The sequence below is a fragment of the Coenobita brevimanus genome, chromosome 54 (assembly GCF_032717465.1).
Source record: "Coenobita brevimanus isolate Jiangsu-jjx chromosome 54, ASM3271746v2, whole genome shotgun sequence".
Lineage (NCBI taxonomy): Eukaryota > Metazoa > Arthropoda > Malacostraca > Decapoda > Coenobitidae > Coenobita > Coenobita brevimanus.
The window spans coordinates 1,568,649-1,640,737 of record NC_137007.1 but is presented as its reverse complement, the minus strand read 5'-3'; the positions used below and the strand labels follow the sequence as shown (position 1 = coordinate 1,640,737).

The window sequence follows — 72,089 nt, the reverse complement described above, 5'->3', positions numbered from 1 at the left end:
GAGGGAGGAGGAAAGAGGAAAGGCAAGAGGGGGGAGGAGAAGAGGGAAGGAGAGGAAGAGCAAGGAGGAGAAGAGGGAAGAAGAGGAAGAGCAAGGAGGAGAAGAGGGAAGGAGAGGAAGAGCAAGGAGGAGAAGAGGGAAGGAGGAGAAGAGGGAAGGAGAGGAAGAGCAAGGAGGAGAAGAGGAAGAGCAAGGAGGAGAAGAGGGAAGGAGAGGAAGAGCAAGGAGGAGAAGAGGGAAGGAGAGGAAGAGCAAGGAGGAGAAGAGGGAAGGAGAGGAAGAGCAAGGAGAAGAGGGATGGAAGGGGGAAGGAGAGGAAGAGCAAGAGGGAGGGAGAGGAAGAGCAAGAGGGAGGGAGAGGAAGAGCAAGAGGGAGGGAGAGGAAGAGCAAGAGGGAGGGAGGAGAGGAAGATTGAGAGGGAGGGAGATGAGAAGAAGAGGGAGGAGTGAGGGGGAAAGCAAGAGAGGGAAGGGGGAGGAGGAGGAGGAAGGGGAGGAGAGGAAGAGCAAGAGGGGGGAGAGGAGGAGGAGAAGAAGGAGGAGGGAAGGAGGGGGAGGGAGAGGAAGGGAGGGAAGGAGGGGGAGGGAGAGGAAGGGAGGGAAGGAGGAGGAGGGGGAAGGAGAGGAAGAGCAAGAGCAAGAGGGAGAGGAGGAGAAGAGGGAGGAGGGGGGGGAAGCAAGAGAGGGAAGGGGGAGGAGGAGGAGGAGAAGAGGGAGGGGGAGAGGAGAAGAGGGAGGAGGGAAGGAGAGGAAGAGCAAGAGGGAGGAGGATGGGGGAGAGAGGAAGAGGGAGGAGGAGGAGGAGAAGGAAGAGAGAAGGAGAGGACGAGGAGGGGGGAGGAAGAGAGTAGGAGAGGGAAGGAGAGAAAGAGGAGAAAATGGAAGAGGGAAAGAGAGGAGGAGAAAATGGAAGAGGGAAAGAGAGGAGGAGAAAATGGAAGAGGGAAAGAGAGGAGGAGGAGAAGAGGGAAGGAGAGGAGGAAGGGAAGGAAGAGGGGGAGGAGAGGAGGAGCAACAGAAGGAGGAAAGAAGAGCAAGAGGGAGGAGGTGGGGGGAGTGAGGGAAGGGGGGGGAGGAGGAGGTGGGGGGAGTGAGGGAAGGGGGGGGAGGAGGAGGTGGGGGGAGTGAGGGAAGGGGGAGGAGGAGGAGGTGGGGGGAGTGAGGGAAGGGGGAGGAGGAGGAGGTAGGGGGAGTGAGGGAAGGGGGAGGAGGAGGTGGGGGGAGAGGAAGAGCAAGAGGGAGGGAAAGGAGGAGGAGGAGCAAGAGGGAGGGAAAGGAGGAGGAGGAGCAAGAGGGAGGGAAAGGAGGAGGAGGAGGAGCAAGAGGGAGGGAAAGGAGGAGGAGGAGCAAGAGGGAGGGAAAGGAGGAGGAAGAGCAAGAGGGAGGGAAAGGAGGAGGAAGAGCAAGAGGGAGGGAAAGGAGGAGGAAGAGCAAGAGGGAGGGAAAGGAGGAGGAAGAGCAAGAGGGAGGGAAAGGAGGAGGAAGAGCAAGAGGGAGGGAAAGGAGGAGGAAGAGCAAGAGGGAGGGAAAGGAGGAGGAAGAGCAAGAGGGAGGGAAAGGAGGAGGAAGAGCAAGAGGGAGGGAAAGGAGGAGGAAGAGCAAGAGGGAGGGAAAGGAGGAGGAAGAGCAAGAGGGAGGGAGAGGAGAAGAGGAGGATGGAGGGAGAGGAAGAGCAAGGGGGGGAAAAGGAACGGGAGTAGAGGAGGAAGTGAAGAGGAAAGGAGAGGATGAGAAGAGGGAAGAAGGAAGGAGAGTAGGAGGAGAAGAGGGAAAAGGGAAGGAGAGGAGGGAAGAGGGACAGAAAGGAAAAGCAAGGAGAGGAGGGAAGGGGGAAAGAGAGGAAAAGCAAGGAGGGAGGGAAGGGGGAGGAGGAGAAGAGGGAGGAAGAGGAAGAGCAAGAGGGAGGAGGGAAGGAGAGGAAGAGCAAGAGGGAGGAGGGAAGGAGAGGAAGAGCAAGAGGGAGGAGGGAAGGAGAGGAAGAGCAAGAGGGAGGAGGGAAGGAGAGGAAGAGCAAGAGGGAGGAGGGGGGGAGAGGAAGGGAGGGAAGGGGGAGGAGAGGATGAGGAGGAGGGGCAAGGAGAGGAAGAGCAAGAGGGAAGGAGAGGAGGAGGGGAGGGAGGAGAGGAAGAGTGAGAGGGAGGGAGAGGAGGAGAAATGGGAGGAGGGGGGAAGAGAGGAGGAGGAGAAGAGGGAGGAGGGAGGGAGAGGAGGAGGAGGGGGATAGAGGGAGGGAGAGCAGGAGAAGGGGGATAGAGGGAGGGAGAGCAGGAGGAGGGGGATAGAGGGAGGGAGAGCAGGAGGAGGAAGAGGAGAGGAGGGAAGGGGGAGGAGGAGAGGAGGGAAGGGGGAGGAGGAGGAGAGGAGGGAAGGGAGAGGAGGAGAGGAGGGAAGGGGGAGGAGGAGGAGGGAAGGAGGAGAAGGAAGAGATGAGAGGAGGGAGGGAAGAGGGAAGGAGAGGAGGAGGAACAGGAACAAGAACGAAAGGAGGAGGAAGAGAAGAGGGAAGGAGAGGAGGAGGAGGAGAAGAGGGGAGAGGAGAAGAGGGAAGGAGAGGAGGAGGAGAGGGAAGGAGGGGAAGAGGAGGAGAAAATGGAAGAGGGAAGGAGAGGAGAAGAAGGAAGGAGAGGAGAAGAGGGAAGGAGAGGAGGAAGGGAAGGGAGAGGAGGAGGGGGGCAGGAGAGGAGGAGCAAGAGGGAGGGAGAGAAGGAGGGAAGAAGAGCAAGAGGAAGGAGGTGGGGGGAGTGAGGGAAGGAGGAGGAGGAGGTGGGGGGAGAGGAGCAGCAAGAGGGAGGGAAAGGAGGAGGAGGAGAGGAAGAGCAAGAGGGAGGGAGAGGAGGAGGAGAAGAGGGAGGATGGAAGGAGAGGAAGAGCAAGAAGGGGGAAAGGAGGGGGAGTAGAGGAGGAAGTGAAGAGGGAAGGAGAGGAGGAGAAAACGGAAGGAGAGGAGGAGGAGGAGGAGGAGGAGACGAAGAGAGAAGTGGAAAGAAGAGGAGGAGGAGGAGAAGAAGAGGGAAGAAGGAAGGAGGAGAAGAGGGAAGAAGGAAGGAGGAGAAGAGGGAAGAAGGAAGGAGAGGAGGAGGAGAAGAGGGAAAAGGGAAAGAGAGGAGGGAAGAGGGACGGAGAGGAAAAGCAAGAGGGAGGAGGGAAGGAGAAAAAAGCAAGAGGGAGGAGGGAAGGAGAAAAAAGCAAGAGGGAGGAGGGAAGGAGAAAAAAGCAAGAGGGAGGAGGGAAGGAGAAAAAAGCAAGAGGGAGGAGGGAAGGAGAAAAAAGCAAGAGGGAGGAGGGAAGGAGAAAAAAGCAAGAGGGAGGAGGGAAGGAGAAAAAAGCAAGAGGGAGGTGGAGGAGAGGAAGATACAGGAGAAGGGGAGAAACGGGAGGAGGAGAAGAGGACAGGAATAGGGAAGGGGAGAAGAGGTAGAAGGATGGGGAGGAAGGTGGAGGAGGTAAGGAGGGGAAGAAAGGAAGAGGGAGGAGGGAAGGGGAGGGGAGGAGAGGAAGGAGGAGAAGAGAAAAAGAGAGGAGAAAGGGATGAGCAGAAGAGGGAGGAGAGGTAGAAGAATGGGAAGGAAGGGAGGAAAGGAAGTTGGAAGATAGGGAAAGGGAAGAGAAGGAGAGGAAGCCAGAAGAGGGGTAGGGAACAGGAGGAATGAGGAGGGGACAACAGTAAGAGGAAGGAGAAGGAGGGGAGGAGTGGAGGGAGGAGGAGGAGAGGTAGAAGGATGGGGGAGAGGAAGAGGGAGGAGGAGGAGAGGTAGAAGGATGGGGGAGAGGAAGAGGGAGGAGGAGGAGAGGTAGAAGGATGGGGGAGAGGAAGAGGGAGGAGGAGGAGAGGTAAAGGATGGGGGAGAGGAAGAGGGAGGAGGAGGAAGGAAAGACAGGAAGATGGAGGAGGGGAGGGGAGGAGAGGATGCAGCAGGAGAGGAAGAGGGAGGAGGGGAGGAGAAGATGTAGCAGAAGGAGGGGAGAAGAGGCAGAGGGAGGAGGGAGGGTAAGAGTAAGAGGGGAAGAGGATGGGGAGAAGAGGGAGAGTGAAGAGGATGGGGAGAAGAGGACAAAAGATGGAGGGAGAACTTGACAAAGGCATTTTTAATACATCAAGAATTAATTTTCTTAAACAAAATCCATTCACAAATACTAGGAGGAAAAAATAAATAATGCTTACTGAACAACTATCAACCACCCGACTGATGATACTTTCTGGAGTTGGTGCACAGTAATGCATAAATGCAGACAGTTTCCTTTTTTCTATTTAAAAAACTCTCCTTAATTGTATTAATGGCATTTGAAAGCCATTGCTGCATCATCATTACCTAAATTAGATGAGTATTTATGTCTGTGTATGTACATTACAGTGCTGACAATATTAACAAGAGTTATCAACAAACAAAATAATCATGTAAAGACATCTGTCTATCATGGAAGGTGTGAACCATAAACTGCATTAATTAGACCTGTGTGATATGTTACAACAAAACTAGCATCTACATACCAGTGTACCATATTAGTTGAAAAGAGCTACTAAAACGATTTTTATTACAAATATTAACCCACTGAGCAAGATGATGTCATTTTCATGCTACAGCATTATTATTATTATTATTATTATTATTAACCTTTTATTCCATCTTGGGATAAGCTCTTTAAACTGAAGGAGTTCAATGCAGTTTTGGTTAAAACTTTCATAAAAAAATCTTTCTTAAGTTGAATAAAACAAAACAGCATTGATAAAAACTTTCATAATTAAAGACATTTCTCTGTTGAATAGAACAATCTTCCTGCAGCAAGAACAAGCTGAAAAGGATATTATCAAGACTCAAAAGACTGACACACTAAAAAGTTAATCACTGTTACCATCCCACATCCCTTTTTCCCACTTGAGGATGGAGTACAGTGAGGTCCAGAGTGCAAAGACGGAAAATGTGAAAGTGAAATAAATGATCAACAAAATTACTAATGAAGAGAGCCAGATACTAACACACTATTCAAGCCCAAGAATACTATATTCTGCTTCACATGCAGATGTACACTGAACATATATTTTTAAATAAATGCACTTCATGTTACAATGAAAACAACTCATTTGGATGACTGTAAAGGTTAATAAAGTTAGTTATGGGACATTAAACTTTTATCATATGCTCTCCATACATAATTCATCCAACCAACTCAAGCCAGTCCATTCCCTAGCCCCACCATCTTTAACTGTTTCTGTATACAGTACTCGTTCATCATATTCATACACATTCTTGACCTACAATACCTCCTCTCACTTTCACTAAGTCTATTTTTTCACCATCTAAAAAACAATGAAATAAATAAATTGCCTCAGATATAAAAGGTCCAACATGCTTGCATGTGTCAGCCTTGGGCACCAAATGTCAGCTCTCAATGCTGCTTGATCTCTAGCAACTTCCCTATTCAGTTCCAATAACCTAGCAACTGTTTCATAAACTCAGCAGTCAGCAGATAATCCCCCACAGTACCTATGGTACACTCACTTTAACTCAAGCAACCACTTCCACTGGAAAGATACCAAAAATTCTAAGTTCTACTAAGGGCACACACGACTTTTCTCAATACATAAATAACATCAGAGCAAAGGCATATAAACTCAATGTCTTGAAAACAATAACAGGTACCACAATCATACAACATAAATTCTATGAACAATCAGTGACTTGCACAAGATGAGCCCTCTATTTAAATGACACAAAAATGGAAAAGCTTAAGACAACACAAAACAAAGCCTTTGGAATAATGACTGGATGCACAAAGGCCACAAATTTAGATCATTTCTATCAAGAAACAAAAGTACTCCCAAACAAGGATCATACGAGAGACACAGTTCATCACTTCAGGTTAACACTCTTCTCAACCCTCCAACTGTATGTTGCAGCACCTTCAGCCACAGAGAAACAAAGAGGAAAACCACCAAACACTATAGAAATTGCTTCACCAACATTCCTCTTCTTCACCCAGCACAATATTTAACACACACACACACACACACACACACACACACACACACACACACACACACACACACACACACACAAAACCTTCAACCAAATAACACCCTTCACAAACCACCACCAGACAACACCCCTAAGAAACTACCCAACCCAGAAAGAGAAGACTACACCTAACCAAAATGCAACACAGTCACTACCCTTCCCTGCTACAATGCCAACACAAAATACAACTCAGAAACTTCAATATGCACAAACTGCAATGCAACCTCTCACACCACAAGACACTTTCTCACACCAGGTACCAATCATAACACAAGCAATCTTTGAACATGAAACTCAACAAAACATCTATGAGAATGGCTACAGTATGCATTTTACAAGTTTTCTAAATTCTTCTGCCAATTAAGACATTCTGTCAGAGTTGCATCCTGTGTATTCCACAGGTCTGAATACTACTCTTAGCAAATACTTCAGATTTCAAAACAGCATAGCCTACACAATATCATAATAGTCAACCTAGACAAAGCCAGAAACCCAGAGTAGCAATGTTGTAAGCACTGCAAATTTTGTTCAAAATAAAGATAAATAATCCACACACAACTATGTTCATGAGACTAAATTCGTGGTATAACAGCAAATACATGAAAAGAAGCTATTTGAGGTAAGAGACATAATTTATCTGAAAAATATAACAAGCATAATACCAGACATGTGGTATAAATAAAATATACTAAAAGAAGTGATATGACGTATTAGACAAAATAACATGAAAAAATAACAAGCATAATACTGGACTTGTGGTATAACAGGAAATATACCAAAATAAGTGATACGAGATATAACAAGGCAACATACATCAGAAAATTATAATAAGCATAATACCAGCCTTGTGGCATAACAAGAAATATGCCAGAAACATGCATGTGGTATAACAAGACAAAAAATATCTGAAAAATATAACAGCATAATACTGGCCTTGTGGTATAACAGAAAACACCAAAAAGAAGCAATGTAAGGTATAACGAGACAAAATACTGTGCCTTCATTCTGAGCTATGAAAGTCCATCTCAAACATGTAAATATAAAATACAATATTATTACACTATGCTTTGTTGCATGGTGGGGTGATTTTTTTTTTTTTTTTTTTATGAAACTGATTTGCTTTCAGATGTCACCATTATTTTAAGATGTCACCAAACCACAAAGTAATCCAAGTACTTCTTATCATTAAACCTCTACGCAACATCACCAAACCTTTTAGTAATGTCACCAATCATGTATGTCACCAAACCACTCTGTCACTATGAACCTCTCTGTGTCACCAAGCATATATTTTGTCACCAAGCCTACAGTTTAATGTCACCAAGCATATATTTTGTCACCAAGCCTATAGTTTAATGTCACCAAGCATATATTTTGTCACCAAGCCTATAGTTTAATGTCACCAAGCATATATTTTTATGCCAACAACCATATTTTAATGCCACTAAGTAACTCGTCACCCTCATAAAGAAACTGCGTGTCATTTTTTCTTATTTTCAGAGAGAGAGAGAGAGAAAAAAAAAAAATCTTAATTTTCATTGACTTAGGCAGAAACTTGAGGCGCATTTTAAACCAATCACACCCTAGATCTGGCAAAGGTAACTATAACAATAGGTGCGCCACGTGATGAACTGATTTAGGCAAAAATCCAGAAATCGACAAAAAATGACTTGGGTAGTTTCTTTATGAGGGTGACGAACTGTCTGTTGCTAGACAAAGTTTGTCAATAAATTGCAGCTTTCTGCTAGAGTGATCTTCATTCATGTGCTTCTAGCTGCTCTAATATATGGTCGTGGAGAGGGATGCCTTCATGTGGTGGCGCTGATATAACTGGGTGCTTCTACTGCCCACCTACACAAATCTCCCTCAATTCATCTCCCAAACAAAGGTTTTGGGCTGCAGGAGGACAATTTAAACATCCCTCAACTCTTATCTCCCAAACAAGGATTGTGAACTGCAGGACAATTTCAACATTCCTCAGCTCATCTCCCAAACAAGGGTTGTGGGATGCAGAAGGATAATTTCAGGCTGCACTCCACAGGGTTCATATTTCCAATGAACCTGGAGCCAAAGCAACAATATGTATATGAAGATCACTCTACCCAGGTCCACCACGAGGAGGTAAGCTGCTTGGACCCACACCATGCCCGTCCCAACCACCCTACCATTGGACATGTTGCCATCATCATTGCATATGCCTTGCAGTTTTACAAGTTAGTCTGGGTTGATTGATGGCAGTAAACTTGTTGACTGATGGCAGTAAACATTTTATTTTAGGAGAAACGTTTCAAGCTGGAGGCATTAAATATAGCCTTCAATTTCTTCTTGACCTCGTCTTGATCTTTTTCAGAACACACCGACAACAGGAACTGGTGCGTGTGAGGAGAAAACACACCAATAGGAATTGGTGTGTGAGGAGAAAACACAGCCACAGGAACTGATGTATGTGAGAAGGAAAACACACCAACAGGCACTGGTGTGTGTGAGGAGACAACACACCAATAGGAACTGGTGTGTGTGAGGAGACAACACACCAATAGGAACTGGTGTGTGTGAGGAGACAACACACCAATAGGAACTGGTGTGTGTGAGGAGAAAACACACCAATAGGAACTGGTGTGTGTGAGGAGAAAACACACCAATAGGAACTGATGTGTGTGAGGAGAAAACACACAAACAGGAATTGATGTGCCTGAGACAAAGAAAACACACCAATAGGAACTGGTGTGCATGACAAAGAAAACACACCAATAGGAACTGGTGTGCGTGAGGAGAAAACACACTCACAGGAACTGGTGTGCATGACAAAGAAAACACACCAATAGAAACTGGTGTGCATGACAAGAAAACACACCAAGAACAGGAGCTGGTGTGCGCGGAATGGTGAGCTCACAGAGAACAGGACTGAACGCCAGCAGCAGACAAATTTCCGGTCGCGAAAACGGTTGCACACGCATAGCACCGTCCACCCATCTACATCAAAAGAGTTTTATCTAACGAATCAAGCCAACCATATCAAGGACTCTGCGCAGATACTTTTGTATGGTGTAGCTTGGTGACATTTTGGTGACATCTTACTTTTCTAGTATAGAAATGTTAGTCCAATTTGGAAACCTTATTGTTTGGTGACATAATATACGTAGGATGTAGCATGTTTTATATTATATATAATATAAAACAATTTCATCCAGAAACCTTATTGTTTGGTGACGAGTAGGATGTTTTATATATAATATAAAACAATTTCACCCATTTAGAAACCTAACAGAATGGAGGCACCCTAGGATTATGATGTTGAATGTTCAGGTGCTGCATGTAGATGTGGACAAAACAGATCTAAATCATGACGGGTGGTTGGGGTTTCTTGCCCAACTGTGTAAGGGAACGTGAAGACTGAGAGGATGAGCCTATGTATCAGCGTCCCACGTGTGACATTCAGATAAGTGCTGGTGCCCTGATTAACGAGCAACACATCGGCCCAGACTATACTCAATTCAACAAGTCCGACACCATCAGGAATGTCATCAGTGCCTCAGATGTTGATGATCTCACAGATATGGTGCCAGGCAGGGTGAAAATGGCATATAGTCCGATTGTTTGCTGTGCCCAAGGGTAATGGCCTCAAAAGCGTCCTCTCAGGTACATCCAACACCCACACGGCATATAATAAACATTTTTGATAAAAATTACTAAAATCAAAATTGAAAAGACATTATTCAATGGAAAAAAATAAAAACCAAGCAACCACGTGATTGTCACACGCAAGGGCCGAGTGCATGTGATGGCTGGAACATCCCACTTTTGTGACATCTCGCCGCTCACCTTACGTGTATGTTGTGGGTTCGCGCAGTACATCCTAGGGCCAGGGCATCACATTTAAGACCCCATCTTAGCGACCCCCTCGTAAGAAGACCATCCCCACACAACAAACAAGCATGGCGAAACGACATCAAATTGACAGAAACTGGTGGGTTGTGTATGTGTGGACTATTCTAAGCGACCCAACCACCCAGACTTCACATGAAAAGACAGTGAGAGAGATAAAGACGGGAGGGAGGGGGGGAGGACATTTACTCAATTTAGCCAGTGAAAACACCTGATATTCAGTCAGATAAACGATACAGTAATAAACCATACCGTGTCAGGGCTTGGCAAATTTTTACGGCCGGATACCCAATCCTGACACCAACCCTCCCCTATTTATCCGGGCTTGGGACCGGCATTGAGTTGAGCTGGCTTCCTCCTGGGATCAAACGCAACTCAATGGCTGGGTTAAAATGTCATATGCTCCCTTCAATCTAACTTGGCCTAAAACTGCACTTTTACTTCCATCCATCCATAAACAATCAGAGAAATAGGACATAACTTTGATAAATTCAAAAAGAGTACATGAGGCAAAAAGAGGAAATGTACCATGAAATTTATGACAAAATAAAAGGAGGGAAGAAATCCATGGAGAGGTTACTTAAATACCTCCATCTCCAAAGACTCAATCTGACGATGAGGAGTTAACTTAAAAGTCAACAATGCCAACAACATGGACCTTGATCGCAGGAAGCAGAAGTTTGATCTGACTAATAACTAAGGAGATTCTAAAGCTTGACTGCAGAAAACAGAGGTTTGATTTGACTCATAACCATGGAGATTCTATAGTATGATTGCAGGAAAGAGGTTTGATTTGACTGGTAACCAAGGAGATTCTAAAACTTGACTGCATGAAACAGAAGTCTGATTTGACTAATAACCATGGAGATTCTAGAGTGTGATTGCAGAAGAGGTTGTGATCTGACTAGTAACCAAGGAGATTCAAGAGTATGATAGCAGGAATAAGTTTGATCTGACTAGTAATCAAGGAGATTCTAGAGTATAATAGCAGGAAAGAGGTATGATATGACTAGTAACCAAGGAGATTCTTAGGGTTAACTAACTCTCCTGTACCTTTAGCTAGTATTCATCTGGCACTGCTTCTTTCTCAGCTTCTCCACTTCAGTTTCACTTAAAGTACTCCTCTCTACCTATATTCACCACACTCCTCTGTTTTACAATGCATACCACAGTCATATAATCAGATAAACCTCTACATCCCTCTCTCTATGCTCCTGTGTTAGGAAAATTAAGTAAACAGTACAGTGCACTGCACTTCACAAACATAGCCACCAAAACATTTCAATATCACAATTAACAAGTATAAAGGTAATTAAACCTTACTCCATCCTTAACTGGGAAAAAGCAATTCGGATGATGAAAAAAAGTTAACAAAATTATACATAAAATACTGGAGTGCTATTACTCTACGAATGGTTTGTCTTCAACCTGGAAAAAAAAAATTACCACAAAATGGATACTGCATGATTATACAAATGCCCTTCAACTCTCTACCAATCCCCCTAACGAGGAATGGTGGACTGCAGAGGGGACCACTTCAACCTGCGGTACACTGGGTCTATATCGAATGACACTTAGGCCACAACATTAACAAATGGTTAGATGTCGGCTGTGCATTAAATGAAATTCATGTAAAATTAAAACGTAAAGTCACAAGTTTTCTATAACATGCAGCATTATTATTATTATTATTATTATTTTTTTTAATGTGTCTGACTCTGGACATAAGGCTTCACGTGCCTGCTCCCAAGGCCCAGCAGTCCTCTTACATACCATACACCTCTACATGTCACCACTGGTGCTAACACCAACCGTCCATACTGAATACTGGCATATTGGTATTAGCGGGGATATTTTTACATGTCGGCGCGTCTTCTGGTAGATCAGTAAAGTCTGATTTTAATGAATTTCAAATCCTTAAACTGTTCCCTGCCCCAGCTGGTACTTGAACCTGGGTCTGGTAGGACTGCAGGCAACCACTCTACCAATTGGGCCACCTAATGAAATACAGTACTGATAACCATTGATTTCACACATCCCTGTCTTCATTCATGCCCTTCTATGATAATATACATTTTATAATAATGATGATGAACAACAGATGCTTCAGTAATTTACAGGTCACATACAAATGCTTACAGAGCTCCTACACACACAATATACATTTTACGATAATTATGCACTATACTATCTATCTATCTATTGCCAGACGCCTCAATCCTATACGGGGTGGCCACAAACAAATCGCCTCCACGTCGCCCTGTCCCCCGCCATTTCACTGCCCTGCTCCCAACTCACACCCCCCTCTCTCATATACCTCTCCACCCCATCCCTCCATCTCATCCTCGGCCTCCCCCTCCTTCTCCCCCCCTCCACCTCACTCACAATACTCTCTATACAATACTCCGAAATATACTGGGGTACATACAAATGCTTACAGACCTACACCCATTGATGAAGTTTACTTTTTTTTTTTTATGTAGAATTTTCTTTTAAATACAACTTGTACAGTAAAACCTCACTGCTTGATGGATACATTAACCAGGTGGCTCCACTAACTGGTTATACAGTACTAACATCCCTCAACCACTTCCCTATCCCCTGAACGACTGTGGTGGACTGCAGAACGGCAATTTGAGTCTCCAGTCCACTGCGTCTATCTTACAAATGAACCTGGGGCCTCAATAACATGCCACCAATATGTATCAATATTTCACACCTTTTTCAGACATCTAGAACTGAAAACTTTGCGACACTGTCAAATCAGCATTTATATGCACCAAAGGAGCTTTAATATCCACCTCACGACTGGTGTGTAGCACCCGTCTAGCAACAAACTCTCGTCCCTCTTCTGTCCAACACTCTAATGCAAGAGTTAACCGTTACTCCCAGTCCCTCATTTATGCAACAGGACAACTCTAGAACTGTCTCCCTCTGTTTGTATTTCCTACTTACTATGATCTCCAGTCTTTCAAATACAGTGTATCCAGGCATCCCGATATGAACGGATCTTGAATTTGGCTCCCTTTTGTATTGTTCTTGCTTTTTTTCTTGGACGGAACTCTTTTGTGGGATCCTAGCCTTTGGTTCCTTCTTCTGCAAAAAATAAATAAATAAATAAAAATAAAAAATAAAAGTCCCCGAGTGAAAATAGTGCAAAGTGAAACAGGGCTGAGGAAAAGTGGGTTCTTTAAGGAAAATGGGTCCATTGGAGAAAGTAGGCCCATTGGGGGACAACCCTAGATAGGTAATGTGGGGTCTCAGAGACCCCAGTCCCCGAAATTTAATTTTTAAAAATATGAGCATAAGGTCTACAGATCTGTCCGTCTCATTACCTTCCTGCCTAGTGATGCTCTTCATGGGGATGATGGGGTCATAGCTGTACCTGGCTCTGATTTTGCTCTATAGGGCCATTGGGGTATGTTAAACCCTAGATTACCTATAATGTAACCTCAGTTGAGCCCTCTTGTGATTTTTTATTTCAATTTGCTGTCTTTCTCCTTTTGTATACAGAAGGTCCCAACATCGGTCTACTGCAGACCACCCAAGGAATCATGATATTACTTTTCAATTTTGCAAGATTTAATTTTAAAATTTTTATACCTTAAATTTAACCATTTTTGTATAAACTTTAAAAAAATATATATTTTTTCGATTAATCTTTATTTTTTCTAGCCCTACTTACAGATAAGGGGTTGAATTATTTGTGTACTGAAGCATTTTGAAATATCTCAAATGGATTTTTTTTTTTTTTTCCGTGGGGTCTGTCAGACCCCACATTACCTAATATAGTAACAAAATCAAGATTACCTATCTAGGGTTAAACCACGGGGGGGGGGGGGAATACAGAGGTGTGGGGGAAGACAGATAAATAGGGGAAAAATAGATCCACTGAGGGGAAAATACGTACAACTCCACCTGATTCAAAGAAATGGGAGTTTAAAAAAGCAGGATAAATATTATCATTATCATTCCTTTGACCTTAATTCCCACCTAAATATGGAGACAGGCAGAAGGGAAGGAGATACTGGCTGATGAAACTGATCTGAAGCTTCAAGTAAAATGAATTCCTGTTCAGAGTGGCTATTTTATATGGGGATTATGCCTCAGTGACATGGAACTAACAATTAGTGACTTCAAACCTGAGTCTGCAATGAGTCAGGGAAATCAATTGGCCACTGGCTCACAGAATGAAGTGCTAGTGCATGGAAAGCCTTTAACTATGCTCTCCCCTATAACTGTGCCTAAAACAGCCATCTCTCCATCTTGAAAGGTAAGCTGTGACAACAGATTCATTCTAAGGGATGGTGAAAGTAATGAAAAAATGTCTTATTTTACTGGACAACTCAACCACGTCACTCTCCCTGGCGCGGGAACTGTGTTGGACCTGATGAGACCGTCATAACTGTATTCTCCTCGGATTTGCACAGTTATGAACGGTTGGTTCCATATTGGACATATGCAACCGTTTTACAGCAATATATTGGATTATTATTTATGGTCTCCGTCTTGGACAAACCCGTCTTGGACGCGAGGGTACTGTACTTGATTGTACTTGAAAGTACCTGGTATTTTTTCAAGTACTTAGGGTCTAAGTACAAGTACAACCAAAATTTTAAACTCCAAGTACATAAAAAACTGTACCGGTACTTAAGTCCAATTCCTGTACTTGGACCCAACCCTGGATTCCACCTATATTACAGTATAACAAACAATCTCAAGGTACCTTATGTAATTTTGATACATAAGCAACACAGAGCATCAACTGTTGAATTGTGACAGCAAGAAGTGATTGGAAAAAGACAAAATATATCTATTTGGGGGTAGTTAAGGAAGTGAACATGTCACTCGTGGCAGTGTTGACCAATGATCTCTCCAACTGGCCACGTTGTTTACCAACCATCACTCCGACTGGACGCGTCAGTGTATACAGTGTCAAAGCTATGAGAACAATGATTTAACCAAACTTAACCTAATCAAACCAAACCTAACCTCATTAGCATTTGATAGCCAGCATTCAAATTCAAAGATGGGTCAATTTGCAGTTTAGTACAACCATGGGATCTTGATATTTCCTTTTGACAGTATACACATCTCACCTGAAGTTTTACTAAATAATTAATCATCGCAAATGCACATTTTAGTACCAGGGAGACAAGGTGTGGGGGTTGTGTGGGGGGCGCATGGCTGATACGGTTTATTTCAGCTCCAACCTCCATCTTACATTTAATCTAACTGAACCTTAACCCGCCCCATCCCGACCACTTTTCCACCACTCACTCCCCCCAATCCCGACCATTTTAGGAAATTTTTTTTTTTTTGCTCAAACCTTCGCTTTTGGTGAGAAACATCGAAAATTCATAGAGAAATCGCTCACCTGAGATTTAAAATACTCATTACAGGTTGGAGTACCTCCTTACCTTACTGGGTTTTCTATCAGGCTGGCACCAAAGAAATCGAGTTCTATGGGAGGATAACTATTTCACACCACTCATAAACGGTATTTATTTATTTACTTGGTACGAATTTATATGTAGTACAAGAGTATATTGGTTTTCAAGCAGTAATATAGGCATTATAAGCGTTGTTTCACTCACTAATACCCGACCTTTTTTTGCCACATTACCTGATCATCATTTCTGTTTCTTCCTCTAATGCTATGTAAAGTTTGTTCTCCACATTGTCATTGATTGGGGAATCACTCTGGCCCTGAAATTCGTACCGTGGCATGACATGGCTATACTGGCCAGGTCACTGATAACAGGTGAATTGCTGAGACAATGGCATGCAGGGGGGAGGAGGAGGTCATGTTGGGTAAGGCATTGTCCCTGCCTGGCATCTCATTGAGGAAGGTGTCACGTGTATACGTACCAAAAATGACTCGCGAAAATTGAAAAGTGTGCAAATTAACCCCTTAACCGCGGGGCGTCACTTTCGTGACGCTCGGCCACAATGGATCATACCGCGGGGCGTCACTTTTGTGATTCTGTGTTATTTTGAATTATCCCGGGCTCTCAAGTGGTGGCTTGTATCATCTATCAGTACTGCCAATGTCCAACACTAGTCAGCACTCCAAATCTCATCTGTACTCCCATCCATTGTTGACAATTTAGCGATTTTACCCCCTTCGTGACTCCCCTCCCTACCTGCCCTCCATTACCCTGTCCTCTCACCTCCCACGCCGCGCTGCGCTACGCAAATTTCCCCTGGATTTTTCCACAGATTTCATCCATTGAAATAAGCCCTATGCCCTATACTTATACAAAATAATATATACCAAAAAAAAAACAGGTAAGTGATAGTGTTATACACCAGAAATTGGCTAATTATCACCTGACAAAACCTCACGTGCATTCATTCGCTACATTACCACGGTAATTTCCCCTTTGATTTATGCCTTGTAATCAATGTCTGTAACAAAAATATATATCAGAAAGGAAGAGAGAATCCTAATTGACATTTACATTCACCTGGAACTACCTATTTCTTTATGTATTGCCGAGATTTTCTACCTATAAAAAATTAGCCTGTAAGTTAGCAGCAGTCAGCCTAAAGTGTCATTGTCAACCCTTCCCTTCTCAGATAAGCCGTGGCATTTAGTTCCTTGTCCTCCGCTGTAGAGAAACGATGTCGCACTCGCGCCCCGCCATTCCTGCCGCTTCTGCGCCCATTGCAAAGGGCCCCGTGACCTCTACTCCTAAGAAAAGTAGTGAGGCAAGCAGGAAAGGCCTTAGTGACTCTGCAGTGGCACGTGAACTGGCAGAATTGTCCATGATTATGATGGACAGTGACTATGACGATTCGGGTGAATCGTGTGATGAGCCGGGTGAGGTTTTCGCGCCAGAAACAGCAACAACGAGTGCTACAGTAAGTGAATCAGTGTCTAGCTCCAAGGGAAAGGAGCCTTTAGTGCAGCAAGGACAGGAATTTGGGAAGGGAGTGAAAAGGCGGCGTGTTAGCCCCAGAACAATGCCCCGACGTGACCCAGCCCGCCATGAGTCACGAGTGCATTCACCTCCTCGTTCCCCAAGCCCCACTTCACTCATTTCTTCATCATCGTCGGCTGAGTTATCTCCGGAGTCTTCGTCGTCAGAGTCACCACCAGCATCAACAGTGAAGGCAGGCCGCAGAGGTAGAGGTAAATCAAGGAGAGTGAAAAGTAGTGTAGCTAGTAGGGTAAGGGCTGCTAGTGCTGTACGGCAACCTAGGGTCAGTGCAAGTGACCTTGACAGAGATAAACCTCCCTCACAGCCAACCTCCACCACCACCACCACCACCACCCGCCCTACACCGCCACGACAGGGAATCCTGGACGCCTTCGCGTGGACGGAAGGGTCAGATTTTGTGCCAGAAAATCTAGTTTTTGATGAGAGCTCCTCAGGGGTTCAGCCTGCCTTCACTATGGACGAAAATGCTGAGTGTGTCGACTACCTTTTGGCCTTCCTAGATGACGAAGTCATGCAGCACATATGTGATGAGACCAACAGGTATGAATCACAACGTGCTGCAAGTGGTACAGGTGCAGCCAAGATGCAACAGTGGTCCATGCTGGGAATGCAGGAGCTGTATGTGTTCTTTGCCCTCATGTTTCTCATGCCACACTCCAAGAAGCATGAGTTGGAAGAATACTGGTCCATGGACCCCTTACTACCCTCAACCACCTTCAATAAGTACATGGCCAGAGATCGCTTCCGGAACATCATGGGAAACCTGCACTTTGCCGACAACGATGTACCTTCCCAAACCGACCCACTCTGGAAGATCCGGGAGATTCTGAGCAGAATGAAGGATAAGTTTATGTCATTCTTCCACCCTTTCAGAAGATTGTCATTGACGAATCCTTGGTTTTGTTCAGAGGACGTCTTCGGTTTGTTCAGTACATTCCAAGCAAACGCCATCGCTTTGGAATTAAGTTCTTTGTACTGTGCGACTGTAAGACGGGGTACCCGGTACATCCTCGACTTCGTCATATATTCAGCCAGCACTGTCGATCTGGATAAAACACACCCCCTTGGCTTCTCAGGCTGTGTAGTGAAAGTGCTCCTAGAAAAGTATTTTGGTGGAAATCATGTGCTGTATACAGACTACTACTATACAGCACCGAAACTTGCCAAATACCTTTCTGAGCATGGCATTGGCTCCTGCAGCACTGTGAAAAGTAATCGTCCCCACTTCCCCAAATTCCCAGAGGCGGGAACCTCGCAGTGAGGAGACGTGCACCTACACAAGTATGAGATGCTGGCAATACAGTGGCATGACAGGAGGGTCGTGCACATGCTCACCACCGTACATAAGGGGGACATGAGAGACAGTGGGAAGGTCGATCGTAAGACAGGCCAACCTGTGATGAAACCTGATGCTGTGTTGGACTATAATATCAACATGCGGCTGGTGGACAAGTACGACATGATGATTGATGAGATCGACTGCCTCAGGAAGAATACTAGGTGGTACAGGAAAGTTTTTCTGCATCTGATAGATATGATGATGCTGAACGCCTTCATCCTGTACAAGATGAAGGTCAAGCCACCCAAGTCCTTCTCCCTGAGGTTGTTCGCCAGGACTTGTGTCCAGCAGCTGCTGGAAAGATATGGTAGGGTGACAGCAGCAACTCCAAGGCGCCATCCAGTAACACTTCCCGACCGACTTGAGCAGAGGGCGTATATGGATCGGCACAGACTTGAGCTCATGCCTGCCACAGGGAAAAGGAAGGCTGCGATTCGCAGGTGTCAGGTATGTGCGCATACCACCCGCCGCACACCTGAGCATAAACGCACCTCTTAGCAGTGCGCTGAGTGCCAGGTTCCCCTCTGTGTTACCTGCTTCTTCAATTACCACAGCTAGAAGCAGTTCTAACAGTGCAAGTGTGGAAGCAGAATGATTTGGAAATAATGTGTAAATAGCAGGTGAAAGCAATGGATGTTCAGTTCATATGATTGAACAGTGTATTATAGTTTTATCTTACTGAAAGTGACAGTGAATAACATAGTGTAAGTAAAATAGCAGGGTAAATATTGAAAATAGAATAGAAAATGTAAATAGTAATGTAAGTAATTAGTAATATAAGAATATGAGTACAAATAATTTATGTTATAACAGTGAAAGTGAATCCGTGGCTCTCTACGTATTTTACTGAATGAAAAATTGAATGACTTCAGTGACAATAAACTAATACGACTGAAGGAAACTTATGGAGAAAGACTCCAGGTATATATAAGTGTGATATAGTAATAGAAATATAAAGTGTGAGGGGTTTTATGAATAATAAATGACAAAGTGCCTAGAGCGAACTAGCGCAAGTGCAACGATCAGACGCGCTCGTAATTTCCATTGCTTTCACAGTGTTTTTTTTTTGGAGTATGGATCCCAAACTACTTGAAAATTGTAGAAGAGTGTTTATAGTGTTTGTATCTGGCTGTGGTAATCATATTACAGGTTGTCGGGAAGTGTAAAGTGGAGACTTCGTTACCCTACTTCAGAGGTCTCCACAAGTCCTACGGTAACCGACGAAGGCTCAACAAACATTCCAGGAGAAAGCTGAAGGTATGTGTCATGAGCAAATGTAATTTTATTATTCTAGGACTAATAACTGATTTTTGGCAAATATTTTTTGAGAGTCTGTTGGAGCCCGAATAACCCCGCGGGACACGCAAAACATCGGTAAACAAGCCCGCGGTGTAGGGGTTAAGGACCTTGCAATTTTTTCATGTTTATGTACGTCGACGGGATTGGCAGTGATAAAACGTGTGAACGTTAAAGACCGTCGACGGGACACCGCGGGTTATATTCATCTAACTCAATTTAATCTAGTGTGGACATAGATTCAAAAACACATGGAGCTACAAGCTGAACAACCCCCCCTTCCACCCTTTTATCTACTTAGTTTCTAAAAAGTGCATTGGCAACAATTTAGTATTTAGTAAAAACAGCAACTGAGGGTTAGATGTGCCTAGTCAAAAGGAAATTTCATGATTCCATGGCTGTACAGAACTGCAAACTGTCCAAAAAAATGCATGTTAGGAACGTTAAACATGGCCAGCTACTGGTAGACGTCAGCGAAATGCTTACCCATTCAAAATCCTCATTTATAGCTTTCAGAGGTAATCATCATCTGGGCCTCCTCTGCCACCTTAGAGCAGAGTGAGGAGTGGCAACGTCCAGACAGGTCAATTGTGCCCATTCCAATGGTCCATGCTTCCATTCGCTCATCATTCAAGACCCCGGAAACCTGGCTCTATCTGATACGCCAAAAAACTTTTACCACATTCTGCAGCTACGCATTAAAAGTATCCGACAAAGTCAATCTCAATGTTGTCACGATAAATGGGGGTGCAAAATCCCTGATCATGCACTTCTCACAACATTCATCCAGTCTGCTCAATCTCGTCAGTTCCCTAGCCTCACCGACTTCCAAACCCCTCTTCCTCACACACTCATCCACCATATCCCTCCACCTTTTCCTTGGCCTACCTTGCCTCCTCCCTCCTTAATATTTGCTCAGATACTGTATATATACCTTTTTCACCACTCTATTGTTACCGATTCTCTCCACATGACCACACCATCTCAGTACATTCTCTTCAATTCCGGTGTTAGTATAGAAAAATGCCCAGCAGCTGTGGTAATGATATTATTTTACAAGTTGCCCATGTATACATATGCGGTTCGGGGATATTACCACCATACACGCATAGTATGATACCCAACTCTAAAGTGGGCATTCATCTGCAGCAGATTAGGTTAGACTTGGTTAAGTCCAGGAAAAATATACTGCACAACCTGGGGGATGTATTGGCAACTTGTAAAAATTTACTGTGGTAATCCTGGAACAATAACAAGTAACCTGTGAAAGACTCTATCTATCTATTGTCTGACGCCTCAATCCCGTTTGGGGTGGCCACAAACAAATCGCCTCCACGTCGTCCTGTCCCCCGCCAATTCACTGCCCTGCTCCCATCTCACACCCCCCTCTCTCATATACCTCTCCACCCCATCCCTCCATCTCATCCTCGGCTTCCCCCTCCCTCTTCCCTCCTCCACCTCACTCACATACACTCTCTTCGTCAGTCTTTCACCCTCCATCCTCTCCACATGGCCAAACCACCTCAGTGTGTTCCTCATAACACTTCCTATCACATCCACATCCACACCACAACGCTCCTTTATATCCTCATTTGTCAGCCTGTCTCTCCATGTGACTCCACAGGCTCCTCTTAAATAACTCATTTCCACTGCTCTCACTCTTGACTTGTGTCCTTCCAATAATGTCCAAGCTTCACTGCCATACGTTAGAGTTGGTATCACAATACTGTCACGTAGTAACTTTTTCACTTCCATGCTCACTTCCCTGTTTCTTATCACTGCTTTCAAAGAACCAGCAACCTTTCTTCCCTGCTGTACCCTTTCAAGCACTTCACCCTCCAAACCTCCATCCTTACTCATCACACTACCCAAGTACTTAAACGTACTCACATTTTCCAATTCCTCACCATCCAACCCCACTGTACATTCACTGACTTCGCCTCTCTCAAAGACCACCACTTTACTCTTCCCTACATTCACCTTTAGATTCTGTTTCTTGCACACTCTCCCAAACTCATCCACCAAGCCTTGCAGCTCCCCTTCATCTTCACTCAACAACACAGTATCATCTGCAAACAACAGTACAGGGAGTTTCCAAACACTATCCTCTCTCACCAGGGCCACTCCAACATCCACTACCCTACCTTGTACCTCTTTTATTACCCCATCCATGAACAGATTGAACAACCATGGAGACACGACACATCCCTGTTTCAACCCAACCTCCAAAGAGAAAAATTCATTTAGTTCACCATCCACACGCACTGCAGCCTTAGCACCATCATACATACTCTTCACAACATTCAACAACTTTCCATCTACTCTATATATTCTTAATACTTTCCACAATCCTTGTCTATCCACCCTGTCATATGCTTTCTCCAAATCCATGAAAGCCGCACACAACTTCTTTCCCTTCTCTAGAAACTTTTCCACTAAAGATCTAAGAATGAATATCTGATCTACACAACCTCTTCCCTTCCTAAAGCCTCCCTGTTCTTCTCCAACTAATTCCTCTGTTCTTTCTCTAACTCTGTCAATAAGTATCCTACCATACATTTTTCCTATTATACTAAGATGACAAATGCCCCTATGATTACCACACACTTCTTTTTCCCCTTTTCCTTTGTACAAGGGAATAATTATACCCGACTTCCAATCCTCCGGGACTCTACCTTCCTCCCAGGCCAATCTGCACATCTTCCACATCCATTCTACTACTATCTCACCCCCATGCTTCAGCATTTCACCACACACTCCATCAATTCCTGGGGCTTTCCCCAATTTAACTTTCTTCATTGCTTCCACAACTTCTATCCTACTGATTTCTTCCTGTCTTCTCACCTCCCTCCTTCTCCCAGCCACTTATACTCACATTACTTCCATCCTGTATGTTCAACAATTCCTTAAAGTGTTCTCTCCACCTGCTCACTTTTTCTCCCTTCTCCACTAGTAATCTATCACTTTTATCTTTCACTCCCCTGCTAACCTCACTTCCACCCTGCCTTACTCTCTTCACCTCTTTCCAGAACATCATCTTACAGTCCCTCCACTTTACACTCAAATTCCTCATCCACTCTCTTCTTACTAATCTTTTCACCTCTCTCTCTCTTTCTACATATAACTCTCTCCTCCGCCTCTCAACTTCTTCCACGCCCCTATTTCTCATCCATTCATTGTATGCTTTCTTTTTTTGTGCCACAGCCTGTCTCACCTCTTCAGTCCACCACACTATTCCTTGCACCCCCCTCCGTCTTCTCTTCCTCCCACACACCACATCACATGCTGCACATATTTCTTCTGTAAATATCCTGCACACACCTTCCACGTCCCCCATCTGCTCCAATTCATATTTGCCCAATTGTTCCTCCACTTCTCTCTTATACTCTGTCTTTTTCTCATCCTCTTGTAACCTTTCCACTCCCCTTGCAACTACTCCTTCCTCTCGTCTTTCCCTTCTTCTATTCCTCCATCTTACTTGTATCCTAATTCTGGCCACCACCAAGTAGTGGTCAGAAAGGCCACTCCCCCAACCTCTATAAGCTCTTGCATCCATTACACATCTTCACATCCTTTCATCCACACACATATAATCAATCATTGCCTTCCTTTCATTCAGTTCACCACCCACCCTTCTCATCACTCGCCATGTATACCTGTGGATCATTTTATGCCTGAAGAGGGTACTGGTTATCACCAACCCTCTCCCAGCACAAATGTCCACTAACGCACTGCTATTCTCATCTATCGCAGCAGGCACACCCTACTCACCAACTATTCCATCCACCTTCACATTCCCTACTTTACCATTCATATCACCGATCAAAAACACTCTCTCATTCCTTCCAAACTTTTCCATGCACACTTCCACATTTGTCCAGAACTCTTCTCTCACTCTGCTAGCACGATCTTCCATTGGCACATACACACACACACAATCGCCCACATTTGTATTCCAACCTTCAACTTTACCCACACAATCCTTGACCCAACTGATCCATACTGTCTTATGCTCTTCTTCCATCTTTTACTCACAACTATACATACTCCTTCCTTTGACATCTCATTCTCATCTACTCCTGCACATATACCCCATCCATACTCCCATTCTCTCACACTTTCTCCTCCCCATTTTGTTTCAGTCATTCCACATACAGTACCCTCGCGTCCAGCACGGTAATATTGTCATGCATGGGTCACGTGTTGGGCCAAAAACGTGTTGGACTAACAATAGAGCTTATGGGGAAAAATGAATTATGTCAGCAACCCTCGGAAAAGTCACCCTAAACACCTACCATATACCTATACATATATTAGTACTATTGTAATTATGATAAATGGTACTGCGCTATGAATGATAACTAACCTTTTAGGATAGTGTTGGTGGGCTTGCTGGGAATGGAAGGTGGTATCCAAGGCTGTAGGTAGTCCTACTGGGTCCCCGGAGGATGGCTGCTGGCGTCACTAGCAGGTAATGGCTGTTGCTCCTCCTCAACCTCCCTCATAAATCCTTCGAAATCACACTCAGAATCACTATCTTCGTCCACAGCCATGGAAGGTCCTGCTTCTGCCTGTCCTAGCACTGTAATCCTCGGCAAAGTGCATGCTTCTCACACTGTTGCCAGAGCCCCGTCTCGTGACTGTGGAAAGTGATCGCTGTCGCTGACTCGGTAGAGAATAAGGAGAAGCAACTTTGTTTATAAACTGGTATGCATGCCGATGAGAAGGGTTTCAAAATGATTGATATTTATTCTAAAATATTAATATGTATTCAGTGTCAGGCTAAATGTTCAATGCTGTAGTACGATACATTCTCTGTCGAGTCGCCTGGGTTTTGGTCACACTGTTTGGCCGTCGTATCCTCGGCAGGAATCCATCCAGATGAATTCCAAATGCCCGTGGTATCGTCGGCAATTTTACCACGTTACCGTTCCGATTTACCATCATATCCTCGGCAAACCTGGTATGAAGTGCCGTGTGATAGCCTTCGGCTGCCAGGATCTTGTCTTAGTTTTTTATGATCACGTTGGCTTCATTCATGTCGTAGGCCTTGGCAATGTCAACTTTCCTCTCCCCTTTCTTCTTCCTCTCGATGCTTTCTAGCTTGGTGGACTGAGGGAGGTGCCGATGCTTCTTGGGGTTCTCAGAAGGCTTCCTAGGCATCGTGAGCAGGGTAAAATGCAGTAACAAGGGCAGAAAATGCAGCAAGAAAAAAATACCTTCCAATGCAATTATGCGACTGAGTGGCGCTGTGGCGAGAGAAATTTAAACAAAACATCACTTGACACCAGAAGCGTTTTTAATTGGGCGGCATCACGATCACGTCACGATAGCGGGCGGGGAAGGCTACTTGATCAGAAGTTTTCATTGGCTATCATCATCATGGGAATGTCCAGTATGACCGTGTTGGACCGGGGGTGATCGTGCTAGAGTGAACTCTGCGGATTTCGCCCACTTCTCGGAGCTCTGTGCATGTTATGCTAACACACTCGTGTTGCAGTAATTAAATCGTATTAAATAATACTAATTAATTGCTCTCCGTGCTGGACCCGAATCGTGCTGGACTAACGCGTGTTGGACGCGAGGGTACTGTACATCCACTTTTGCACCCTCAAGCACCTGGACAATCTCTCTCTCTTTCACCTAATCATTCACTCCTCTTACATTCCACGTAGCCATCACCAAGTCCTTTGTCCGGTCCTGTGTCATCATCGTTTGGTCAGTCCTTGTCCAAGGCTTCTTGTTTGTTTTTTTAGTTAGTTGTTTTCCGGGGAGGGGCACTAACCCTCCGCCAACCCTTTTAGTCGCCTTTTACGACAAGCAGGGATACTGGGGGAGTATTCTTGAGAAACCCCCCTACCCCCAGGGGGTAGGCTTCAATGGAAAACAAGGAAAGGCTGTGCCCGTCTGGTGAAGAAGTAATAAAAATTGTACAGGAAATAGGTCTTGCTATGTAAATGAACCCAAAGTAAATGCATAAAATGGTGTACCGTGTTTACCCATTAAAAAAATATATAATGAATATCTATCTATCTACCTATTGCCAGATGCCATAATCCCGCAAGGGGTGGCCACTTGACTCTGAGTTATTTGTTTTACAGGGAGGGGCACTAACCCTCCACCAACCCACTTGTTGACACGTAGACAGCGCGTATGGTTTGGTTATATGGTTACCACCCAGCGTTGGAAATGGTTTCTTGGCTAACAGAAAACCATTTGGCTTGTCACTCAATGTAAAGCCACCTGTAATGGAAAGAAAAGCAATAGGAAGTGACAGGAAAGATGGGAGAAATGGGAAGAAACTCAAAATATTCAAAAACCTCACCATACATGCCGATATACAAAATAAAAACTCTGCCAATTCTTCATTTCTGTGAGAAATTTGAAAATGTTGCGTAGCTTACATCAATTTTATTAATGAGCAAGTTTGCTTTCCTCAAATTTTATCAAAATAACATGCTACCGTATTGTTGGTCACTCGTGAGCCAGTTTGATTTCGTATGACAATCATTTCCATCTTGTTAGTTGACGGCCAAGTGCACAAACGTCTACGGTTAACTTCGACTACTAACCAAGAAGCCTCATTTCAACATTAAAAAAAAAAAAAAAGGCTAATCAAATTTCACTAAACACCTCCCATTGCTTGAATTTCGTCAGGTGAAAGCAAACTGGCTACAGCAATGTTGACAAAATGACGCCCTATATACGAATGCTGGTACGGGAAGAAAACTAATATTGAACCAGGATTCTACCACGTCACTATGATCTGTAAGAAGTTTAGACAAAAAATATGTAAAAATCAGAAGGCCTTACCCGCTTGGCACCATGATGGAAGCAGATAAATACGGTCCCCCCTTATTCCTTCCACCATCTTTGAGACGCCACACGGAGCAATATTTACACTTTCGTTCCAGTTCACAAGCAAGCTTTTGTAATATTAATGCACAAAATTCATACTGTTATATTAGGCCCGGCTATTTTTTACTGTGCCTAAATTAATATTATCTCATTTGGTAACATTAAGACATAATTACAGTGACGAACTGTTTTAACTGCCGAACGATTCAAAACAGGCTTTCGAGATGATGATGAATAATAATTTATTATGTTTTATTTCCGCATTTTAGCCCTTCTCTTAGTGTAAGAAGCAGATAATTAGGGCACTCTCTCATACTGAGTAATCCGAAATATGACAATTACCCTTACATACCTCTTCAGTCTCATGACGTATTTATTTTGATTTTGACTTCCAGACTATTCCAGTAACTGGAGGAGGCAGTAACCGTTCACTACAAAAAGGGTATTCCTATGTTGAGTAAAACTCGTCTGCAGTTCATTCATTATAAGGTGGAGCTTTCGTCCTTCTGTGGATTATTTCCTGTAGCCTCCTTTGGGATCATCACCATATTCTAATGATAAAATACAATTCAGCATTCAATCTGGAGAAACAAAAATATTATGCTTATTTAAGGGTAAATTATGGAGACAGTGACGAATTCATGAATGGACATCATCGTTCAGCAGTAGGCAGCTACATTAATATCAGACATGTGTCTAGACAGACCACAGACTATGCCTGGCCTTATTTAATCCATCCTGTCCTCACTGGGTGAGGCATGTAGTGGCACAGAACTACTGTACATACTGTACTTAACACTACTCAAACCATAATTGCCCTCTGACACTCTCCTGTTGGACCTGTGTGAACCACAACAAGGTACTGCAGTTGCTGAAACATACATCATGTACCTCAGAATGCTGCTACTGTAAATAAAATATATTTTTGCCTCTAATGTTTCATACAAAGAGGTTCGGATGCATTTCTTACCCGTACAAGAACTAATCATATCCTAGACTTAAAACCCAAGTTTCACATCACCCATTTCCTTTTGTTTATTGGGGTATTGGGATTATGTGATATATGAACAGATTAGAAGATGTCAGAAGTTTTCCATCAACACCATAGTTATTTTGACCCTTACCATCTATGGACAGGGTGGGGTAGGGTCCAGAAATGATGGAAAAATAAACCACAAGGAAGGGAGAACTGTAAACAGTATGCCGTGTGAAACAAACAGACCCTCAGTCAGACCACCTGAATCCTAAGTCTACCTCACAGACCTGACTATCCATACATTTTTTTCCCTTACTGATATGCTTCACATACATAAGGTAAATCCATCAACTGTCAAATTAATAAGGGTGAATCTGCTGAGCTAGGACCAGTGGACCACATAGCTCTGCAGGGCAAGGTGAGATCCTTAGAGAGACTGTTACCTCCCTCACCAAAAGAGGCCAGAATACCATAGGATTGGCATTTTGAGGCCACACCAATGTAGCATATTTCTGGTCAGAGATGTAGCAGTTAGAGTCTCATTCTATTAAGTTTTTTTTCTGGCTCTCTGGACCCTAACTCCCAATCATAAAAAAAGAGAGAGAGAGAGAGAGAGAGAAAAAGAGGTTACGCACAACAACAATGACAACGAGGATGAGGACGAGGATAAATGCTGAGAAACTGGATAGATACTTGTTTAACCAAACTAATATTTATTAAGTGCTTTAACCATATAGCAATTCGTTCTCCACAAATTCATGACCCAAAAGAAAACAATGAGTGATTCTCTAGTCTATCAGGTAGAATTTGAGGATGATGACAATGATCATGATATCAAATATACCTAATTCAATAGGGAAGGAAAATCCTCAGAACACTTTTAAGTAAATGCCCTCTTAATCGATTTGTGAGGATTTCAAAAGTTTTTTGAAAAATTCGACATAAAACTACCATACACACTTCTTATGAACTGAAATGGAACTTCCATCACAGGTAACACAGGAAATACACTGATACAGAGATACTCCTAATGGTACACTGCTATCAGTAATTCAAATTAAGTCCCTAGATTCACATGCTAAACCATGGAGACATCCTGCACTTAAGGCACACACATTTCCTGCCACAAAATAAAGGGCAATGATAATAAAAAGTGACGAATCAAACTACTTGTAAGACTAAACCTCCACCATTATGCAATCAGTATGGTTTCATGAGGTCTTTGTGCTTAAAAACATACTGATGACAGTCATGACCTTGCTCAATACCAACAGCATTATAAATTTACTGTCCTAATTATACTGTACACTAATATTCTGAGCTGAAGTTCAATGACAGTCCCCTGCCAGCACTGTATGCTGAACCCCACACATCTGATTCCTCCCAGAACATCACACACCACTCTTCCTTCTCATAATTTTGTCATGTACCTCATACTGCTATCACATACAAATATTTAATTTAACACCCACCATTACCACAGCCAACAGGGATGTGCTGGAAAACTTCAGATCATGGTAGTACCTTTATCAAATGCAGTGTGCAAACTTTTGGAGTAAGGACGACAAAATATGTTGTTTACTGACAGGATGACAAAATATGTTGTTAGCTGACAAGTTAAAACACAACAGTATATATCTCCAAGCAACATGATAACATAGTCCCTGCCATAAGTAGCGGTGAAGTACATTATATATTTGGTGTGCATCATTTGCAGCCACAACATTGAGAGGCAGATTCGTTACATGGTTAACACAATCAAAATTCAAGCCCTGAACCTGTTTCCTGTTGGCCCATTTCAAAAAGAAATGGTTTGGACTTGTTTTTGCATGAAATTAATTCTTCTGTCAGTATAAAACATATATAACAAGCTTCAGAACATCACAATAAACTATTCCTGTATATCACTAAAGCACAATTATTTGTATTAAAAAGATATATCTTCTTCCTTCACGCTGACATAATGCTATTCACACCAATCATACAATAATAAAAAATAAAGTAAATAAATATATATATAATGCTTTACAGTTGATCAACTGTCATTCTGATACAACTAACAATTTTATAGTAACTCAAAAATACACCCACAAAAACAGGTAGAACTGTATATTTTTCTAGTTTTATTTTCACACCTGGTGCATACTTTAAGAAAATGTGTTAGTGCCCACATTTTAACGAATGGGTGTGAGATTTTGGATTTGCATAATTCTGAAGAAAATAGGAAATGGAATGGAAATGGAACTCAACTAGATGAATGTTGCTAGGAAGAATAGGATGGTATAAGAAATAGATTCATACGCGGTCGAGTTATGAAAGTTATGGACTGGTGAGTAGGAGTATTGTATGCTTAGTCATATACCAGCAAACAGAATGGTTGGTGTGGGCATTCAACACAGTGCTAGTCATCAGTTGACTGCACTGAATAAGACACCTAACGGTTTACTGTACCCAGGAATCCATTTACAGTACAGGGTACTATGTTGAGTGGTAACCATATAAACAAATGGACACCTGGCAGAAGAATAACCTACACCCATGATAGCATTACGTGATCACAAAATATCCAGTTTGCCCTGAAAGACTCCAAACTATGTGTACAAGGCAAGGCCAGCACTCCAACTCGTGCTTAATTCGTCTACCACTAGACTTCGAGGCATATGGAGCCTTATATTTTTTAATACAGTTACCCTATATTTAATAAAATATTTTAAACAGCATGTGTAATGGAGCTTTTTCTCTAATGTATCAACAAGTACAGCCAGCATCAATTGTCCTGCCACCTCTCCGGTTCTTCTATACATGGACTTTGAATATCAGTGTGATAAATTCACAGTAACTGACACTGATGTCACTGATCTGTGGCTAAACAAATTCATCAGTGTCATTTTCTACAGACTAACTATACTGACTTTTAGAGTTCATGGACAGAGATGTAGGTGAGGCAACGAGACTTTTGATGCTGACTGTACATGGTATTTTTACCTTATTTTTAACTTGCATAACAGGACACAATGCACTACAGCCTATGATGTCAAATGTATACTGACAGCATAATTCCACTGTGGGAACACAGTACAATAAAAAAAACTGCAGCCTCCTCCTTATGGGAGAAGGGTGTTCCTTGCTGTGTAAGAATCAGATTTGGTGTCAAAATACTGACTGTGGTAAAAATGTTAACAAGGCTACTAGGTTCATTCTTATGGGAACCCTCTAGAAACCATCAGAAATAGCAAGTTTCCATTAAAAGTAACTATGAGAACATTATTCAGCAGGATCAATTTTCAGTGTAATATCTGATACGGTACTTTGAGAGTTCAGTTATTAGGCTTGCGGTTGGTCCATGTGAAAAGCCTGCTAAATGAAGAACCCCTAGCATTACCACACCATCACATGCACATTCACAACACAAAGCTGGTTTATGTACTGATATACCACTTGAGCTATGTTACTGCTCTAATGATTTTTTTTAAGTGGTTCAAATAGTGTTAAGAGAGTTGTTGAAGATAACAGATTGTGATATAACATTACTTATAGCAGTGTATTACAGACATGCATGCACACACATGCATGTGTACACACGTGCACATGCAGAAACACACACACACACACACACACACACACGACAGTACTGTATTGTGATACCAACTCTAACGTACGGAAGTGAAGCTTGGACGTTGTTGGAAGGACACAAGTCAAGAGTGAGAGCAGTGGAAATGAGTTATTTAAGAGGAGCCTGTGGAGTCACATGGAGAGACAGGCTGACGAATGAGGATATAAAGGAGCGTTGTGGTGTTGATGTGGATGTGATAGGAAGCGTTATGAGGAACACACTGAGGTGGTTTGGCCACGTGGAGAGGATGGAGGGTGAAAGACTGACGAAGAGAGTGTATGTGAGTGAGGTGGAGGGGGGAAGAGGGAGGGGAAGGCCGAGGATGAGATGGAGGGATGGGGTGGAGAGGTATATGAGAGAGGGAGGTGTGAGTTGGAAGCAGGGCAGTGAAATGGCAGGGGACAGGGCGACTTGGAGGCGATTTGTTTGTGGCCACCCCAAACGGGATTGAGGCGTCTGGCAATAGATAGATAGATAGACAGATATATATATATATATATATATATATATATATATATATGGCAAGGTTGCCATGACTGTCAAAATGGCAACCTCTGAGATGTATATAACCTTGATCAATTTTGTTTGAAATTAGACAATACAGCTACAGAATCACAGAGTTCCTAGCAATTTACACAAATGATTCATCTGCAGTGGGTTTCGTAGGTTAATACAAGGACACTGGTGTGCCAGAAAAGAGAAAGGAAGTGGGAGTGGGTTGCTGCATCATGCCCTGTCACATCTCGAAGCTACATTAGGCACATTTTGGTGAATTAACCTTCAGCTACTATATATGCTCAGTCAATCATCATGTGACTTTTAGTTGCCCCCAAAATGAAGCAAATACTGAAAGGGAAAAAATCTGACAAGCTTATCAAACTCGCAATACACCTGCAACCTCAAGTCAATATTATGAAACACTAATCATTCACACATGCTTGAGTGTTGTCTAAATACAATCCACACACTGTTTCTTTTAAATCTCCACACATACATTCAGTTGTAATGAGACCAGAATAATATTATACATAAGTATATACTGACTTTATTACGAACATACTCTCACAGTTTATAATGCCATACGCACCACTAAATGCCATCAACACATTATTTACATCATACATCAAGTGTACAGTACTAAGAAAATGACCATACATTTAACAGAAACTTTGCATCTGACATAAATTAAGCAATTAACATAAGGTAAACCTGCAATCTTGAACCTACAATTCATTTTACAGAAAATATGAAACTTATCCAGTTAAAATATGACGAATACCAATTAATTAATTTCTAAGGAGAACACCTTGGGTGCTGTAACTATAAAAACTATAACTGAATATAAAAATCACTTAGCCCCTTGAATTCTGTTTACATATGGTATTTATGCTGGCTATCTCCAGACAATCTTACTCACCTAAAGAGGGAAATATATTTCAAACTGGAAGGCTTACATACAGGCTTCATTTACTCCTTTGCTGCTGAGGGGCTCACTGAAGCTTTATAAAATCATCATGAGATAGTAATAAAACAAACATGACCTTGGACTGAAGGGATTAACCTCACCACCAGTTGTATAAATAAAAAAAAAATATATACAATGAACACAATAAAATCAGTTAGTTGTGATGTCTCCTTTTATCCTCCATGCTCCTAAGGTGTAGCGCAGCCAGATGATGAACAAATCGAGGCCCATCTCTATCCAGCTCAATACTGGTGTCATCTTAGTGCCTTGACGGAAAGGAAAAATACATTAGTGTTACAAAACAGCATAATCAAGACAATAATACATTTCATATGCACTATATTCATTTCATGAATGTAGGCAAACTGAGAGAATGGAAAACTTCACACACATCAACTCAATCAGGTCATTTATTAAATAATTTTTCCTTCAAATCTCTGGATGAGTCTATTCAGCTTGGAGGACTTTTTATTAAATAAATAAGGGTTAAATACAGGGTTCATTAGCCAATTAACAGCAAGATTAAGCTGAAAAAACATTTACTTGGAATGAATGGGTGAAAATTGTGACCTGACTTCTCTTTTCTTTTTTCAAGTCAGGTACATAACAAAACAGCTACTGAACATACCTTCAATTTCATTCCATTCCACAGCAACTTCATCAACTGGAATGCCCAGAGACTGGGCTAAGAAAAGCATTTCTACATCAAAAGCCCTGAAAGGAAAACAATAATTACAAAGAAGAATACAGTGCACCTAAAATTTACCCTTCACTGATTTTACAGCACTTAAACCTATTGCATTCAATGGACACATTTGGTTTATCTTATTCTATCTCAAGACGATTTTGTTAAGCTGAGTACACCTGGTTTTGGTAAGGCTTGAAATCCAGTGTTTTTGAGAACCATATGAAGTGAGGAATTCCTGAGTTACAGTTTGTGAGTTAACCTCAGATCTGACAATGTTGGACTGTGGTGAAGTGTTGTTTGGATGTAATAAAAAAGCTTACAACTACCAGTATTTTACGGTAACAAAATTCAGAGATGGAAACATCATGGATAATCAATATCTACAGGTGAAGAGAAAAACTTCATAAATATTTCAGAATAAGATGTTAACATAAAAACAAAACTTGCTATATTATGCAAATGCAATATTATACATCAGCAATTATTCTAAAATTCAAGAAATATGCTTTTCAAGGTTAAGGTTGCAACTGCAAGGTCATGTCAACAGATGCAATCCTTCATGTACTCATCTATGTACTGATTTGCAAATGACTGTAAAGAAATCATCAACTAGTTATCATACCCAAAATCAGTAGTGGAAATGTTTTGAGGTCTAGTCCAGAGGTGTCCAATTTGTGGCCTGTGTGCTGAAAATGGCCACTGAATATGGTCCACCAACAATTTCCAGTCAGTTCCATAAATCAAGTGAAGATGCCCAGTTTTTTGCTGTTGTAGTGACACTGATATCCATATTTCACCTAGTAAATTATTTGAATCATTTGCATCTCATCACTGTTTTTATGGGCATTAGAGTAAGGACCATGATTAAATTACAGTAAATAATCAGGCTAACAGTGAAAGATATGGCATATATAATGACCTCAGATAAGTTTCAGTGCTCTTGCCTCTTATACATGTCTGCATGAAAGGAAGAACATGACCTGCCAAGTCTTATTGACTGTACAGTTCAATCCTTGTGCAGAAAAAGTATAGCTTGCAAGGATCCTGGAAAGTGCTGAAAAGACAGTGAGTACCACTAATGGCTAATGACACTCAGTCTTTACAGCACCATCCAGTATCCTTTGAAGCTATACTAACAAAGTATTGTATTTACACACACACATTTAAACTACAGTACTGTACTTTCAACTATAATATGAGGGCCATACCATCGTTCAACATGGAGACTGTTGAAGAGTACCCTGGCAGCACGACGTGTTATCAGTTTGAATCCACACTGTGTATCCCTCACCCCCCGCACAGCCAGGAGCCACACCAGGAAGTGGAACCCATACATCAGCACTGTGCGGAACGCAGACCGGGTGGCAACACTGTCCTCCTCTAAGTGAGCTCGAGAACCACACGACACAGCCAATGCCTCACTTATGTCTCTTACCTCTGCTGGGATAAGAATACTGTCAGCTCTTTCGTGGTCAGAACAATTCTTGTATTGTGGTGTGTTCCACAGTGTTAAGATTGTTTCCATTAACTCCCTCATGGTTGAAACAACTCTAGAATTCAATCTGCATTACTTGCATGTAATCAATCTGTCTACTAAGAAAAACAAAGTGGAGAGGGGCAAACCCTTATGTGCTATTCCATACATTATTCTATCAACCAACTCATTCCCTGTCAGTTCCTTGGCCTCACTGACCTTCATATCATGCTTTCTTACACTCATTTACTGTTATATCCATCCACCACCTCCTCACCTTACTGGATCTCCACCCACCTTCAAACTCACTGACATAACATTTTCACCATACTATTTACATTATTTTTCCCAAATGCCCATACCATCTAAGGACACACATTTCAACCCTGACTCTAAAACACATACAGTACACTGAATAACCTCATTTTCAATGCTCATTTTCTAGATCTTTTGTTTTCATGACATACCAGAGCCTCAAATTTACACTTAATGTGGGCACTCACATATCTTCCTCCCATAATTCTCTTGCAGCCTCCACATTCAAACCTTTCTTATGTATCAAGGTCCTCATAGCACCAGCCACCTTCCTTCTTTGTGCCATCCTGTTTTCCATTTCCTTTGCACTTTGACCTCTCTTTTCTGTTATTGCTCGTAGGTACTAAATATTCCTTATAAATTCAAATTCCTTTCCATTCACCATCACATCACCCTGACAGTCAACACCTTCCCTCAATAACAATCACTTAACTTGTATCTATATCTATTTTCAAAACATGATGCCTACAAATGTACCACAATAATTTTTGCACTCACTTTGATTATCTTTACTTTTGTATAAATACACACTCACAGCTTCCTTAGAGTAAACTACTGCATGTCCACTCATTTAGGCTTGCTTATATATTTCCAACAAACATTTTCATCCACTCCCTCCACTACACTTACTGCAATCTCTTCACACACCTCATGAAAACATTCTTCACTTCCGCTAATGTTACATTTTCAGACGCCATATTTTTTTTTCACACCACTAATAACAATTAACCCCTTCAAACTTATTATATACTTAATTTTATTCTTGCTATCTCCAGGGTGTTTTATTCCATTCTACTTTTCAAACTGGAAGGGTTAGACATAGCCTTAATTAATTCCTTCACAACAAGAAATCATCTATAAGGTAAATTAAGCTGGATGGAGGTAGGAAGAATAAACTAAAATATTATGATGTGTGATGGAATGGGCTGTTGTGGTCTCAGGCTCATCTGGCTGTGAACTCACTACACTGTATGATGTAGCTGCCATTCTGCCACAGTCCACCATCCTTCTCTTGGGGAACAGAGAGGGAGGTCATCCACATTACCAAGCAGCTGCTCCATTACATTTGTGTCACCACACGAAAGCATCCCTCTCCAGTATCAGTTAGGATAGGTTAAACTGTTTTATACTGTATGCCCAAATGTACATACAGTTATTTAGTTAGTGATTACCGTGAATGGCTTACCTTTACATAAGGTCTTAATGCTGGCCTCAACTTTATTCAGTTCTGAGAATGTGGTAGCACCATCAGCATCAGCGAACAGAAGCAACCTACCACGAGCACGGAACATTCCCTGTAACACAATAGCTCAAGTTCAAAATTACTACCCATATCATTTACTGTATACTGAATACTGAATGTGAAGGTGCAGGCAAGCCTCTGGTTAATGACAGTTAATTTTAAATTCCCTGTGAGGATACGATAATTTTAGACTACATTCCACTGTTACTGCTGTTCTCATTGTAGTTGTTGTTTTTGCTGTTAAGGTCCCATGCTCATCTGGACATAAGCTCAGTGGACCACAGGCTTATGCTCCCCCTCCCCTTCTGAGTCTACCACCCTTCCTTCAGAGCAGAGAGTCAGGACATCTGCAAACAGAGCCCACAAGTATGGTACTGTCGGCACCATGACATGACAGCATCCCCCTCCTGCACTGCAATATAAATTATCATTCTTTTTCCATTTCTCCCATCTTGTCACTTTTACTATCATTCTTTCCACCTGAAGTGACTACACTGATTGACAAGCCTAATGGTTTCCTGTGACCCAGGAAACCATTTTTAACATTGGGTGGTTGTCATATCATCAAATAACGGGGTTATATGGAGCCTACTATGATGCCTGTTAACAGGGTGGAGAGATGCAATTCTGGCATCCATCTGGGAACCAAACCTACACACTCTTCCCCATACTTTGCCACAATGAGGCGCTGTCTGCTACACGAGAATATTGATTCATTGCATGGGACTGTCCTGCTGGAGCAACTGCTTGCCTGCAGTCGATTGGTCTCCTTGACCAGACAGTCCAGGGTTATTCAACAACAACAACAACTCCAAACAGACATGAATCTCAAACCTATGTAACCTATGTTACAACCTCAAGTCTCCCTCTTTAACCAATCACTTGCACTGGAGGTACAAAAGTCAATGCTTCAGGTCAACATCCATCTTACCCCTGAAACTTGATGTTGCATCACTTCCCACCACAGAAACTGAAAATGGGCAAACTCCCATCACTACACAGAATGCCTCAAAAACATTCCTCCTCCTCAACCCGATGTTACACTACACAAGCATATACTTAAACATATCCACCACCACTATCCCATACCTCCAGTCAAAAAGCATCCTTCATTAACCAACATCCGACAATCAGCCCTCAGAAACCACTCTATTTGTAGAACAGAGTGCACTTAGCCAGACTACAATGCAGCCACCAACCTTCCCTGATATGGTACTAAGACAAATTACAACTCACACACAATGCACTATGCCTATACTGCAATGGTCCCCTCATACCACAACACACTGACCTCATGCACCTCACCATAACACAGACAATCCTTCAACACAACCTCCACAAAGGATCTTTTGGAGCACTAGCTTGAAGAGGCTGGTATCCTACAGTCCACTGGGTTCAGGTTCAGAAAAGCCTGGAGATGAAGTTACTACTGTTACTAGAAGAAATATAGATTATAGTTCATCAATCTTAATATGATGGCAATTTTTGTCCACTGGGGCTTATTGCCTGTAGTTCAATGGCAGAAAAGACAGTACTATGGTTCTACAACCTTTCTAGAACATTTTTTGACAAGCACTATATTTAATGCTATTTACTGCTACAGCTAAATTGCAGAACAAGATAATAAGTTAGGTTCTCAATACTTTCCATGAGACTTTGTGATAAACAAAAAACTCTCCAATCTCTTGTCACAGCATAGTATTCAAGATGGAGAGATGGCAGTTTCAGGCCAAAGTAAAGTTGAGCAAAGTACAGCAAATCCTTGTTTTGTCTTCTTTTTTTCAGTATATCATAGAAATGCTACCAATTAAATTTTCATCATCACCTACAGCCTATTTGCCAGTTCTCTCAATTTACAGAACAAAATGCATGGAAAACGTTGTGGTATTCTGGATCACATCCCTTGCATATAACACGGATCATCTGTATTAACCTTACCAATCGAACAGCTCCTCCTTTGCCTCTGTTCTTGGCCAGTGTCAGCACCCGCACTTTGTCACTGCCATACTTCTTGCTGTAGCTCAAACCAACCTCAGTTGTCTTGTCCCGGCTCCCATCATCAACAATAATCACTTCATACTCGAAGGAGACATCATTTTCTCTCCTTTTTTCCAGGTACCCCATGCATTCTTCCAGCATTATTGGTACTACAATGGAAAAACATACAGTAGTTGCAATACGTACCATTAATGCAATTACACATTACACTTAAATTTACAATATAATGTTATCAGTCTCTCAAGACAACAATCTCACCACCATAACATATTGTAAAAAACACCCCAGATGTTACAAAACTTTAGATAATACTTATTACACATAATCCACAAAATGGTCTGTTTATTATTGTATATACTTACTCTAAATGACAATAATAATCATCTGTCAAAAGTACTATATATCTATCTATTGCCAGACGCCTCAATCCCGTTTGGGGTGGCCACAAACAAATCGCCTCCAAGTCGCCCTGTCCCCCGCCATTTCACTCCCCTGCTCCCAGCTCACACCCCCTTCTCTCATATACCTCTCCACCCCATCCCTCCATCTCATCCTCGGCCTCCCCCTCCCTCTTTCCCCCTCCACCTCACTCATATACACTCTCTTCGTCAGTCTTTCACCCTCCATCCTCTCCACATGGCCAAACCACCTCAGTGTGTTCCTCATAACGCTTCCTATCACATCCACATCAACACCACAACGCTCCTTTATATCCTCATTTGTCAGCCTGTCTCTCCATGCGACTCCACAGGCTCCTCTTAAATAACTCATTTCCACTGCTCTCACTCTTGACTTGTGTCCTTCCAACAACGTCCAAACTTCACTTCCGTACATTAGAGTTGGTATCACAATACTGTCATGTACTGTAGTAACTTTTTCACTTCCATGCTCACTTCCCTGTTTCTTATCACTGCTTTCAAGGAAACAGCAACCTTTCTTTCCTGCTGTACCCTTTCAAGCACTTCACCCTCCAAACCTCCATCCTTACTCATCAAACTACCCAAGTACTTAAACGTACTCACATTTTCCAATTCCTCACCATCCAACCTCGCTGTACATTCACTGACTTCACCTCTCTCAAAGACCATTACTTTACTCTTCCCTACATTCACCTTTAGATTCCGTTTCTTACACACTCTCCCAAACTCATCCACCAAGCCTTGCAGCTCTCCTTCGTCTTCACTCAACAACACAGTATCATCTGCAAACAACAGTACAAGGAGTTTGCAAACACTATCCTCTCTCACCATGGCCACTCCAACATCCACTACCCTACCTTGTACCTCTTTTATTACCCCATCCATGTACAGATTGAACAACCATGGAGACATGACACATCCCTGTTTCAACCCAACCTTCAAAGAGAAAAATTCACTTAGTTCACCATCCACACGCACTGCAGCCTTCGCACCATCGTACATACTCTTCACAGCATTCAATAACTTTCCATCTACTCCATATATTCTTAACACTTTCCACAATCCTTGTCTATCCACCCTGTCGTATGCTTTCTCCAAATCCATGAATGCCGCATACAACTCCTTTCCCTTCTCTAGAAACTTTTCCACTAAAGATCTGAGAATGAATATCTGATCTACACAACCTCTTCCCTTCCTAAAGCCTCCCTGTTCTTCTCCAACTAATTTCTCTGTTCTTTCTCTAACTCTGTCAATAAGTATCCTACCATACACTTTTCCTATTATACTAAGAAGACAAATGCCCCTATGGTTACCACACACTCTACGTACAGTAATAATTTTATAGACATATTTGACAATACCTATAATGAACTCATTCTAACCTGGCACCTCAGCTGATGACTAAGAGAAACCATATTGGAGGGTTCATTTGACTAGTAACCAAGAAGACTCATTCCTACCTCATAACTAAGACTCACTGAATTTCTTGCAACCAGAGCTTAGTATTCATGTTGTAGGAGTTGCCGATCTACTTCAGTTGAAAACAAACCAACTATAAGAAACCATATGTAGGTTGTCTTGAAGAAAAGGATATAGAAACTGCACTGCTGATGTAAAATGATGCCATGCTGCACAGTCTAAAGTAATAAACTTTGTTACTTAAATGTCTGGACTAAGTAGCTTAGCAGCTACTGTATTCCTGATGGGACAATAAAGAACTGGATGACAGAAGAGAATAAAAAATACACTGAAACTTCCACTCACATCGGTTTTCTTCATTATATGCCGGAATAATAACTGAGAGAGATTTTGTGGGTTGATCTGTTATGGATGGGAACTCAACCTCCTTCCCTTCTGACACATTCTTGAAGAACTTCTCTGAGTCATAAACTTGTATTTTAGGGTATGTCTCACTGATGATGTATATTGCAATGCACAGCTGAAAAAAACAAACATATAAGAACATACTAATGACTACCGGTACATGATTTACATAATTTAGGTGGCCAGTAATTTAAGCAGATATGAAATTTCCATAAGTCTGGCTTTTCCAAACAACAAATTCAACACCATTATCAATGAGATGCCATTAAACCTAAAACTACATGGTGGTTGCCAAGATAAGTTTTAAAAACATCACTGTACTAAAGTGGATAAAGTGAGTGCTTCTACCCTCCTCACTATGACAGGTCTCTCCCAAGTTTAAATACAAATTTGGTGGAAACCAACTCTTAATAAAAGACATCAGTATACCAGCAGGGTTAAAGCATATGCACTTCCAGAAATAAAAATAAATCTAATCATGTTCTTCAACTATGTTAATAAAATGTACTGAACTTATTTCACCTAAGTGGTGGATGGATGTAGTAAATGATTGTGTGCTGATCCATTAAGATGCTGTAGAGAGGTCTAGGTTTCGAAACACTATCAAACCTGGGGAAATTTACACTCTTCAGATTAAACCCATGGAACTTCATTTTTTTAATTCATCTTCCTAATCTCTTACTCCACCTACTTTTATCCTTCACAGTCCACAGTGATCCTTCATGTCAAATGTTCTAACATATGTCCTGATCAAGGAAAGGGAATAAACTGTAATTATAATGCAAATGTGTGAACTTATATGATAAAGTCTTGGGAGTCGGCTTGTAGCCCTCATTATGTACAAACTCTCATCTCGCCACAAACCAAGCCTGATAGGCTGCAGTCAGTTACTGTATTGTGGATGATCAACAAGCCGGATAGCGTCAGCAAACATTAGCATGTTTCACTCTAATAACTGACTCTATCTAACTTCACTGAACACAATCAGCAAATGTAAACATCCAAATATCACCATTTAGCGCAACTGGTAGGACAGCAAGCTACCATTCTCCACCTTCCATCTCACCATCTCATGTCACCATTGTGCTCTATCACCTCCATCCTCCAGTCAGGTTCATGAATACTGTATATGAATCCAGTGGAGAAATGCAGACAACAGCATCACTATGCTTGGCCTGCCATTACCACCCCCCCTCAACCCTCTCCCATACCCACTCTACTCCCACTCTCTGACAGCTTGAAATGCCCCACCGCATCAGTGTTAGAGATGACTCAGTGTCTCTCTCTCATCTTTCTGGACCTGTATATTACTGCAAATAAATCCAGATAATAATTTATTCTACACAGATTGAAAAAAAAAAATTGGTATAAAATAACATGCTATGAACACTTACTGTACTTATTCTCTGATTTATGCCAAATTTCACTCTAGTCCAGCTACAAGGCACACATAATACAGTATTTAGGAGGTTATAAAGTACTTACAATTATAAAAGCAACCACAGCTGCTCCCAGAAGATAAGATAACAGTGTAATGAAATCCATTTTCTCATTCCAGGAGTATCCCTGTAAAATATATGATAATTACTTTTACCATAAACACATAAACATGTCTTATACCCATCTACACTAGTTAATCCCTTAATTATGCTGACATGTTTTTATTCTATTCTTGCTATCTCAAGACTTATTCAGCCTTGAACAGACTTTGTAAATAAGAGGTATTAGATATAGCCTTCATTAACCTTTACACTACTAATAAAACTCCCTAACACTAGCTACAACAAAATGAAAAAGATGTTCTTGGCCTAAAGGGTTTAATACCATAGCTAGTTAACATGTGAGCGTTTAGATCTCCACTGACACTGGAGACGAGGATTCACAATAATACATTTTACCAGTTTATAGTTTTTCTGCTCACACATATAGTACCTGGTATGTGTGGTTCCAAGCATTCACATCCAGTGGGTAAGCTCTACCTGGTGGATGATCAAGCCCTGTATTTTTCATGGGCTTAGGAGGCTTTCTTAAACGCTTCCTAAGCCATTATTTTACACTCTGTACCTTACAAATTTTTTCCATGTTACTGAATGTCATTTTGATGTTACCATAGACAGCCTAAAAAACATACAGTACACCACAAGTGAATATCAATGTATCATATGCAGATCTAGACTGACATGACTCCTTAGCCAATGACAGTATGACCCGGGACTTATTTCCCTCCTGAAGCTGAACAGTAGTCAAAGACCAGGAGAGCGCCCATTAAATATTTATCTACCTCTCTATAGCCTGACGCCATAATCCCTTAGGAGTGGCCGTTTGTCTCTGAGTTAGTTGTTTTATGGGGAGGGATGCTAACCCTCCGCCAACCCACTTGTTGACATGTAGGGAACACGTATGAGTTGGTTATATGGTTACCACCCAGCACTGTAAATGGTTTCCTGGTTTACAGGAAACCATTAGGCTCATCACTCAATGCAAAGCCACCTGAAAAGGAAAGAAGAGTAATAAAGAGTGCAGGAAAAATGGGAGAAACAGGAAGATTAACAAATATTGACAGTTTTATGAGACTACATTTCATACTGGTATTATTTAACTGAAAATGTCTAATTGCTGCAGAAAACACCAATATATTGTTAATGGCACTGAAGTTAGATTTTTGTTTACACTGGCAGTCGGCTCCTACTGGGGTAACAGGTTAATTCAACCCCAACATCCATTCGTTCCCAAGTTGTTAGAGTTAGGTCAGCAGAGATTATGCTAGGTTAGGTTAGGTTCTCAGATAATGCTGTTAGGTTAGGTTAGGTTGTTAGATAAGTTATGTTCAAGTTGATTAGGTTTGGCTACTAAGGACGAAACAAATGGTGACTGACTGACTTGAGGGATACATCAACCTGAAAGCCCTTGGGGGAGGGCTGACATTTTGTCACTGCTTCCATGTAAAACTGATGAGGCTGAATAATTTAACTTTATAATTACATATATCAACAACGTTTTAAAGCTATCACTATCATTATTTGCAGTTTAGGAGGAAAATATACATGTGTGAATTATATGCATGAGAGTTCGAGATTTTCATTCGGAAACTGCTTAAAGGTATAAAAATAATCATTACAGTGTTAAGCTTATACACTAGGTAGAAGATCATCATATCCCAATAAAAATAAAATACAAATACAGTAATTAAATCCATACTGAGGGTACACTACATTCCCCTTTGAGGAATACTGACCACTTTTCGGGTACATAAGACATAAGGACTCTAATTCAGTCTTTCAATTTACTCATCATATTTTTCCGGTTTTTCAAAAAGTTATTGGACAAAATGTAAGAGAGCTCCCATTAATGACTGATGATTTTGTAACAAGGATTATGGTAAGAGTTATCAGTGTATAACTCACATGGCAAATTCTTCATAAATAAATAGTGTGATACTAAGAGTAATAGGGTTAGGTTTGCTGACACCAGCAGCAGCACCCTACTGGGAAAAACAGATTGATTCAGATCCACAACTCATTCATCCCCAAGTCATCAGAAGAGGTTAGAGTAGGTTATGTTAGATCAAGTTAGGGCTTAAGTCAGATTTAATTAGGTTAGGCAAGGTTAGTGGGGATGAATTGATTGGAGAAGAATCGACCTTGGGGCCACTTTGATCTGAAAGCTCAGCACTGTGGACTGTCATGTGCTGCAGTCTATGTGTAAAACTGATGAGGTTGTATAACTTACAGCTTCATAGTTACACTTTCCTGCAACTTTTCTCTGTGATAATTAGGTTATGACTAAAGAAAATAAATAAATTATATACATGGGAGCTCTCATACATTTTCACCAAGATACCTAGCCAACGGTAATTAATTCCGCGTTAGCTTTCACCAGAGTGACGCAAAACCACAGGCAAATGTTAACTATGAGTAACTGGGTGTGGTAATGTTATATCATAATTCATTTGATAAATGACAAAACTGTATACGACAAAACACAATTAAATTAGTTTGCCATGCAGATGTAAACAAATCGTGTCGGTCCTCATATTACATCATATGCAGAATTACTTACGTTTCCGAAGCTGTATTTGTTGACTCACTTTTAAGTCAAAACCATCGTCCAGTATTGGTTAAAAATACTTAAACACAAGCAACAAAATAAACTTCAAACTGTTCGTCCACTCACAGCCTTCCACCTGCCCGGCCCGCCTCTCTGATTTGGTTAGGGTTGCCACGAGTGTTGCTAAACTTTACTCTAAAAATAGCTACAATGACTAACGTAACAACTTTAGGAAATAACAAAAACACTCGCTAAACTCTGTGGAATATTGCCAAAGCTTTGCAAAAATCAAAAGAATGTCGTTAAAAATCGATAAAAATATCTATAATATAGCTTTGGCGCTAGATTTAAAATATTCCTGCTAAATCTCTAAACCTAGCAAAGAAAGCGCTAGCTTGGCAACTTTGGGCTCAGCTGACATCAACCCCCACACCGTCTCGATCCCTTCATTTATCTCTAAATTAGTTGTCTTCATAACTTCCGCACGATCGGAGTTCTTTACTTACATTTTATTTTTTTTGCAACATTATACAGCGTATGCAGTCTTTAATATCTAGATATAGTATCCTCCTGTTTTTAGTATGTTAAAACAAAGTTAATGGGGAATATCTCACTTTTGACGTTTGTTAAGATTTCGTACGAGGTGACCGCGTTGGATGCAGCACGTGTCCAGACAGCTGTAATATTATATCAGCGACAGCTGGACGACTAGAACATCCACAAATCAAGTTTTCTTTGGAAACACATGTTTAGAAATAATTTCGAGAATACAGGATAGTACGTAGTAGGGTGGACTTTCCATAGCCTTACAATGGAGGACACTGCACGGCAACTATGCGTTGGACTTTGCATGAAAACCATAACCTATACAAACTTTGGCCAGGTGCCGCATCGTATGAGGGGTGATATTTTAATTAAGGGACCTTCAGGCGTGCCAGGTCCTATCACACGAAGGCATGCGCATATGAACAGAACAAGCGCCACTGACAACAAAGGTCGCAATAACACTTGACTTACCCAATCCATAATCCAGTCACAACATTTCGATGGCAACACAACGGTGCTGCACGTAGCGCTTGTTCTACGTAGGCTATGTGTCCAGCAGATGCTACTCTCGCACCTTTATCAAGTTTTGTGCATCCCATGGGCCACTCCCACCCACCTCATTCTCATACATTCCCTCGTCAAACTCTCACTCCTGTACAAGTGCTGAGATCAATCTGATTTTAGTTCACAGAAATCAGGGGGTGAGAGACTAATGCATTCATCTGACGACTATTTATATCATAAACATTAGGCCCGCATTCACGTTGGTTAAGGATGCTCACTAATACCTCTTCTTTGCTTAGTATACGCTACTATTGTCTTTTGTGTTGTTTAAATAATATTCTGCATAAGTAAGGCACAAAATGGTATTAACTAGCCAGATAAAAATATATATATATTTCTGAAGAAGAGGTGCTTGAGAGCTTTTTTTAACCGACAAGAATAAGCGTGTATTTGTTGCTGCATGAAATTTGACAGTTAGATGTGATGAATGTTCGTGGTTATTGATCAACCCTCTAATCTGATAACACTTGACCATCAAATGAACTGAAAGGAGTTAGGAGTCTTTGTCAGGTGAAAACAAACCGACTACAGCTTATTATTCTGGGAAGTCGTGCCGGACGAAGAACAGGAAGCTCAAAAACCGGCCTATCCAGTCTACAGCGGGACGTCTGACAACACTAGTACTAACAAGATCATTAAGTTGGATTTTAACCTTTATTTGCGTTGCGAGACAGGTATATGAAAGCAATGAGTGTTTAAAAGTTCCTTATTCTTGCTCTGTTTACAAAAAGTTTCGAAATCAACCATCGCCACGCCTAAACTGGTCAGCCTACAATACCCATCTTTATACATCTTGCCATCACCCCCCACCTCCACCAATAATACATACCCATCCGTCCCGCTCACTCCTTTCCAGCCACTTTTTTTTCTGTCTTTTTTAACCTCCCTCCTCCCCAGCACTAACATGCTGCGAGAATCTGTGCCTATTGCCCGTGCCATGCCTTATATAATGCCCGTATTATTAACTACAACTATGCTTGTCCCATACAACCTCATTACCCGACAGCATATTCCCAATGTCTATTGCAGTGAGTGCGGGGGTGTAGAGGGGGAGGCTACTGTAGTCAGCTATCCCCGCACAAGTAAAAATAACTAATTTACCGGGTAACTTGCTCCGTTTCTGGGCAGACATAGTAGGTTAGGTATGGTTAGTACCCTCCCCCCCTCCCAACACCCCCGCACTCACTACATGTTTTCTCCGAGCGCCAAATAGCAATAGACATCAGCAATATGCTACCCTACACGCTACCCAGCTCACGCACACGATCCTTTCTAATCATCACCCCGCCCCCCCTTTTTTTTTTTATCTCCATCTTAAATAAATCATTGCCACGCCCAGACTGACCGACCTACATGCCCATATAGGAAATCGTGCATCCACCCTCCACAACCAACTTTCCCGTTTCTCCTCACCAGAGAGAGAGAGAGAGAGAGAGAGATTCCACTCACAAAGCCGTGCCTCTTAAACCTGGTTTTTATCGGTCCGGTGTACAGGCAGGGACAAAAGTTTGCATGATATTTCACCTTTTTCCAGCTCTCACATTCCTCTACTGGCTGATACTCCAAAACTGAGAGTGTGTTCTGGGAGTAGCATGAATATGATAAATAAAAGTACAGTACATGACTGGATTCACTGAGTCAAGAGATTTACCAAAAACACTGATAAATATGTCCCACCGGAAAGCTGATTACACAGGGACTTTTGATATTCCAATATGGTCATTATACCGGTTCAGGCATGTTTTTTTCTTACCTGGTCGGCCATTATTTTCTGACAGTGCTAGAGTGCGAATGAATGAGGAGTGAGGGAATGAGTGGAGAGAGTGAACAGGGCGTTGGACTCGTGAGTAGGAGGTTTATTTGTGGTGAGGAGTGTACAGTATAAAGCCATTGAATGAGTGAGCAGTGAGTGAGTGCGTGGAGAGTGAGAGATGATTATAAGGAGAGGGTCTGTGAGTGGATATTGAGTGCATGAGTGAGTAAATGAGTGGGAAGTGAGGGAGTGTATAAATGAGTCACGAGAGTGAGTGGAGCGATTAACTGAGTGACTGTGTGAGCTGGTGTATGAGTGAATTAGTGAGAGTAAGCGACTGGACAATGAGTGAGTGAGAAGTGAGTGAATGAATAAGTGTGTGGGAAGTGTGCAAGTGAGCAATTTAATGAGGGTGTGGGTGACTGGCGTACGTAGCTTGGGATTTTCATGATTGGATGGAAAAGGAGTGGCAGGCATATTTCACAGGTGCCAGAGTCACACTGGCTATACCATTGCCTCCCATCCCTTATCATCTTTGGTCTCCATCTTTCCCTCTCTCCCCTCTACTCTTCTCAAACTCTCTCACTCTCCATCCCTTCACATGGCCAAACCGTCTAAAAGCATTTCCTTTAGTATTTCTAGCACATCCACATTAACATCACAGTGGTCCTCACACATTTCGCATTTGTAATGCTTTTTTTTTTGTTTTTTTAACCAACAGGACTTAGGCTTCACTTCATAATTATGTTAGAGATACTGACTTTTGTAACTCCATGCTCAGTTCTTTCTTTCTTGTCACCGTTCTCACTGACCAGACCCAGAGTCACTTTCCTATACAGAAAAATTACATGCAGGAAGTAGCTTTTCCACAGGTATAGAAAAGCAACTTTTCCATAGGTACAGGAAAGCATCCAGGTTAGTCATCCATAGGTAAAGAAAAGCAATCCAATTAAGTATTCTAGTTAGACGTAACCTGCGGAAGTTTTTTATAGATTCAGAAAAAACAGCATGGGTCACATACCATATCTAAAGATAAAGAAAAGCAACCTGGGTCACTTTTTCTATTGGCCGGGTACAGAAATGCAATGCAGGTCATTTTTCTGCAGGTGCATAGTGACCCAGATGACTCTTCAACAGGTACAGAAGTGACCTGGGTCATTTTTCTATAGGTACACAAGTAACCTGGGTCAATTTTCAGTACAAACAGAAATGTGATCTGGACCAGTTCTGTACAAGAACAGTGAAGCGAACTTGGTCATTTATCTATAAGTATATGAAAGCAACCAAGGTTAGTCTTCTACAGACGTAGATATGCAAACTGAGCCCAATTTGTATAGATATAAAGTGACCCAGGTTATATTTTATTAGTTAAGAAGAATGACCCAGGTCGCTTTTCTATACGTATCAATGAGCAACTCGGCACAGTTTTCTAAAGGCTGGAGAGGCAACTCGTCAGTTTTCTATAAGTATGGAGAAGCCACCCAAGTCAGTTTTCTATAGCTACAGAAAAACACAAGTCAGTTTTCTGCATTTATAGAAAAGCAACCTACATCACTTTACTCTAGGTATAAAAAGGCAACTTGGGTCAGTTTTCTATAATGTAGGTACCGGTACAGAAAAGTGACTGTTCTGCTTTCTACAGGTATAGAACAGTGACCTGGGTCAATTTTCTATAAGTACAGACCATCAACCCAGGTCACTATTCTACAAGTATTAAAAAGTGACCCAGGTCAATTTTCTATTAAAAAAAAAAAAAAAAAAACAGGTCAGTGGGTACGTGACTTCGGCCACTTTTTTTTATAGGTATACAAAAGCAACCCATGTCGGTTTTCTCTACAGAAAAGTGACACAGGTCATTCTTCTGCAGGCACAGAAAAGTGAGCTGGGTCAGTTCTGCATAATGAAATGTAATCTAGTTTGTTTTCTATTTAGAAAAGTGGCCTAGGTTTTTTTTCTAAACAGAAATGTGGCACAGGTCAGTTTTCTATATAGAAAAGCAACCCAGGTCACTCATCTATAGGCACTGAAAATGACCTCGGTCTATAGGTATAATTGGGCTGAGTCAGTTTTGTGTTGGTGTGTTAGAGACTATGGTAACCTTGCCTCAGGCCCACACACCACAAATGGGGTAATGTGGGACTGACTGTTACCATTTTACCTACTGACCTCATTGTTACTCAAGTGGACTTTTACAAGTGCCATTACATCACTCAGTGAAACCACTGACCTCATTGATACTCGAGTGGACTCTTACACGTGCCATTACATCATTCAGTGAAACTCTTACAAGTGCCATTACATCACTCACTGAAACTGAGGTGGAAGTCGATGTGGTAAGCCTAAATACTTTTCAAGCCCTTATTTTAGATGACATATAACCCTATATGAGGAGATAGTATACCTATCACAGTAGCCTACTTTTGCTGACATATCCATGTGATTTATATTCAAGCAAACTTTTCCAGACTGCCAATCTGGAATGTCTGAATTCTCATGCATGTAAAAATTCACCATCTGATTGCATAAGACATACCATGAATATAGCTCAGCTCATACATAATCTAAATTATACAATCATCAAAGTATCAACCCTCATCCTTCGGGTCAAAAGGTATCATGTGATGACTGAGGGGTTCTAGGCCTGTCAGCTCATGAGGTATCATGCAATCACTGCTATGCCGTAGTTTGAAGTGTGTGCTCATAAATATGGGGTCAAGTGGCCTTTGACATCTGTAGTGATAAATTTACAAAGTAGCATCATTTGATTCCATGCCTGCATGCCCACGGTGCACCATCTCCACCCCTGCCAACACACCCAAGAAATGGACTTAGTGATATCATCATAGAGCATGAATTGGACATAGTTTCTCCTCTGTCGAGCCAAAAGTTGTCATCAACAGATGAGATGTATCATGTTGAGAACATGGCCTCACCCAAGCTCCTCTCTTCTGGTACAATGCTTTGCCACCTTCCCTACCATCCTCCTGTACGATGCCTTTCATGGGTTAAAGTGTTTTTTCTTGGTTTTCACTCCCACAGTGTAAACAGTGTATGACTGTGACATTTATAAATAGTTAATGACAGTGACATTAGGAACTATTGTTCATGTCGTGCAACTAACAGATGACATGCGAAGAGTGAGCAACAGTGATATGTACTTCACAAAAGTACTGTGGTAAAATACTGTGTGTGGCAGTTATGTGTATATATGTACAACAGTGATGTGTATATTTTTACAGTGTGTATATAATATTTGTAAATGCAGCATTTGTTTCTAAAAAAAAAAACTTACATATACGTGGATAAATGATTTAATCAGTAATTAGCTTGGACAGAAAATAAATGAGCTCATGTTTTTTTTCATAAAGTAAGAAATATGAGTAAATTCTTTATAGAAGAATAAGTGTTTTGCATAGTAAGAGATAAGTGCACTTAAGTTATAATGGCGAAACAAGATGAAAATAAAAATGTAACAGTTAAGTGTATATATTATAGAACAGATGTGTATATATATCTATCTATATATCTATTGCCAGACGCCTCAATCCCGTTTGGGGTGGCCACAAACAAATCGCCTCCAAGTCGCCCTGTCCCCCGCCATTACACTGCCCTGCTCCCAACTCACACCCTCCTCTCTCATATACCTCTCCACCTCATCCCTCCATCTCATCCTCGACCTCCCCCTCCCTCTTCCCCCCTCCACCTCACTCACATACACTCTCTTCGTCAGTCTTTCACCCTCCATCCTCTCCACATGGCCAAACCACCTCAGTGTGTTACTCATAACGCTTCCTATCACATCCACATCCACGCCACAACGCTCCTTTATATATATATATATATATATATATATATATATATATATATATATATATATATATATTTTCTTAAAGCCATATATATATATATATATATATATATATATATACATTTTTAAGCCATGCATATAAGCTAATAAGTGATTTCTTCAGTAAAGAGTGTGGATAGAAAATAACCGCCTGCTCATATGTTATTTCATTGAGTAAGAAATAAGACTGAGATTTATAGCAAATACTGTATATGTTTAACACAGTAAGAGATACACGCACTAAGTTATAATAGTGAAGTACAGTAGAAAAAAGGATTTTAGAAAAAGTCTGTGATTTTCATTCAAGGATTATTTATATTTTAAAGATTATTACCCCCCGCACACCACTGGGCACAGTGTCGCTCTGGAATGGCTGGAAAACAGAAGACATGGTAAGCACCACCTGTACAGGGTGGCTGAAACATGCTTCATGACTGGGGAAATGTGTGGGGAGGCAGCGCAACAGCAAGAGGGAGAGGCAAACGGCAGCAAGCCTAAATCGCAGTTGCCGCGTGCACCCGAATGCAACCTCTGCCTGCAGGCAAAAGTTACCTCTATTCTTCACCTCCTAGCTCCTCAGCGACTCAACCTAGCAGCATGGGGAAAGTTGCATTGCAACGAGGAAGGGTTGTTGAGTATTTTGGCAGTTAACTGATTGTTCTACATGGTATGGTTGCTGAGATATGAGTGTGTGAAAATGACTGAAACTGGCAAATTTCAGCATTTTACCCTGTAAGGAGATGAGACGCACAGTTTAAATCCCCGAAGGACGTGGGATAAACTATATATCTTCAGAAAAGAAAATCTCTTGCAATACTGAGCTTCCAATTCACAGCATCTGTACTCCATCAATATTAACCAACTGTGCAAGGTCTTTCTTGTCAGAGTCTTTCTTCTCTTCAGCTTTGCCCCATTCTCCAAGGTTGCCAGCCATCACATCCTTCCACCGGTTTGCCTCAGCTTCCTCTTTCTGAAAATCAGTACTTTGGTATCAACAACACATATCAATCTCTCTCTCTCTCAAAAAAAATAAATAAATAAAAAAATAATAATAAAAATAAATAAATAAAAAATAAAGGATGGGGTAAGGTCGGATGCAAAACAATGGAAGAAAGAAACAATGAATACATGGGAACTATTAGCAGCATACCCAATGAAACTAGCCTGACACTCATTCACCCATCATCACCCCCCTGGTATCAAGATGTCAAACAAATTTTATCTGGCTGCACCCACCTGTCAGGTGGGGCTGCTTTTATGGATCAGTGATGCAAAACTCCTGTCCATAACTGCCTGCTCTGGCAAGCAATTGGTGTGGACATGCCTTAAGTCATTTCAGCAAAAGAGCCTATGACTGCCATCTCAGCACTGCAGGCTAAAGTTTTCTCTTACCAGGATACTTATGTTTACTTTATTCAAACCAAACATAATCTGACCTAAAAGCTTACAATACCAAACCTCACCCAGCCTAACCTAAAATAACTTAACCCAGACCCTCTTGGAAAAGATAATGTTCACAAATCAACCATACTATGGAGATTTGCAACTGGGGTATTACAGACTTTTTACTGGCTACCATAAGGCAATTTTTCTTCAGGAAGCACTAAAATTCAAAAGGTTAGGAATTAAAGATGATGACAAAGATAAGAGTAAACACTGAGGAATGAATAATTTGTAAGGGATGTGGAACATGATGTCAACATGTAGGATATTATTCTTACCGCTCTGTCTTGCCTGGCGAATTTATCAAACATGCCTCCATATAATTTCTTATCTCTTAATTTATCTGCCTTGATCTTTTGGGCACAATTTTTCAGCTGCTGAACTGCTGCCTTGTTGTTTTGGTCAAGATCAAGACATGTCTGAAAGTCAGCCTGGGCCAGCTCTGCTTCACCCATGTTCAGTAAAGCCTGCAACAGAACTGCATATAAGGATTTTTAAAAAATGGTGAAATATAACAGTAATAATCCAGTTCATGATGAATCCAGAAAGACTATCATAAACAAAAGTTTGCCAACAATCTCCTGTCTACACTGTGTCCTGCCTTCCATATCTCTTAATCCTGCCAGAATGTCAGCCAGTATTCTTTCTTCCTATACTTTTTTGTTGTTTGCTTCATTGTGCTACTGCATCACATAAACATTATTCTTGGAATATCTCCATCAGTATAGCCAGCAGAAGAGTGTTGGGGAATTTTTTATTATGACAGTACATGAAAAATGACATAATTTAAATCATACTCCAAGTGGCTTTGCAGCTTTCATAACACCTCATCTTTGGCAATTCATCACATCTATCCATTATCCAATCCTGTGTTGCCCCATGAGAAGCGTAGGAGTTTGGGACTAAGCAAGTTGGTTCTGGCATTAAGATGAGAGTGACCAGCCTCACTCATCCCTGAGTGGCATTACTTGAGTAATAAACCCCAACCACCCCTTGGATATAAACCTGCACTGGCTTAATCTAATTAGAACGCCTTAATTACCCATTAAACCGCCAGGTACCATAATTTGGTTATAGGATACCACCCAACGTAGTAAATGGTTTCATGGTGTACAGGAAACCATTTGGCTTGTCACTCAGTGTAGAGTCACCCATAGACAGAATGAAGAGGAAAGAAAAAGGGAAAGAAAGACAGAAGAGGAAGGAAGGAAAGAAGGAAAAGAGGAAAGGGTAGTCACCCAAGAGCACATCAATATCCTCCTGCACTTGTATGTAACTAACCAAACAATTTTTATATAAAAATAAAATGATAAATATGCACAGGAATGTTAAGGTCAATTAATGTACCAGTGTGCAAAATAAATTGCTAAGAAAGCAGTGTTGTGAAGCATCTTACACCACCTAGAATATGCTTTTGTCCTTAAGAACATCAAGTTGCAATCTGGGCACAGCTGGATGGCAAAAGTAAGGTACGGAAGAAGGTACCAATCCCAAAGATCCCACATCAGTTCAGTATACAGTACATTTGAGAGTAGAGTGAGATGTGCAAAATTTTATTCATTCATTTTTCCTTCCTCTGTTCTGGAAAAAAAAAAAAAAAAAAAAAAAAGGTAGTTCAATGTGGTCCAGAAGGTAGGGATGAGTTACTTCAGAAGTACATCTGCAGTTGCTTGCTGAGACACACAGACAAGTAAAGGAGAAAAGGCTGTCAAAAAAGGCTGCTTACGATAAGGAATGCTGGTTTCTAAATAATTAACCACTTCACAGAGATGATATATTTCTTATTCTTGGCACTGTCAGATGATTTTATATGGCTTAAGAGAAAAATATATTTATCCCTTCAATACAAAAGTTTTCTTTTAAGATGAATACAGCTATGAGGTAGGTGGGGGCGTTCACCATCCACTCACTCGATATAGTGCTGCTCTCGGGCGTCTGCCCTTTCCTCTCTTCCATCCTTCTTTCCTTCCATCCTCTTCTGTCTTTCTTTCCTTCATTCTTTCCTTGTCCTTCTGCCTACGGGTGACTTTACACTCCTTCTTCCGTCTTTCTTTCCTTCATTCTTTCCTCTTCCTTCTGCCTGTGGGTGACTCTACACTGAGTGACAAGCCAAATGGTTTCCTGTGCACCAGGAAACCATTTACTATGCTGGGTGGTAACCATATAGCCAAATTTTGGCACCTGGTGGTTTAGTGGGTAATTATTGCGCTCCAGTCGGATTGAGCCGGTGAAGGTTTATATCCAAGGGGTGGTTGGGGTTGATTGCTCATGTAATGCCACTCAGGGATGAGTGAGGCTGGTCACTCTCATCTTAAATGTCGAGACCAACTGCCTAGTCCCGGGCTCCTACACTCCTCATGGGACAATGTAGGACTGGATGATGGATGGATGGATGGATGAATACAGCTGCCCAGTGCTATCAAGAATACAGTATAAAGTACATTACTGGATTAATAAATGTAAACTCCAACCTGTCCTCTCCTGAAGTATGCCTTAACACAGCAGCGGTCCATCTCCAGCGCCTTGGCCGCATGGTCACGAGCACGGGTGTTATCATTCAGTTTCAAGTATGACATGGCAAGGTTCAGATACCCTGCTAGTAAAATGGAGTGACACTCTGCTTTTTCTGCTTCACTCAAACCTGAAATACAGGCAAAAATCACCAGTTTACAGCATATCAACATTACTCAATCACCATCATTATCCTTATCCTAACATCCATTTCTCACCTAAGGATGAAATAAGGTAAGGTCTATGAAAAAAAAGAAAGCACAAATGAGGGAGAACTATCCACAGCATGCACAATGAGACAGGTGAGACACTCATTCACACATCATTCAAGGACCCAGAATCTCGGTTCCACTTCACAGTCCTAAGCTACATTACTCTCACACCAAAATACAATACCTGTATTATTTGATGAGTAAAGTACAGTATTCAGTGCTGTTACATGAAGCAGGTGCTTTCTCATACAAAAAAGTAAAAATACTGTAAGTATAATTTTTACATAATTCTTGAACTATGTTACAAAATCTATGTACTACACCAAAGATTATCAATATCGAATTCTTTTTGTGGTTATGAAAAACTCTTCAGTGTGAATAAGATATAACATAAACAAGACTGAGAAAGGTTAGTATGACACAAATTCCACTAACCACTTGATTTAGTGAAGCATTTTAAAATTTTATTATGTTCTTGTTTCTCCAGACAATTCTATTCAGTTTTGGAGAGACTTTCCAGAGAGGTTAGCTATAGCTTTCCTTAATCTGTTCATGACAAGAAAGGTTTACCCAAAGCTGAGTACATCATCTGGGATGGCATACAAAAATCAATAATGATGTTACTTTACAGAAGCCTCAAAGTCTTTACACAAAAGTACTACTGGTATATAACGGAGGCTGCCACGAAGGAAAGTGACAACACTACATCCCAATAAATTCATCTTTCACAAGCTCAAAAGGAACCTACCAACTATCCACTTACTGCATGAGAGTACATTCTACAAGGATTGCTGTACAATTACTGATCTCTAGACCCTACTAAGTAACAACTTTTCCAATAATATACCACCCTTCCCTTGTTTTCATCTTACCTGGTCTCATTATCCTGTCCTTGCATCTACCACCCCTCCCTCCAGCCATACCATTATCATATGCTGAAAGCCTTACCTTGTCAGTCTTTTGCCTAACACACCCTAGAGATTATGTGAGGACTGACTATTATTATTACTATTTCTAAGTGGCAAGTCCCATCACCACCAGCTCAAGGCAGAAAGGGCTGAAAAGTGGCAATGAGGTAACTACAAGAGGGAGAGTTAGGTGGCAGGGTCATCACCAGCAAGGAGGATGATCAAGAGGTAAGGGAAGTTATCTGCTGTATGGAAAGCCAAGTTCAATCCCACGCTGGGACAGGGAATAGTTTCATTATTAAAAAATTTAAAGCACTCTTATCTTCCAGAAGACCCATCAAAATCATAAAAACACCCTTACTATCACAACAGCCATGAATAGAACAGCCTTAGCATGTATTCAATATAGTCAGCACATATCAATGCTGAAGCAGTGATATGATGTTGTAGTGCACACAGCAGGACTGTTAGGCCTTGCAGGACAGACTATCAATCTTATGCCCAGAGTTGGATACATCTCTTGTAAAGGTTGACAGGTCTCCTAAGTTGAACAAATTAGTATGAAGTTAGCATAAATTTAAACAATAAATAAAAATAAATAAATAAATATAATAATGTCATAACTGAAGGGATTAGCTATTTTCTGTACAAAAATCTGTACCAATATCATGCTGTAAAAAATATGGCACTGTACAGTGTGGATATCAATTATCTGAAAAGTGTCAGGAGTTGTGTGGAAAGACAGACGGACAAATGAGGTAGTTCTCAGGCACTGTAGTGTTTGTGCATGTGCTGCAAAGCGCTAGGAGGAGCAATGTGAGGTGACTGGCCATGTGGAAAGAATGGACAATGAAAGACAAAACAGGATTGTACAGTATATGAATATGCGGAGGGAGAAAGGAGGAGAGGGAGACCAACGAAGATGTAGAGAGGCAAGGTAAAGATGTACAAGTGAGTGTGGTATGAGATGGAAGTGAGGTAACCTGATGATGAAGAGCAGGACGACATGGAAGCAAGTTGTCTGTGGCCATCCCCTCTGGGATCAGGGAAACTGACTACTGACAGATAAACAGATGCAGAACCTTTTCACACAAATATACCTACTTTCATCATACAATATTTTAAAAAATCATTAATCCCTTTGTTAACTGGCAGGGCTCCTGAGCTGAATAAATAAGTTTGATATTATCTACACAAAAATAAAGACAAAGCTCAATGTTATGAAATGGTTATGTCTCTCTTCATCATGGCAATTTTAGTATTCTATTCTAGCTAAAGCCCCATGATTTTACTGAACTGAAAATAAGTCATAGGACTAAGGGAATGTTAATACTCTCACCATTATCCCTCTCATGGTTGGGCCAATTCTAGCGTCCAATTCCAGCTACCCCCAGACAATGTTATTCAGCTGGGAGTGAGTCACAGGAAACTGAGTGTTAATATCTGTGCTGTCACTATTAACCCTCTCATGGTAAGGACCATCTAGTACTGTATTCTATTCCATCATACACCAAAGTATTTTAGTCAGCTGATAGTGAATTACATAAACATGAGACCACCAATTTCTTTTTGCACAACAAATATACCAACCATTATCATACTGTAAATAATCCAGCACTCTCTTGTACTGCTTGACTGCTAACCGATATTTCTCCTGCTTGAAAAACGATGTTCCCCGGTCCTTGCAGATTTTGGCCTGGTCTAATTTTTCGCTCTGGTCCATCTCCCATGATTCACGCGCCTTCTCAAAGTTTTTCAGCTCAACCTCATATTGAAGAATTGCCCCTGGAGGAACACCTATTGATCTATTCCCTGCAGATCCGAATGCATACTGCCAAATGAAAACATCTTGAAGTTAGTCCTTCTGGCAAGTATGGGATATGTTCCATACTATAAATTTTTCAATACAACCGGTACTGTACTACAAACTGGGGGAAATTGGCACATACAAGCAGTCCTCACTGTTAGTCAGGGATGTGAGATTCTGAGAGGCATGTCATAAGCTATTGAAAATGCCTTCTGGAAGGCAACAGCAGTCAAGGAGCTAATTATGTTTTATCATTGTCTTATAATCTATAACCTTCTTTCATACATATAGGCATCTATATAATTTCATTATTATATCCAGTATTGCAACAGAATGCATGCATTACCCTCAAACTAATGTATGTGTTAGTCAACCAACATTTTTTTTTTTGCAATATATTATACTACATAAAACAAAACAAACACAGCTTACTTGGGGAGTCCTAATTATAAGTCAGGGATGGTTGCAAAGTATACTAAGCTTTTCCATGTAATTAGAAGAGTACTTCAATGATAATGGCATATCAGTACTATGACTAGAAATGAAGCTAACAGGCAAGTTTTCTGTTATGCATGACTTCATACTGTAGCAAAACAGAATGTCAAAAACATGAATTATAATGAGGGCTTCCTGTTCATTATTACAGTACATTAAGTTCCCTCTCTGCCCCCCCCCCAAAAAAAAAAATAAATAAATAAATAAATAATATGGCACAAGAGGTTTGAATACAAATGCATTTATCTAAAACTGCTGTAGTGTACACTAACCTTTGGTGATAGCTGAATTGTCGACTTTTCTCCTTTCTTAAATCTTTCCAGTGCCCTCTCCAGCCCTTCAGGAATACTGTGCTCCGTTCCTTCACCCAGAGGAAATGTAACCTCTCTCTCATCAAATACTGTGCCATTTACTCTACCAATAACATGAACTGAAACAAAGGTGTGACTGGATAAGTATTAATATATCTTCTCATAAATATTATTAGTACCATCACTATAATCATCGAGTTATCATAATTTTCTATGATAATGGACCGGGCAAAAATAAAAGTGTACAAAATGTTACAATCATTTCTATACAGTACAACATTAATCCTGTCAAAATAGCTCTAATATTCACAATCTGCTGGTTCAAAAATAAGCTATTAGTCAACTGTCAAGTTATAAATTTCCTCACCAATATCATACACTCAGTTCGAGTATTCATCATTTTTTTTTTTACCTACCAGCTTCCATTTTTTCTTATATATTCATTCATCATATCATGCCACTTTAATATACAGCAGAGCATCTTCCTCATCATCCATGTTACGGTACATCCATTTTATGAGGTCAGATCACAGCACAGAGCTAGAAACTGAGATAATGTACATCTTAATCTATGTCAATCATGGGCAAGTATAATGGGATTCACTATGTGTAGCTTTTAGTGTTCCTGCTCCTTCATAAGCCCACTTGCATACCATTACAAACAGACTTGCTACTGATAATACACCATACTATATGAAACTCCTCAACCTCAACAAATACTGTGGGCATGTAGTAAGCTACTTGTGGCATGAAGTTGAGCACAGCAAATCCACCTGTTAGTGTGCCATGAGTACAAAGAATGCTAGGCCTCACATATCAGGCTGACTCTGCAATTATCAAAGCTAAATACACGGAAGAAAAAAAAAAAAAACTTACCCCATCTTTTTCTATTTTGCTCATGACTAGATTCCATCTGGGGACTGTTAAACTTAGGTATGTCTTGACTCAATCTAATATTGGTGACTACTGTTCTACTCTCACTATTCCCATTCATCATTCTTCAAATCAGGCTTTCTACCTGCTCCTTAAATTACTTCCATCTGCTAACATTCTTCCAATTTCATCCCTTACATTTCCACATTTTTCTCCATATTTGTTCCAACATTTTCACTCTCCCCCTCCTTCCCCCAGAAAAGCTTCCTAAAGGAATATAAAGTCACAATTACCTTTCAACATTTCTTCATTTACCGTATTCTTCCTTCTCTTTACAAATTTCTTTTACTAAATTTACTAAAAAAAAAAAAAAAAAAAAAAATGCAACTCTGTGACCATTTCTCCTCCTCACACACACACACACACACACACACACACACACACACACAAAGATGTTAATGGCCAAGCTTAATACTGTAACATCATAAGTCCTCCTATCCTGCATTCTTATTACAATCACAGACTGTTAGCTTACCTGTAACCATTGCACCATCATTAGGTGTTAAATAGCCTTCTCCAGCAGTCAATATTCTTCGAATGATACCTCCATCTTTTTTAGAACTAAGATCTTCACCACGCCAGTCCAACAATTCAATCTGTGTAGAGACAAATAATTACAGAGAATAATGCAAGAGCTCAAACCAACAAATTATCATCCTCTCTCTCTCTCTCTCTTTTACACCTAAGGATAGGATAAGGTAGGATCCAGAAAACAAGGAGAAAGAAATCAGCACAGAGGGAGAACAATAAACTACTTAGCTCTGGGAAATAGGCCAAACACTCCTTCACACATCATTCAGGCTCCCACAGCGACTACAAAGAATAATGCAAGGGCTGTAATAAATTGTTTATGAGCATAATAATTTAGGCCGGAGGTGTTCATTATTCTTTGGCTACATTCAACTTTCTTGGATAGGTCAAGTTTGAAATTTTGTTTTCAAAGTATTAATTTCTTCAGTCTTTTCTTCCCACTGACACCAAACAATTTTATTTACTTAAGGAGAGACTGTTTCAAACTGTTGGGGTGAGATATAGCCTTCACTGATACTAGGGTGCCCTTTAAAGCTGAACATCACCATCTGGCAATACGCAAGGGGGAGGGGGATACTAGACTGAAGGACTTGAGATAAGCTAGAGTACCCGGTACTGTATTGTTGGCCGAAATATGCATCTATCACTCAATACTGTATTGCCCCAGTCAGGAATAGAAGGTCCTGGGGTTAGGCTACTCAGTCCACACATTAACTACTTCAATCCGATAATGTACTGTATTCATATACATCCCTGTTGCACTTGGGTACTGCATTTTCCCCTTTATGGAACAGGTCTTTGGTGCCTGCAGGAAATCAAAGGTGGGCTTTTGTCCTGTATGGTGATGTGGTGTAGTAATCTCATTATCTTCATATACTATTAAGACGCCTCTTGGTCTTGTGAGTTACGGCACTCCAACCGTGTGTGGTCCACCGACTCATATGTGTCTACTTCCAAAGGGTGGTTAGGGTTCACTGTTTATGAGGTGCAGCTCAGATTAGAGAAACTGGTCACTTGTGCCTTAAACATCTGGAATGAACAGTTCTGCCTCAGGCCACTTCACTCCTGATAGGGTAATTCACTGAGCTGGATGTTGACTGGACTTTATTCAGAGTTCATTCACATGAAGATGGATTTTTTTTTTTTTTTTTTTTTTTAATGAAGGGAGTACATATACAATGAATCAGATCTTTTCACTGCAAAGAATGAACAAAACTGTTCAGCAAGAATTAAAATGGAAGATGTCATCATACTGAACACATTAAAGGGACCATTTACTCATCTCTGAGTGGTACCACAGTATGGGATGAATATAATCCAATCACTTTCATGACTGAACCCATACGAGCCACATTCACAGGCATAATCATCAACACATATGTACCTCTATTACCAATGAGAGCTGATATGATGACTATCACGGGAAAAAAATAAAAAAATACATACATCAACTAATTTGTGTTGCCCCATGAGATGTGTAGGAGTCCAGGGCTAGGTAAGTTGGTCCTGATATTTAAGATGGGAGTGACCAGCCTCACTCATCCCTGAGTGGTATTATATGAACAATAAACCCCAACTACCCCTTGGATATATACCTACACAGGCTCAAACCGGCTTGAGAGCCATAATTACCCACTAAACCACCTGATGTCATTGTTTGGTTATTTGGTTACCATCCAGCATAGTAAATGGTTTCCTGGAGCACAGGAAACCATCTGGCTTGTCACTCAGTATAGTCACCTGTAGGCAGGAGGAAGAGGAAAGAAAGACAGATGAGGAAGGAAGCAAAGAAGGAAGGGAGGAAAGGGTAGCCAACCGAGAACAGCACTACACTGACTGCGTGGATGGTATGTGTCCCCACCTAGGGGGGGGGGGGAAGGAAAAATGTGACAAACCCTTGTTACTTTCTCTTCTATAAAAAAATTCATAGAACTAGCTCTATCCTCTCACTTCCCATGCCTCAACAACTTCCATACTTTGCTTTCTTACATGTTCATTTATCCCACCATATCTATCCACCTTCTGGGCCTACCATTCCTCCTCTCACCTTGAACCTCACTCATATATTCCTCGTAACTGCTCTATTTACATCTCCAGTATTCTCTTCTAATGACTAAACCATGTAGGTATAACCATACCATCTATGCACTCTCATCAACTCTACTTTCTAGACTTCCTTACCATGCAGCATGAAAGAAATATAATCAACAGCATCAGAACTTACCTCAAATATAAGAGTTGCATTGGAGGGTATCTTTGGTGGATTGCCCAGTTCTCCATATGCATATTCACTTTCGCATGTCAGTCTTGCAATTTCTCTCTTCTTCATGGTAGCAACACCTATATCCCATCCTTTAATAACCTCACCTAAGAAGTACGATGAAAGAAAATATCATCAGGTGAGTATCATTATGTATACAAAGGCCTGACTTTATATTAACACGGTATGGTATGTACCCTAAAACAAGTTTGTGACTGAACTTACAGTATAAAAGTAACTGCCATTATACCAGAAAAACTATATCACTACAAACAAGAAAAAGACACCTATGATGACCGCACCCTCTCCTGTAGTGTTCTAAGCAGAAAAAAATAATTATTTATGGAGGGGGAACCCATTAGGAGAATAATTATTTGTGGAGGGGGGACCCCTTAGGAGACCCACTCTGGTTAAAACTTAGTCCAGGTTGATGTCTACCACTATACATACCAGGTATATAATAGTTCACTTTCCTGATTACTGAGGGAAAAAAAAAAAAAAAAAAAAAAAGCACTGCATCCTAATGTGCTCCACTCGCTCCAAGGGCTACCTTCCTGTGGAGGATAGGGATGTTGCACCTTACCTGAGACCTGGTCCTGGTAGAGGTACACTGCTAAGCTTTTGTTTTCTTGGAAAAAAATAAATAAATAAATAAGTAGCCAAGCATATTAGCTCTGTCAAAGACCTGCAAGGGCTGACTCCCTGTGGCATGTGGCTCTCAGGGGTTCTATATCATAAAACCTGGTCTGGGTGGAGGCATGTCAATATGCAAAATTGTGTGTTCTTAGTAAACAACTAAAGTGTTGTGTGTGTATATGTGCATGTGCATCGATCTATCTACTGGTATATATATATATATATATATATATATTATAACCCCTCAGTCTTGAATCGAAAGCACACCTCACTTATAGCGGTTTAACTGTGTTCCACCAATATATAAACTAAACAGTGACAGATTGTAACTGCGATATACCTTTTCCAAGAGTGAATTCAAAGGGACTACCACTGTCTCTGCTGGAATCAAACACTGAACCATCTTCAGCCAATGTGGCAACATAGTGGACAGACACACGGTCGCCCCTCAAAGGACCTTCTTCACCATAACCGGTCTCCAAGACCTGAGATTGGAGAGAGAAAACTATAAACAGGAAGATGATGATTGCAAACTAATGTGCAGTCCTGGACAAAAGTTTGCTTGTCATTACACTGTGTTAACTGACAAATTATATATCATAACAAATGGAATCATTTACTGTATATGCAGAGCAAGATGTGAAGCATCTCACAGCTTACGAATATACAACAGTAGAGGGACGCAAGAGGTAATATTGCTGGACTTTAAATATCTAGATTAAATCAAACTACAAATTATCGGTTCACTTTTGATAAATCAGGTTTTATCATTAAAACATCAGCAAACAAGATTAAGAAAACCAAAAATCTTTCAAGATACAATTGAGAGTTGACCTCTATGCCAATGGTTGGGAAAGAGTCCCAAGTGCCTGCTAATGTCCTGTGTGAACTATGTAAATTTTGCCTTCTTATAGCCTGTGTAAGTCTTTTCTGACTGGATGGTTTGTGGAGTGAAAAACAGATACACTGCAATCAAAGCATGATGCAGTGCAAGCAAGTTGAAATACACGGTATAAAATACACCACAGAAAAAAAAAAATCAAACCAGATACAATCAATGCATGATGCAGCGCAAGCAAGTTGAAATTGAAAATACACCACAGAGAGAGAGAGAGAGAGAGAGAAAATATCAAGTAAAATGTGTACCTCTCGCACAATACACTGGCCTGAGTCATAGTTACCATACCACATGTTCTTGTCCACTGGCATACTGAACTTTCACCAAAATTCACACCAGTATTACTCCTTCCTTGGGTTAACACAAACATCACCAAAAACTTTCATTATGATCCTTGCAACATTTTTCAGCAATTCTGTGAGTCAACTGATAAAACAGATGGGTGAAAACATTACCTTGGAACATAAGGGAAACTGAAAGTTATTCTGTATAAAAAAAAGAAAAAAATCACAAAACAATCTTAGTTTCTACCTGACAAATGTGCATCACTGAATGTACATTATACAAGAAATCATCATAAACACAAGACTGACCTCCTTTATAACACCACCATCTTTGTCTGGAGTGAGATCCATGATTTTGGAGTCCACTTCCTTTTCCTCCATTGGAAAGACTTAAACTGTAAGGCAAATAAATGTACTGTGGATCAATACAATAATGGCAATGAAAATTCTACTGTCAAATGTCACAGTTAACCTCCCCTGAAAAGAGAGTTTGGGGTATTAGGCTTCAGCCCATATCAGTGATGATGGGAAGACTATTCTGTCACTTTTCCATTGCAAATTTGCTTAGTAGGTACTCAGTAAATCCCTTCCCCCTTCCTTATTTATTAACTACCAAACTAAAAGAGTATATAATTTCTAAAGTCATAGTGTCAGTGAAAAAAAAAAAAAAAAAAAAAAGGCCCACATATACAGATACATGGATGATTACATGTCCACATTAGAAAAAAATCACACTGTATCTGATATGGGCTGAAACTCAATATTTATTGAGGTCTGCTATAGCCAAAGATCAATCATGAAATGACCACTGATCTAACTTTTTCCTTCTGTCAAGCAAATGTAGTAGTCTGTAACCTACCCGGTACCATATTTCCTGAATGAATATGCTGGGACCCACGTTTCAACGACATGGAAAAACATGGCTTGCAATATTACCACTAGGCTATTATGTCAATGGCATTAGATCCTTTCCTGGGAAATCAGCTGTTAATTCTCCTACTTTTGTGTTTTACTCCTTCCCTAGATTACCCTGCTATTAATTCTCCTCTCTTTGTGTTTCACTCTTCTCCTGGAAATAGTACAGAAACAGTGCAAAGGGATTTTTACATTCCTTTGCATATCATAACATTTGGGTGACTTTCTTGGCTCTAACAAGAGGCTGGAACAATGACGGTCACCACATGGGACGTTACTACCAACATAAGCTAGACAAACACAAATATTCTAACGGAACTTAAAGCTGAGTTATAATAGAAGTGGCATTAAGAAAAGGTGTTGTAATTACTGAAATACAGTTTCTAATAATCTAAAATCTAGTGCAGCTGGTATGTATAGCAGGTGGACCTGCATACAGTAATGTCCAATGGATATGACTTTCACAATTAGCTTTGATTCTGTTCAAAGTGGCCATATACTGGTACCGGTAACATGGCACTCAAGTTAGGAATTAAACTTTGGTAAGGTTTACTGGTATTATTCTCCTTTCAGCCTATTTTTGTTCCACTTTTTGGGGAAGTGTTCTATAGCCAGATCTCAGGTGTATAAATACCTTTTCTTCTACGGCATTTCCATCAGAAAGCAATATTAACAGAGCCAAATACAGATACCAACTATTCTTTTGTTGCACTGGAAAGCCAAAAGGTGTAGTTTTCTTTTGTTCTCAGCCTGTAAATTTGTAAATTTATAAATTTACATAGAAATAAGCATGTGAATACTACTGTATACTGAGTTCATAATGAAGAAACTGGAACTTTTTGAGGAAATAAAATATCATTATATCAAATAAAGTCCTTCTTCTGTTTGACTTATTTTGCATTATGGAATCAAATTTCTCATGATATAGTGTACAGAGCACAAGAAAATTTGCTACAGTACTATTTTCTCGTCCCAATCAAAGTGAGATTTATTGTAACATATTAGCCACAAAATGTAAAAGATTGTCATTTGCAATCTGCACCAGCAGCATACACGTTTACAGTTAGCCACACCATTGCCAGACATATGAACCTATAATGCATATGAAAGCAGATCAGACACCTTTTCTTTCTTGCATTTTTTTTCATCCAGTGGTTCATATGTGTCTAAATGCATATGAAAACCATGAGAGGGGTAAGTAGATTATACGTCAAACACAAGTCAGGTATAATTATTCCCTTGTACAAAGGAAAAGGGGAAAAAGAAGTGTGTGGTAATCATAGGGGCATTTGTCTTCTTAGTATAATAGGAAAAGTGTATGGTAGGATACTTATAGACAGAGTTAGAGAAAGAACAGAGAAATTAGTTGGAGAAGAACAGGGAGGCTTTAGGAAGGGAAGAGGTTGTGTAGATCAGATATTCATTCTTAGATCTTTAGTGGAAAAGTTTCTACAGAAGGGAAAGAAGTTGTATGTGGCTTTCATGGATTTGGAGAAAGCATATGACAGGGTGGATAGACAAGGATTGTGGAAAGTGTCAAGAATATATGGAGTAGATGGGAAGTTGTTGAATGCTGTGAAGAGTATGTACGATGGTGCGAAGGCTGCAGTGCGTGTGGACGGTGAACTAAGTGAATTTTTCTCTTTGAAAGTTGGTTTGAAACAGGGATGTGTCATGTCTCCATGGTTGTTCAATCTGTACATGGATGGGGTAATAAAAGAGGTACAAGGTAGGGTAGTGGATGTTGGAGTGGCCCTGGTGAGAGAGGATAGTGTTTGGAAACTCCCTGTACTGTTGTTTGCAGATGATACTGTGTTGTTGAGTGAAGATGAAGGGGAGCTGCAAGGCTTGGTGGATGAGTTTGAGAGAGTGTGTAAGAAACAGAATCTAAAGGTGAATGTAGGGAAGAGTAAAGTGATGGTCTTTGAGAGAGGTGAAGTTAGTGAATGTACAGCGAGGTTGGATGGTGAGGAATTGGAAAATGTGAGTACGTTTAAATATTTGGGTAGTGTGATGAGTAAGGATGGAGGTTTGGAGGGTGAAGTGCTTGAAAGGGTACAGCAGGGAAGAAAGGTTGCTGGTTCTTTGAAAGCAGTGATAAGAAACAGGGAAGTGAGCATGGAAGTGAAAAAGTTACTACATGACAGTATTGTGATACCAACTCTAACGTACGGAAGTGAAGCTTGGACATTATTGGAAGGACACAAGTCAAGAGTGAGAGCAGTGGAAATGAGTTATTTAAGAGGAGCCTGTGGAGTCACGTGGAGAGACAGGCTGACGAATGAGGATATAAATGAGCGTTGTGGTGTTGATGTGAATGTGATAGGAAGCGTTATGAGGAACACACTGAGGTGGTTTGGCCATGTGGAGAGGATGGAGGGTGAAAGACTGACGAAGAGAGTGTATGTGAGTGACGTGGAGGGGGGAAGAGGTAGGGGGAGGCCGAGGATGAGATGGAGGGATGGGGTGGAGAGGTATATGAGAAAGGGGTGTGTGAGTTGGGAGCAGGGCAGTGAAATGGCGGGGGACAGGGCGACTTGGAGGCGATTTGTTTGTGGCCACCCCAAATGGGATTGAGGCGTCTGGCAATAGATAGATAGATAGACATATGAAAATCGTAAAAGGGTTAACTAAACATAATTTATTCTAGCTTAACTGTACCAAATAATTTAATCTAACCTAACCTAACCTAGCATCCAGTTGGAAAGTTGGGAAACAAAATCCACCTTTCAGAATGCTAAGATTCTTCCATTACGCCATCTACAAACAACCACAGGTAAGGCTTAAGGAACGTGGTGATAAAAACAACAAGCAATTTTTACAACAGGAAAAGTTAATTTACCACCCTGAAATGTGAAAATAGTATGAAATATACAGAAAACGAACTGGAGGAATATGAAGTGAACTGGTTAGATCCTTCTACTGCTTCAAGTAAAGCGTAACTTTAATTAAAAGTACATAATGCTGTGCAGGAATACGAACATTAATGCTGCTGAACTTCAAAGATGTCAAACATTTTTGAGGAAACGTAGAGTGGAGTGTAGATTGCTTGAAGACACCCAAGCTCAATATATACGTAACCTGGGCTATTTTCCAGAAAAAATATGTGACGTTACAACTGTTACAGCTGTACAACATTACAGTGTGACTTATAAAGCCATGACATTATACATTAATTGAAATTCGACCAAGAAAACACTAATTTACCCGCAATCCAGCAAGCGAAATATCGAAGGAGCAACATCAACAACAAACGTAAACAAAAGATATATCGATTCCCCACCCAAGGTGTTGCCCCGTCACATCAAGAATGATGCTGGCAAAACAGGAAGCTGTTTATTTTCTTTGCTAACACATTCAATAGGTTTGTAAGTTATTGGCGATAAGCACATATACCACCGTTTCATACGTCGACATGAGAGCTTGCATCGATATATATTTTTCTCTCACGAATGAACTAATTTTATTTTCCTTTTTTAGCCGTACCCACAGAGGCAGCCAGATCCAGTACTCCCTGTTACACACACACACACACACAGTAACATCCAGATAAGTTACGTCCGCTGAGTTTTATGAACGTCACTTTCATCGATTTTTGTTGCATTCCCTACTGGGGTGAAAAGGTATGCGTTTGAGGTGTGTCTGAGATGCGTGTGGTGTGTATCCGGGGTGTCTGAGGTGCGTCCAAAGACAAATTACATTTTCTGGAATGTGCTGTGGGTGTGTCAGGGTTGTGGTTGGGGTATGTCGAGAAGGATGTCAGGGGGTGTGTTAGGGGTGTAGAAGAGAGACTAGGGGTGTATATCGGGGGAGGCGTTGTCGAGAGCTGAGTGAGGGGCTGGGACAAAGTGTGTACTGGGGTGTCTGTGTTGGGATGTGTCAAGGAGCGTGCTGCGGTTGTGTCTTAAGGTATGTCAGAGATGTACTGGGAGCTCATCCTTGTTCTCGTCCTCGTCTATGTCCACTATGTGTGTGTGTGTGTGTGTGTGTCTTTGTTAGGGTGGGCAGAGTACCGGTAACATTGAAGAACAGGGATTCATTTCATCACTTTAACAAACGATTATATATGGTATCAGTCTTCTAGTCCACAATACAGTTCATAACTTTTTTTTTTTTTTTTTTTTTTTTTTACAAAGTCGCCTGGTGGCCTAGTGAACTGAAGTGCTCCAGCCAGCCTGATGTGGCCCCTCTGAGCTCAATTTAGCGGGGCGGTTCAGATTTATTTTTCACATAATGCAGCTCACAGAAGAGCAGCTGATCACTTGCTACTGTCTGGACTCATTAACCTATCCCCGGCTACCTACGCTTCTGACAGAGCATTAAAGGAATGGATAATGAATGGATGGATGAACATGGCCTAAACTTGGCTAACATCCATCACTCCTGATAAAGGTGAATCTCCCTGCACATATTAATTACAGTAGACTACCACAATTTTGGGATAACAGAAATATACAGTTTACACACAGTTCATCCGTACAGTAAATAAGGTATGCCAGGCCAAGCATGGCTCCTGCTGCAGCAGTGACAGCCAGGGAGTAACTAGAATTTTAGAGATGGGGTGCCCGAAGGGTAGTCAAGCCTACGTATGGGATGACCAAAGATCTTTTTAGGGGGTGTAAGGGTGGTATGCACCGAGAAATTTGAGGTGATCATTGTGGTTGTCAGGCATTATTTCAGGAGTCACACTGGTCACACTGTGGCAACGCTACCGGTCACAAGCAAGGGAAACCCACAAAACAGAAATGCTTCAATTATAAGTTATCATTGGTTTGCCTAAAATAGGGGGGCGTACACTCCCCCCCCCCCAAATCCGTACCTGCTCTCACCTGAACAACATCGTCTGGCGTTAGCATGGAATAGAATGCTAGAGTTTTGACCATGAGGGGTTTAATGACGATAATACTAACACTAGCTCCTGTACCCACTCTCAACTGATTACATTCATCTAACGCTGGCAGGAAAAGAATACCATAGCTGTTTGGACCAAGAGAGGGTTCAGGCACAAGTGATCACATTTAAGTAATAAAACTCTGGACTGATTTGCACTTAAAAGTGATGAGGTATTGGCTATGAGGAGCTTTCATGGTGCACTGGAGTTTATTGCCCCTCGTAAAATTTACAACTCTCTTAACAACATTCAGTCCTATTCCCGTTGTTTTTGAAGACTTCGTAGCCCCTCTTATTATTATTATTATTATTATTATTATTATTATTATCGTCGTCGTCGTCTTCGTCATCATCATCATTATTATTGTTATTATTATTATTATTATTACTACTACTACTACTATTTGTTTAGTTGCTTATTTTTATGCCATTTATTTTACGTCTTCATCCTTTTTATCCTCTTGTACAATACAGTACATTACTGCAGTATCTTGTTTAGGAAAGGAAAATATGAAAATAATAGAAAAGATAATATCAAGGTATAATGAGCATAATAAATCATTAACAAAAAAGTGTTAAGAAACCAACAGTGTCACCTAGAATCGAATTTCGTTGCCAACTGTGCGCACGTCTCTACCCGTGTCCCCCTCCCCTCTCCTCGCCCGCACCCTCTTCCGTGATGTGGGAAAGACGCCCCCCCTCCCCCAGTCTGGCTTGAACAGAGTAATAAGCAGAGCAGAGGGGTGAGCAGAGTGAAGAAGTGAGCAGAGCAGAGAAGAGGAATGGAGTAGAGCAGAGAAGTGAGCAGAGTAGAAGAATAAGTAGAGCAGAGGAGTGAGCAGAGCAGGGGAGTGAGCAAAGCAGGGGGCAGGAGTGGTGTGCAAGAAACCATTTAGTGTGTCGAGCTGATGCCATTAACCCCACCCGAGGTCACTGTTTCACACACACACACACACACACACACACACACACACACACACACACACACACTTCCTGGTAGGGCGGGTAACCAAATTAAACAGAGAGAGAATGGAGGGTGCGGTAAAAAAAAAAAAAAAAAAAAAAAAAAAACGAGTTAGAGACCAATTTTTAAACAGGCAGAGGACGATGTAGAGAAACACAAGCTAGGGACAAAATTTTTATTAAAGTAAGGAAATTGGTGTGGAATATAGCGTCTTGATTTAACACTGCGAATTATCTAACTGGAAAAATTATTCAGAATCGGAATTGTCCTTGACTGGGAAGATACTGTACATTGCTGAATATGGATATAATTCCCTTATTCCGTCAGAAGTAAAGTGTTGTTTTTGTCTCGTGTTTTTTTACATCCAGTGTCCTAGTGTCTGAGGTATAGAATGTCTGAGAGAAAAAAAAACAGTAAACAAAGGATTCGTGGAAAACACTACTCATGATTAATTTACGTGTGTTTACACTGTGAAAAGCTATTTCAACAAGCTTGAGTAAAAACATAACGTGACGCTGTGCACCGTATCTTACTGCATCTCACCGATAACCCTCTCATGGTTGGAACAAATCTAGTATACAATGCCATCTGACGCCACAGGATATTATTCAGCTGAGTGTGAGTCATGGGAGCCTGAGTGTTAACTTGTTTTGGTATTTTATATATATATATATATATATATATATATATATATATATATATATATATATATATATATATATATATATATATATATATATTTTTGTTGACTATAAAATGACAGACAGTTCCTACACCTGCACCTGCTGTTCACGGATACCTGTTGTTCATTCCAAAAACTATCAAGAAACCGGAGTCCACAGGACAGGTTTTGAGCGTATCCAAAGTTATATTTTTGGCCTTTATTAGGGTACATTTGGCTTTTTTTTTTTAGAAAATGATTGGTACTACCAGAAAGCAGTTTTCAGCGCAGTTTAAGGGAGATGCAGCATGACACGATT

The 72,089-nt window shown here is 41.1% G+C and overlaps 2 protein-coding genes across 3 annotated transcripts; both read right to left on the bottom strand.

The window, feature by feature from the left end:
- Positions 1 to 31,621: 31,621 nt before the first annotated feature.
- On the bottom strand, positions 31,622 to 44,525 carry wol (Dolichyl-phosphate beta-glucosyltransferase wollknaeuel). Of its 2 annotated transcripts, none has more exons than XM_080273276.1 (8): positions 44,414 to 44,525; positions 41,840 to 41,920; positions 40,295 to 40,469; positions 38,052 to 38,260; positions 36,057 to 36,165; positions 34,290 to 34,521; positions 33,022 to 33,107; positions 31,622 to 32,659 (listed from the first exon to the last, which is right to left on the bottom strand). In XM_080273276.1, exons 2-8 carry the CDS (start codon positions 41,897 to 41,899, stop codon positions 32,544 to 32,546), a joined length of 987 nt encoding a protein of 328 aa, XP_080129402.1. In that variant the 5' UTR covers positions 41,900 to 41,920; positions 44,414 to 44,525; the 3' UTR covers positions 31,622 to 32,543. The 2 variants fall into 2 exon arrangements, with proteins under 2 accessions (XP_080129402.1, XP_080129403.1); XM_080273277.1 differs by having other exon boundaries at positions 34,290 to 34,518.
- Positions 44,526 to 51,457: 6,932 nt separating this feature from the next.
- Positions 51,458 to 68,492, bottom strand: LOC145400917 (peptidyl-prolyl cis-trans isomerase FKBP4-like). The gene is made up of 10 exons (XM_080273275.1): positions 68,463 to 68,492; positions 64,650 to 64,735; positions 63,499 to 63,643; positions 62,487 to 62,629; positions 60,207 to 60,327; positions 58,760 to 58,917; positions 57,776 to 58,016; positions 55,026 to 55,195; positions 52,833 to 53,021; positions 51,458 to 52,081 (listed from the first exon to the last, which is right to left on the bottom strand). The coding sequence occupies exons 2-10, from the start codon at positions 64,719 to 64,721 to the stop codon at positions 51,941 to 51,943; spliced, it is 1,380 nt and encodes a 459-aa protein (XP_080129401.1). The 5' UTR covers positions 64,722 to 64,735; positions 68,463 to 68,492; the 3' UTR covers positions 51,458 to 51,940.
- Positions 68,493 to 72,089: the final 3,597 nt, after the last annotated feature.

Excerpts from the sequence above, each read along its gene's own strand:
- wol (XM_080273276.1), bottom strand. The coding sequence starts at position 41,899 with ATGGATTTCATTACACTGTTATCTTATCTTCTGGGAGCAGCTGTGGTT. Across the intron at positions 33,108-34,289 it reads AGTCTCCATGTTGAACGATG|GGCTTTTGATGTAGAAATGC; the intron begins GTATGGCCCTCA and ends TTTTCCTTTCAG. Across the intron at positions 32,660-33,021 it reads GGAATGGAATGAAATTGAAG|GCACTAAGATGACACCAGTA; the intron begins GTATGTTCAGTA and ends CTTTCCGTCAAG.
- LOC145400917 (XM_080273275.1), bottom strand. The coding sequence starts at position 64,721 with ATGGAGGAAAAGGAAGTGGACTCCAAAATCATGGATCTCACTCCAGAC. Across the intron at positions 63,644-64,649 it reads ATGGTGGTGTTATAAAGGAG|GTCTTGGAGACCGGTTATGG; the intron begins GTCAGTCTTGTG and ends CTCCAATCTCAG. Across the intron at positions 58,918-60,206 it reads TGATGGTGCAATGGTTACAG|TTCATGTTATTGGTAGAGTA; the intron begins GTAAGCTAACAG and ends CCTTTGTTTCAG.